At 47.8% G+C, this 60,948-nt stretch overlaps 1 protein-coding gene across 1 annotated transcript; it reads left to right on the top strand.

Annotated features, from left to right (window-relative positions):
• Positions 1-14,526: 14,526 nt before the first annotated feature.
• Positions 14,527-44,502, top strand: LOC149459444 (uncharacterized). The gene is made up of 5 exons (XM_089681096.1): positions 14,527-14,569; positions 25,945-26,937; positions 27,166-30,675; positions 32,496-32,569; positions 41,860-44,502. The coding sequence occupies exons 1-5, from the start codon at positions 14,527-14,529 to the stop codon at positions 41,965-41,967; spliced, it is 4,728 nt and encodes a 1,575-aa protein (XP_089537222.1). The 3' UTR covers positions 41,968-44,502.
• The last annotated feature ends 16,446 nt before the right edge of the window (positions 44,503-60,948 follow it).

Genomic DNA, 60,948 nt, shown 5'->3' with positions numbered 1-60,948 from the left:
GGAACCAGGTCGCGGCCCCTGAGTACACCTGCTAGTGGTAGAGGGATCCGCCAGAGGTATGTGCAGGTAGAAAGCCTGATGTGAAGAGGCAGAAGGTGTGAGCAGGGACGGCTGGATCCGTGCAGGATGGATGGATGGCAGAGTAGTTAGCGTGGTCAGACGGGCCAGGTCAGCAATGTGCGGGCAGCAAGGTACCAAAGGAGCAGGCAGAGAATCGTCAGGGTCAGAAGCTGGGTTCAGTAACTCACGGGCAGCGCGGTACAGGGGATCAGGCAGAAGGATGGTCAGGCAAGCCAGGGGTTCAACAGGAGACGGTCAGCAGAGGTCAGGATCAAGCAGGGTCAGCAACGAAGCAGGAACACAGGATACCAGGTACAGAGGCTCATGGGAAAACATACACCAAGGCCCAGATCACAGGCCTGGTCATGCCTTATATACACCTTTCTGCAATCAGCCCCAGGTTTGGCTGATTGCAGAAGTGAGCTTCTGGCTGCTGAGAACACCCGCTGGCCAGCTCTGGTACTGCAGCCCACACGGCAGGTGAGTCCCACCACCAGTGCTGAGTCCATTCCTGACAACATAATATGCAACGTACAAAATGTAAAGGCATAGTCACTAGGGACGCACCGAAATTTCAGGGGCCGAAAACACCCCTATTGGCCGATGTGAAAATAAGCACCGATACAGGTGCCGGAAATAACCCTGCCCCTCACAGCTGCTGCCCCTCGCCACTGCTGCCGCCAGCCGCCGCCGCTTGGTGATTCTCGGCCTTACCTGAGCAACCACCAAACAATCCCGGCGCAGGGCATAGAGATGTGTGAAGGAAAGGTGGCCTCCACTCATCTCTATGCCCTTGGAGGACCGGAGCGATGTCACTTTTGGTTCCGGCGCCTTGTGAACGAGGCCATTTTTTTTTCAAAGTACTAGATCAATTATTTTTTTTGATCTAATGCTTTACATTGCAGAGGAGAGATGTGGGGTCCTATTTACCCCTGATGTCTCCATAAAGAGGACCTGTCACTAATTATGTCTCATTGACCCCCCATATCTCTCCATAAAGAGGACCCGTCACTAATTATGTCTCATTGTCTCCCCCATATCTCTCCATAAAGAGGACCTGTCACTAATTATGTCTCATTGACCCCATATCTCTCCATAAAGAGGACCCGTCACTAATTATGTCTCATTGTCCCCCCATATCTCTCCATAAATAGGACCTGTCACTAATTATGTCTCATTGACCCCCCATATCTCTCCATAAAGAGGACCCGTCACTAATTATGTCTCATTGACCCCCCATATCTCTGCCTAAAGAGGACCTGTCACTAATGATGTCTCATTGTCCCCCCCATATCTCTCCATAAAGAGGACCTGTCACTAATTATGTCTCATTGTCCCCCCCATATCTCTCCATAAAGAGGACCTGTCACTAATTATGTCTCATTGATCCCACATCTCTCCATAAAGAGGACCTGTCACTAATTATGTCTCATTGTCCCCCCATATCTCTCCATAAAGAGGACCTGTCACTAATTATGTCTCATTGTCCCCCCATATCTCTCCATAAAGAGGACCCGTCACTAATTATGTCTCATTGTCTCCCCCATATCTCTCCATAAAGAGGACCTGTCACTAATTATGTCTCATTGACCCCATATCTCTCCATAAAGAGGACCCGTCACTAATTATGTCTCATTGACCCCATATCTCTCCATAAAGAGGACCTGTCACTAATTATGTCTCATTGATCCCACATCTCTCCATAAAGAGGACCTGTCACTAATTATGTCTCATTGTCCCCCCATATCTCTCCATAAATAGGACCTGTCACTAATTATGTCTCATTGTCCCCCCATATCTCTCCATAAAGAGGACCCGTCACTAATTATGTCTCATTGTCTCCCCCATATCTCTCCATAAAGAGGACCTGTCACTAATTATGTCTCATTGTCCCCCCCATATCTCTCCATAAAGAGGACCCGTCACTAATTATGTCTCATTGACCCCATATCTCTCCATAAAGAGGACCTGTCACTAATTATGTCTCATTGTCCCCCCCATATCTCTCCATAAAGAGGACCTGTCACTAATTATGTCTCATTGTCCCCCCATATCTCTCCATAAAGAGGACCTGTCACTAATTATGTCTCATTGTCCCCCCCCCATATCTCTCCATAAAGAGGACCTGTCACTAATTATGTCTCATTGACCCCATATCTCTCCATAAAGAGGACCTGTCACTGCTTATTTCTATCACAAGGGATGCATGCATTCTTTGTGATAGAAATAAAAGTGATTAAAACACTTTTTTTAAAGGGACAATGTAAAAAGAAAAAAAAAGTTTAAAGCGCCCCCGTCCCCCTGTGCTCACGCGTAATGGTGAACGCATATGTAGGCCACGCCCACATATGTAAACGGTGTTCAAACCAGACATGTGAGGTATCGCCACAAACATCAGAGGAAGAGCAATAATTCCAGGACTAGACCTCCTCTGTAACTTTACACTGGTAACCTGCAGAAAATTTTAAAGCGTCACCCATGGAGATTAAGTACCGTAGTTTGACGCCATTCCATGAGCATGCACAATTTTAAAGCGTGACATGTTGGGTATCTATTTACTCGGCGTAACATCCTCTTTCATATTTAAGAAAATAAATTGGGCTATATATATTGTGGGGTTTTTTTTTAACCACTTCCCGGCCGGCCGTTGTATATAAACAGATGTTCGGTGGCAGTGCAGGGGCGGGTGGCCGTTTATAAATGGCCTCCCTGCCCCGTGCTTGTGCCTGCTCCCTGGGAGCGTGCAGCACTGCGACACAGTGCCTGCTCTGTCCTCCGGACACAGCGGAACACCGATCGTCAGATGGGACCTCTCTGCGAGGTCTCGATCATGTGATCACTGATTGGCTAATCAGTGATCACATGCAGAGTAGAAAGCAAGATGTCACTTCCTGACATCATTGCTCACTACTAGTGAAATCTGTGAATGATCACAGAGATCACATGGTACAGGGCTATTCACAACAGCCTTGTACCATGTGACAAGCTGTGACCAATCACAGCTCTTACAGTATTTCTCAATGGCTGCAAGAATGTCAGAACAGTACAGATATCCCCCAAATGTCAGGACGGTACAGATATCCCCCAAATGTCAGGACGGTACAGATATCCCCCAAATGTCAGAACGGTACAGATATCCCCCAAATGTCAGGACGGTACAGATATCCCCCAAATGTCAGGACGGTACAGATATCCCCCAAATGTCAGGACGGTACAGATACCCCCCAAATGTCAGGACAGTACAGATATCCCCCAAATGTCAGGACAGTACAGATATCCCCCAAATGTCAGGACAGTACAGATATCCCCCAAATGTCAGAACAGGACAGATATCCCCCAAATGTCAGAACAGTACAGATATCCCCCAAATGTCAGAACAGTACAGATATCCCCCAAATGTCAGGACAGTACAGATATCCCCCCAAATGTCAGGACAGTACAGATATCCCCCAAATGTCAGAACAGTACAGATATCCCCCAAATGTCAGGACAGTACAGATATCCCCCAAATGTCAGAACAGTACAGATATCGCCCAAATGTCAGAACAGGACAGATATCCCCCAAATGTCAGATCAGTACAGATATCCCCCAAATGTCAGGACAGTACAGATATCCCCCAAATGTCAGAACAGGACAGATATCCCCCAAATGTCAGGACAGGACAGATATCCCCCAAATGTCAGGACAGTACAGATATCCCCCAAATGTCAGAGCAGTACAGATATCCCCAAATGTTAGGACAGGACAGATATCCCCCAAATGTCAGAACAGTACAGATATCCCCCAAATGTCAGAACAGTACAGATATCCCCCAAATGTCAGGACAGTACAGATATCCCCCCAAATGTCAGGACAGTACAGATATCCCCCAAATGTCAGGACAGTACAGATATCCCCCAAATGTCAGGACAGTACATATATCCCCCCAAATGTCAGGACAGTACAGATATCCCCCAAATGTCAGGACTAGAGATGAGCGAATCGAACCAGGCGAACCGGAATTCGATACGAATTTCAGAAAATTTTCGATTCGCGGCGAATCCGAAATTTTGCCTACTTCGGGTGCGCGAATCGAAATTTTCCCGATCAGCCGGCAAAAGTGTCTCTGCAGAGAGCTCCGCTATTTCTGACATTTCTAAGACAGTTCCTTCACATGTACAGCGGTTGAAACATTGTATCTATTAGTTTCCATTTAGGATACAGATGTTTCAACCGCTGTACATGTGAAGGAGCTGTCAGAGAACTGTCAGAAATAGAGGAACTCTGCACATACACTTTTTGCCGGCTTGGAATTATTCTTATTTTCATCCTACTTCTTCTTCTTCTTCTTCTTCATCCTCATCCTCATCCTCTTCTTCTTCTGAGGATGAGGATGAAGAAGAAGAAGAAGAAGAAGTAGGATGAAAATAAGATTAATTCCAAGCCGGCAAAAAGTGTATCTGCAGCGCTCCTCTAAGTGTATTTGCAGAATGTCATTTATGGAAAAAAATAGATACAATGTTTCAACCGCTGTATGGAGTGAGTGTCCCAGAACTGTCAGAAATAGACAGAAACTGTCACAGAACTGTCCTTCTTCTCATCCTTCTCCTTCTTCTCATCCTTCTTCTCATCCTTCTCCTTCTTCTCATCCTTCTCCTTCTTCTCATCCTTCTTCTCATCCTTCTTCTCATCCTTCTCCTTCTTCTCATCCTTCTCCTTCTTCTCATCCTTCTCCTTCTCCTTCTTCTCATCCTTCTCCTTCTTCTCATCCTTCTTCTCATCCTTCTCCTTCTTCTCATCCTTCTCCTTCTTCTCATCCTTCTCCTTCTTCTCATCCTTCTCCTTCTCCTTCTTCTCATCCTTCTCCTTCTCCTTCTTCTCATCCTTCTCCTTCTCCATCTTCTCATCCTTCTCCTTCTCCTTCTTCTCATCCTTCTCCTTCTGCTTCTCCTTCTCCTTCTTCTCATCCTTCTCCTTCTTCTCATCCTTCTCCTTCTTCTCATCCTTCTCCTTCTTCTCATCCTTCTTCTCATCCTTCTCCTTCTTCTCATCCTTCTTCTCATCCTTCTCCTTCTTCTCATCCTTCTCCTTCTTCTCATCCTTCTCCTTCTCCTTCTTCTCATCCTTCTCCTTCTTCTCATCCTTCTCCTTCTTCTCATCCTTCTCCTTCTTCTCATCCTTCTCCTTCTTCTCATCCTTCTCCTTCTCCATCTTCTCATCCTTCTCCTTCTCCTTCTTCTCATCCTTCTCCTTCTCCTTCTCCTTCTTCTCATCCTTCTCCTTCTCCTTCCTCTCATCCTTCTCCTTCTCCTTCTTCTCATCCTTCTCCTTCTCCTTCTTCTCATCCTTCTCCTTCTTCTCATCCTTCTCCTTCTCCTTCTCCTTCTTCTCATCCTTCTTCTCATCCTTCTCCTTCTCCTTCTTCTCATCCTTCTCCTTCTTCTCATCCTTCTCCTTCTCCTTCTTCTCATCCTTCTCCTTCTCCTTCTCCTTCCTCATCTCCAAGGGCATTTAAATTAAAGGTACAGTGTTCTGCACTAATTTAAAGGCTCTCTGAAGCCTAGAAACCCTTTTTATAAGTCATCTTCGTAGCGAATAAATTTGCATCGAATCGAATTTCTTCCTGGAATTCGCCGAATCAGCCGAATCGAATTTTTGAATACTTCGCTCATCTCTAGTCAGGACAGTACAGATATCCCCCAAATGTCAGAACAGTACAGATATCCCCCAAATGTCAGAACAGTACAGATATCCCCCAAATGTCAGGGGGATATCTGTACTGTCCTGACATTCTTGGACCTCAAGAAATTAGATTGGCTGTCAGTACTTCAGGATTGATCAATATTCAGATCTATCCCATAGTTTGTGAACTCTATAACTTTCCTACAAACTAAATAATACATCCTAATTTGGGATATTTTCACCAAAGACATGTAGCAGAATACATCTCGGCCTAAATTTATGAAGAACAATTATTTATTTGTAAACTTTTATAACAGAAACAAAGAAAAACGTGTTTTTTTTCAAAATTTTCGGACTTTTTTGTTAATTTAGCAAAAAATAAAAACCCCAGCGGTGATTAAATACCACCAAAAGAAAGCTCTAGTTGTGTGAAGAAAATAATAAAATTTTTGTCTGGGTACAATGTTGTATGACCGCGCAATTGTCATTCAAAGTGTGAGAGCTCGGAAACCTGAAAAAAGGCCTGGGGTGGAAGGGGGAAAATTGCCCGGTATTGAAATGGTTAAAGGGGAACACTACATAGACATAATATATGCTGCCCATCCAATACGGGACGTTTAATTACAATATCCTAGAACTATTTATATTTATTTAGTGACTGTTATTATTGTTTTCAAGTCATTTGGGACATTTTTGTACCTTTATTCATTGATTAGTGCTGCACATATTTCTATGCGTTTTTCACAAGGTTTTATTTGGTTTCCTTGAGTGTCCAGCTGCTTACCCAGAAGGGCGCTCACTTTTATTGCTATTTTATTCTATTTTTAAAAATTGGTTTTGGTTTTCAGCCAAGTGGATCCTGAATTTTTGGTTTTGGCATCAGAATTTTCATTTTAGTGTGCCACTAATATTCACAAATGCCTGCAGTTTAGTGAATACAATTTAGAACTTGAACTATTAATACATGAGGAGGATTTCTGGGTTTGTGGGACTGTAAAAAACCTGGTTTGACAGCTCACATGACTGGCTTGCGACCGTCAAGGGGTTCGCCCTCATCAAGAATGATTTGCTAGTGAACACGGGGGGGGGGGGGGGGGGGGGTGACATTACTAACGGGGCAAGGGAGGAGGTGGAATCCTTGTGGGTGGAGCTTCAAGGTGAAGAACAAACTAAAAATGAATAGTGGGTGTATGCTAAGAGCCTCTAAGACTAGAGGAACTGCCTGTCTCCTGGAACCTCCTCCATGCTCTTGTCTCCTGGAATCTCCTCCGTGCTCTCGTCTCCTGGAATCTCCTCCGTGCTCTCGTCTCCTGGAATCTCCTCCATGCTCTCGTCTCCTGGAATCTCCTCCATGCTCTCGTCTCCTAGAATCTCCTCCATGCTCTCGTCTCCTGGAATCTCCTTCATGCTCTTGTCTCATGGAATCTCCTCCATGCTCTCGTCTCCTAGAATCTCCTCCATGCTCTCGTCTCCTAGAATCTCCTCCATGCTCTCGTCTCCTGGAATCTCCTTCATGCTCTTGTCTCATGGAATCTACTCCATGCTCTTGTCTCCTGGAATCTCCTCCATGCCTGTCTCCTGGAATCTCCTTCATGCTCTTGTCTCCTGGAATCTCCTCCATGCTCTTGAGACTGTGCTGGGAGACACAGCAAACCTTCTGGTAATGGCAGGTATTGATGTGCCATCCTGGAGGAGTTGGACTGCCTGTGCAACCTCTGTAGGGTCCAGGTATGGCCTCATGCTACCAGTAGTGACACTGACCCTAGCCAAATGCAAAACTAGGTAAAAACAGAAAAGATGAGGAGGAAAAAAAAATGTCAGTGGCCTCCACTTGTAACAACATTCCTGTTTTGGGGGTGGTCTCATTGTTGCCCATTTAGTGCACCTGTTGTTAATTTCATTAACACCAAAGCAGCTGAAACTGATGAACAACCCCCTCTGCGACTTACCTGACCAGATCCATATCCCAGGAGTTTCATGGACTTGATGCCAGACTCTGATTACAAAGTCTTCCTTTCAATTGTTTTTTAGCAGTGTATTTACTTACTTGCAGCATTTTATTGACTTGCAATGTGCCACTGAATTTACTGCCAAATTTGACTTCTCCAGAGGAGTCAGTTCCCTAGCACAGCTCCTTCCCTCCTTGTATGTCATAGCTGTCTCCTCTTGAGAATGTCTACTTTTCGTCTGTGAAGTGCTAGGTCTGATTGGTTGGGTCTGCGCAGTGCCTGCTTGCATCATTTGGGGTCTGTGCAGTGCTGGGATAGATTATTTGAAGTCTGTGCAGTGCAGGGTCAGATTATTTAGAGTCTGTGCAATGCTGGGTTGGATTATTTGTTGTCTGTGCAGTGCTGGGCCACATTTTGTAGGGTATGTGCAGTGCTGGGTAAAATTATTTAGGATCTGTGCAGTGCTGGGTCAGATTATTTGGGGTCTGTGCAGTGCTGGGTCAGATTATTTAGGGTCTCTGCAGTGCTGGGTCAGATTATTTGGGGTCTGTGCAGTGCAGGGTCAGATTATTTAGAGTCTGTGCAATGCTGGGTTGGATTATTTGTTGTCTGTGCAGTGCTGGGCCACATTTTTTAGGGTATGTGCAGTGCTGGGTAAAATTATTTAGGGTCTGTGCAGTGCTGGGTCAGATTATTTAGGGTCTGTGCAGTGCTGGGCATGCTTATTTAGGGTCTGCACAGTGCTGGGTTGGATTGTTTGGGGTCTGTGCTGTGCCCCGTCAGATTATTTGGGGTCTGTGCAGTGCTAGGCTGGATTATTTAGGGTCTGTGCAGTGCTGGGTTTGATTATTTGGAGTCTGTGCAGTGCAGGGTCAGATTATTTAGGGTCTGTGTAGTGCTGGGTCAGATTATTTGGGGTCTGTGCAGTGCTGAGTTGGATTATTTGGGGTCTGTGCAGTGCTGGGTCAGATTATTTGGGTCTGTGCAGTGCTGGGTCAGATTATTTGGGGTCTGTGTTGTGCCCAGTCATATTATTTGGGGTCTGTGCAGTGCTGGGCTGGATTATTTAGGGTCTGTGTAGTGCTGGGCTGGATTATTTAGGGTCTGCACAGTGCCAGGTTGGATTGTTTGGGGTCTGTGCCGTGCACGGTCAGATTGCTTGGGGGTCTGTGCAGTGCTAGGCTGGATTATTTAGGGTCTGTGCAGTGCTGGGTTGGATTATTTTGAGTCTGTGCAGTGCAGGGTCAGATACTTTAGGGTCTCTGCAGTGTTGGGTCAGATTATTTGGGTCTGTGCAGTGTTGGGTTGGATTATTTAGGGTCTGTGCAGTGCTGGGTCAGATTATTTGGGGTCTGTGTTGTGCCCAGTCAGATTATTTGGGGTCTGTACAGTGCTGGGTCGGATTATTTAGGGTCTGCGCAGAGCTGGCTTAGATTGTTTGGGGTCTGTGCCGTGCCCGTTCAGATTATTTGGGGTCTATGCAGTGCTAGGCTAAATTATTTAGGGTCTGTGCAGCGCTGGGGTGGATTATTTAGGGTCTGCGCAGAGTTGAATCAGGTTATTTGAGGTCTGCGCAGTGCTGGGTCAGATTATTCAGGTTTTTGCAGTATTGGGTTGGATTATTTAGAGTCTGTGCATTACTGGATTGGGTTATTTGGGGTCTGTGCAGTGCTGGGTTGGATTGTTTGGGGTCTGTGCAGTGCTGGGTTGGATTATTTGTGGTCTGTGCAGTGCTGGGTTGGATTATTTGTGGTCTGTGCAGTGCTGGGTTGGATTATTTGTGGTCTGTGCAGTGCTGGGTTGGATTGTTTGGGGTCTGTGCAGTTCTGATGAGACCCTCCAACCTTCTGATTGGTGATCAGCCTGTGTTAGTAAATCCAGGACACTGAATGTTACATGTCACATCCTCCTAGTTGCGGATTCTATCAGAGGACGATCTGCCCAAGTAAACGATCTGTTAGTGAAGTGTTGGGCAATGTTGTTGTATCAGCGGAGCAGATGTCAGAGGCTTTCATTTGTTTTCTTTCTGCCTGAGGCACACAGGAGATGTTTTCTTTGTCTGTCTTGTTCTTGAACTTCAGTCAGCCTTCAGTCTTGCACAGGTTTATCGGCTCCTCCCCTTCAGTCTTGCACAGGTTTATCAGCCCCTCCCCTTCAGTCTTGCACAGGTGTACCAGCTCCTCCCCTTAAGACTTGCACAGGTGTAACGGCTCCTCCCCTTCAGTCTTGCACAGGCGTATAGGTTCCTCCCCTTCAGTCTTGCACAGGTGTACCAGATACTCCCCTTCAGTCTTGCACAGGTGTACCGGCTCCTCCCTTTCAGTCTTGCACAGGTGTATAGGTTCCTCCCCTTCAGTCTTGCACAGGTGTACCAGATACTCCCCTTCAGTCTTGCACAGGTGTACTGGCCCCTCCCCTTCAGTCTTGCACAGGTGTCCCGGCTCCTCCCTTTCAGTCTTGCACAGGTGTATAGGTTCCTCCCCTTCAGTCTTGCACAGGTGTACCAGATACTCCCCTTCAGTCTTGCACAGGTGTCCCGGCTCCTCCCTTCCAGTCTTGCACAGGTGTACTGGCCCCTCCCCTTCAGTCTTGCACAGGTGTCCCGGCTCCTCCCCTTCAGTCTTGTACAGGTGTCCCAGCTCCTCCCCTTGACTGAAGCGTCTTCCTCTGATATCTCTGCACACTGGGAGCTTCTCACAATGTGCTTTAGAGGCTGCAGCTAGTCAGAGAGAGCTCCTTTCTTTGCTGGAGGACGTCCATCATCATCTCGCGCTTTCCTCCCCAGCCTGACTGTCTCTGGCACTGCCCACCCCGGATTGGATTTCAGTTCTTTCCATCATGCAGGCTCAGAATTACACGTGGGCGTTACCATGTAAATTCAGCATGCCTAAGAACACCCACTTCTCCAGACTGACACTCACCCATCAAGGCATTTTGATATCTCCATAACTCCTCCCACTGCTTGCATTAGGACTGAGAGCTCTTGAGAGGACTGCTGAGGTCGAGTGCTGTGATTTTTTTTATCAGGAAGCCTCCTGCTGGCCCCTCCCAACAGCCATGATCTGCCTTCATCACTTAGAGAAGCATAGAGACCTAGTGATGACATCACTGGATCTAAAATAAGGTGTGTAATGAAAACAGATTTTGTTTATGTTGTTAGTATGTTAATGAGGGGGGAGGGACCAGGGAAGGTGATTAATGAGGGGGAGGGACCAGGGAAGGCAACTAATGAGGGGGGAGGGACCAGGGAAGGCGATTAATGAGGGGGGAGGGACCCGGGAAGGCGATTAATGAGGGGGAAGGGACCAGGGAAGGCGATTGATGAGGGGGGAGGGACCAGGGAAGGCGATTGATGAGGGGGGAGGGACCCAGGAGGGCGATTGATGAGGGGGGAGGGACCAGGGAAGGCGATTAATGAGGGGGGAGGGACCAGGGAAGGCGATTAATGAGGGGGGAGGGACCAGGAAAGGCTATTAATGAGGGGGAGGGACCAGAGAAGGTAATTAATGAGGGGGATGGACCAGGGAAGGCGATTAATGAGGGGGGAGGGAACAGGGAAGGTGATTAATTAGGGGGGAGGGACCAGGGAAGGCGATTAATGAGGGGGGAGGGACCAGGGAAGGTGATTAATGAGGGGGGAGGGACCACGGAAGGCGATTAAAGTGCAACTACAACAGTACACAAATAAAGATCAATGCAAAAAAAGGGGGAATAATAATTACAGAAATAATAAATACAGAGAACAATAAATGCCTGAGAAAATATATTTTTCTTCCATATGGGAATGTGCAAAAAAAAGGGGGTGATTTTCTTGGTGGGTGGGAGGGTTTATGGGAAAAAAAATCATTTTTTTTCCCTCATGAAGATTCATCCAATTACAGCATAGAAAAATGAGGTCTCCTACCCTGCCAGGGAAGGTCAGCCTCCTGCAGCTTCTGTACAGCAGAGCTCAGACTGGCAACCACTAACAAACTAACCACGGCACCACCCGCCTGGAGTTTGCATGTTCTCCCTCCCTGTGTGGGTTTCCTCCGGGTACTCCGGTTTCCTCCCACACTCCAAAGACATGCTGGTAGGTGAATTGGCTCCTGTCTAAATTGTCCCTAGTATGTGTATGTATGAATGTGAGTTAGGGACCTTAGATTGTATGCTCCTCGGGGGCGGGGACTGATGTGAATGTACAATATATATGTAAAGTGCGGCATAAATTGACGGCGATATATAAGTACCTGAAATAAATAAAAAATAACTGTGAGTTAGTCACCTTAGATTGTACGCTCCTTGGGGGCGGGGACTGATGTGAATGTACAATATATATGTAAATTGACGGAGCTATATAAGTACCTGAAATAAAAGGATAAATAATAAATAACACAAGGTGTCTGTCAGGTGTGCTGCATTGCAAGGAACATGATGCAGCTCTGTCATCACACAGCATGGCAGAGCTGTATAAATCTCAGGACTGGATGGACAGAATTACAAATCCTAAAAATGAGTGAGGAACAGAAGTATTTGAACCCCCTGCGATTCTGCAAGTTCTCCCACTTCTCCATCATGGAGGGTCTGACATTCACATTGCAGGGGATTCCCACTCTGAGGACAGAATTCAGGAGATCACATTGTATGATTTGTAAAGAATGTATTTGTCTCGCACGGCTGAACAGAAGTATTTGAACCCCTGAGAAGATCCGTGTTAATATTTGGTACAGAAGCCTTTGTCTGCAATTACAGAGGTCAGACGTTTCCTGTAGTCCTTGGCCAGGTTTGCACTGCAACAGGGATTTTGGCCGACTCCTCCACACCGATCTCCTCTAGATCTGTCAGGTTTCGGGGCTGTCGCTGAGCAACACGGAGTTTCAGCTCCCTCCAAAGATGTTCTATTGGATTTAGGTGTGGAGACTGGCTAGGCCACTCCAGAACCTTGATATGCTTCTTACGGAGCCACTCCTTGGTTCTCCTGGCTGTGTGCTTCGGGTCGTTGTCATGTTGGAAGACCCAGCCATGACCCGTCTTCAATGCTCTGACTGAGGGAAGGAGGTTGTTGCTGAAAATCTCACAATAAATGGCCCCATTCATCCTCTCCTTAATACAGTGCAGTCGTCCTGTCCCCTTCACAGAAAAGCACCCCCAAAGCATGATGTTACCACCCCCATGCTTCACAGTAGGGATGGTGTTCTTGGGATGCAACTCATCCTTACACTCGTCTCCAAACACAACTAGTGCAGTTTAGACCAAAAGGTTCTACTTTGGTCTCATCTGACCACATGACTTTCTCCCATGCCTCCTCTGGATCATCCAGATGGTCATTGGCAACCTTCAGACGGGCCTGGACATGTGATGACTTGAGCAGGGGAACCTTCAGACGGGCCTGGACATGTGATGACTGGAGCAGGGGAACCTTCAGACGGGCCTGGACATGTGATGACTTGAGCAGGGGAACCTTCAGACGGGCCTGGACATGTGATGACTTGAGTAGGGGAACCTTCAGACGGGCCTGGACATGTGATGACTTGAGCAGGGGAACCTTCAGACGGGCCTGGACATGTGATGACTGGAGCTGGGGAACCTTCAGACGGGCCTGGACATGTGATGACTTGAGCAGGGGAACCTTCAGACGGGCCTGGACATGTGATGACTGGAGCAGGGGAACCTTCCATGCAATGCATGATTGGAAACCATGACGGCGTAGTGTTCTACCGACAGTGACCTTTGAAACTGTGGTCCCAGCTCTCTTCATGTCATTGACCAGCTCCTCCCTTGTAGTTCTGGGCTGATTCCCCACCTTTCTTATCATCAGTGATACCCCACGAGGTGAGATCTTGCATGGAGCCCCAGTCCGAGGGAAACTGACAGTCGTCTTTAGCCTCTTCCATTTTCTAACAATTGCTCCAACAGTTGATCTATTTTCACCAAGCTGCTTGGCAATTGCCCCGTAGCCCTTTCCAGCCTTGTGGAGGTCCACCATTTTGTCTCTGTTGTCTTTTGACAGCTCTTTGGTCTTGCCCATGGTAGTAGTTGGCGTCTGACTGACTGTGGGGTGGACAGGTGTCTGTAAAGAGCTCAGACAGGTGCTACTAAGTGAGATGAATGAGTGGAGTAGAGGTGGACTTTTTAAAGGCGCAGTAACAGGTCTCTGAGAGCCAGAATTCTTGCTGTTTCTTAGGTGTTCAAATACTTCTGTTCAGCCGTGCGAGACAAATACATTCTTTACAAATCATACAATGTGATCTCCTGAATTCTGTCCTCAGAGTGGGAATCCCCTCCAATGTGAATGTCAGACCCTCCATGATGGAGAAGTGGGAGAACTTGCAAAATCGCAGGGGGTTCAAATACTTCTGTTCTATCACTATGTGTGTATTTAATTATTTGTGATGTTCAGCTTCACAAATCACTACTAAGTAAAATTTCCCTATTTATTTTTATTATTATTATTATTATTATATTTATTTATATATTTATTATTTATAGATTTATAATTATATTTATAATTATATAATATATATATATATATATATATATATATATATATAAATTAGCATTATATTATTATTATTATTATTATTGTTGTTAGATTATTATTATAGCATTTATTATTATTATTTATTTATTTAGTATCTTGGACATTCAGAACCTTTTCCTAGTTTTGTAAGGGGCCCTTTCCGACCAATGGTGGAGGTGGTGGAGGTGGTGGAGCAATACGAGGTGTGATGATCTGGCGTGATGGTATTCCTGCCCTTTGTTCTCTTGTGGGTATAATGAGAAGAGCGGATTCATGTCACATCAACAGTCACACCCAGATACTTAATATCATCTCCAGGAAGGAGCGCGCCGCCCCCATACACCTCCTCAGACGCCATGGATCTCCAGGTGACCTCCATCCTCCTCTGCCTGGTCGGGGGTAAGTAGGGAGGGTGCTCCTCATGTCTGGGGGGGACCCTTGCGGTGGAAGGAATTGTGTTCTGTGTGTCTGATATCCTCAACAGAAGACTAAAGCCACATGGAGAGAAAATCGCGGGAAAAATCCAGATTTCTGAGCGACCGTAGGATAATCTGACCGTTAGTACGTGGCTTTCGTCCGAAATTGTTTGACGGGAAATCCAGGGGCGGACTGACAACTCATGGGGCCCCCGGGCAATAGGGGATCATGGGGCCCCTGTGTCCTTGCCCAAACTCAAAAAAGCCTATGAAAAAGGTACCAGGGGCATCTCATGGGGCCCCCTACTGAGCCCGGGCCCTCGGGCAGTGCCTGAGTTTCCACATGGTCAGTCCGCCCCTGGGGAAATCTTATCAGATCGGACGACTTTCGTTTAACCGCTTCCACGCCGCCCTATGATGGAAATACTGCTACAGGGCGGCACGGGTGCGCAAAATCACACACATATATATATATATATATTGGCAACACAGTGGCCAAATGGTTAGCACTTCCACCTGGCAGTACTCAGGTCGTAGGTTCATATCCCAACCCCAGCACCACCTGTCTGGAGTTTGCATGTTCTCCCTGTGCTTGTGTGTGTTTTCTCCAGGTACTCCAATTTCCTCCCACACTCCAAAGACATGCTGGTAGGTGAATTGGCTCCTGTCTAAGTTGTCCCTAGTATGTGTATGTATGGATGTGAGTAAGGGGGATATGATCTCCATGTAGAATACATAAGGGGGGGATATGATCTCCATGTATAATACATAAGGGGGGGGGATATGATCTCCATGTATAATACATAAGGGGGGGTATGATCTCCATGTATAATACATAAGGGGGGATATGATCTCCATGTATAATACATAAGGGGGATATGATCTCCATGTATAATACATAAGGGGGATATGATCTCCATGTATAATACATAAGGGGGGGGTACGATCTCCATGTATAATACATAAGGGGGGGATATGATCTCCATGTATAATACATAAGGGGGATATGATCTCCATGTATAATACATAAGGGGGGATATGATCTCCATGTATAATACATAAGGGGGGATATGATCTCCATGTATAATACATAAGGGGGGATATGATCTCCATGTATAGTACATAAGGGGGGTATGATCTCCAGGTATAATACATAAGGGGGGGATATGATCTCCATGTATAATACATAAGGGGGGGGATATGATCTCCATGTATAATACATAAGGGGGGGTACGATCTCCATGTATAATACATAAGGGTGGATATGATCTCCATGTATAATACATAAGGGGGGGATATGATCTCCATGTATAATACATAAGGGGGGATATGATCTCCATGTATAATACATAAGGGGGGATATGATCTCCATGTATAATACATAAGGGGGATATGATCACCATGTATAATACATAAGGGGGATATGATCTCCATGTATAATACATAAGGGGGGGATATGATCCCCATGTATAATACATAAGGGGGGGATATGATCTCCATGTATAATACATAAGGGGAGGGATATGATCTCCATGTATAATACATAAGGGGGGTATGATCTCCATGTATAATACATAAGGGGGGATATGATCTCCAGGTATAATACAAAAGGGGGGATATGATCTCCATGTATAATACATAAGGGGAGGGATATGATCTCCATGTATAATACATAAGGGGGGTATGATCTCCATGTATAATACATAAGGGGGGATATGATCTCCAGGTATAATACAAAAGGGGGGATATGATCTCCATGTATAATACATAAGGGGGATATGATCTCCATGTATAATACATAAGGGGGGGATATGATCTCCATGTATAATACATAAGGGGGATATGATCTCCATGTATAATACATAAGGGGGGGATATGATCTCCATGTATAATACATAAGGGGGATATGATCTCCATGTATAATACATAAGGGGGGATATGATCTCCATGTATAATACATAAGGGGGGGATATGATCTCCATGTATAATACATAAGGGGGATATGATCTCCATGTATAATACATAAGGGGGGGATATGATCTCCATGTATAATACATAAGGGGGATATGATCTCCATGTATAATACATAAGGGGGGGATATGATCTCCATGTATAATACATAAGGAGGGATATGATCTCCATGTATAATACATAAGGGGGGATATGATCTCCATGTATAATACATAAGGGGGGGATATGATCTCCATGTATAATACATAAGGGGGGATATGATCTCCATGTATAATACATAAGGGGGGATATGATCACCATGTATAATACATAAGGGGGGATATGATCTCCATGTATAATACATAAGGGGGGATATCATCTCCATGTATAATACATAAGGGGGATATGAGCTCCATGTATAATACATAAGGGGGATATGATCACCATGTATAATACATAAGGGGGGGATATGGTCCCCATGTATAATACATAAGGGGGGATATGATCTCCATGTATAATACATAAGGGGGGATATGATCTCCATGTATAATACATAAGGGGGGATATGATCTCCATGTATAATACATAAGGGGGGATATGATCTCCATGTATAATACATAAGGGGGATATGATCACCATGTATAATACATAAGGGGGGATATGATCTCCATGTATAATACATAAGGGGGGGGGATATGATCACCATGTATAATACATAAGAGGGGATAAGATCACCATGTATAATACATAAGGGGGGATATGATCTCCATGTATAATACATAAGGGGGGATATGATCTCCATGTATAATACATAAGGGGGGGATATGATCTCCATGTATAATACATAAGGGGGGATATGATCTCCATGTATAATACATAAGGGGGGATATGATCTCCATGTATAATACATAAGGGGGGATATGATCTCCATGTATAATACATAAGGGGTGATATGATCTCCATGTATAATACATAAGGGGGGGATATGATCTCCATGTATAATACATAAGGGGGGATATGATCTCCATGTATAATACATAAGGGGGGATATGATCTCCATGTATAATACATAAGGGGGATATATGATCTCCATGTATATTACATAAGGGGGGATATGATCTCCATGTATAATACATAAGGGGGGATATGATCTCCATGTATAATACATAAGGGGGATATGATCTCCATGTATAATACATAAGGGGGGATATGATCTCCATGTATAATACATAAGGGGGGATATGATCTCCATGTATAATACATAAGGGGGATATGATCTCCATGTATAATACATAAGGGGGGATATGATCTCCATGTATAATACATAAGGGGGGTATGATCTCCATGTATAATACATAAGGGGGGATATGATCTCCATGTATAATACATAAGGGGGGATATGATCTCCATGTATAATACATAAGGGGGGATATGATCTCCATGTATAATACATAAGGGGGATATGATCTCCATGTATAATACATAAGGGGGGATATGATCTCCATGTATAATACATAAGGGGGGATATGATCTCCATGTATAATTCTTTTTAATATATTTTTATATATAAATATATATATATATATATATATATATATATATATATATATTTACATCAGGTCAGACTGGATGGACCACTTGATCTTTCTCTGCCCTCACTTTTCTGTGGTCTATGTTTCTATGTCTGAATGAACACACATGAATAGTGACTGCAAAAAACAGAAACCAGCAAATTTTGTATGTCAAAAACCAAGGCATGATGAATGCATCAATAGCCTACACATATGTAGCACCCTCCTCGGTCGCTAGGGGGCGCTAGATTCTAATGTTAGGTATACACTATAAGAAAATCATACAAAACTTTTCATACGAAGACCGATCGTCCGATAATCGGAACGTTAGTACACAGCTTGCAAGAGATGATCACGACAATTCGTGCGACAGTATCCGAAGGGACAAGCGCAAAAAATACCAGATCGTACGATTTTAATTTAATCAGTACATTACAATACATGACATCACTTTCTAAATTCTTTTCTTTGGTACGAGAATTTTTGTTTCTTTAGTAATCTTTTCACTTTCGATGTGAAACTAGCAGGCGAAAAAAAAACAGGCGATCGTTCGTCCGATATTCTCATCGTGTGTATGGGGCTTAATTCTCAGTTAGACGAGCTGATGGTGTAATAGCCAGGGACCAAACTGTGGTCAGGGGCTGAGAAGCTCTGCAGATTAGCTTTCTGAGGCTTCCCCTCGCTGTGAAACTTTGGATATTATTGAAGCAGGGGGTAAGGAGTGGCTGGTTTGCACTCTCAAGGGATCCCAGCCAATCCCCAACAGCAGGCTTGGCAAGGGGCCAGGACAGCCCTTAAGGCCCCTTTCACGTGAGTTGTCCATTTTTCAGGCGGACCCGATTGGTCCATCCATAGATTTCTATGGACTGGCGAGTGTCAGCGGACAATAGCCTGAGAGCGGCCACCAACCCACCAGCTCACAGAGGACTGAGTGAGTAGACCTACACCCCCTGGACCATAAAGGGGAAGAAGCGGTCCAGCAGAAGGCCTGAGAGCGGCCACCGACCCACCAGCTCATGGACAGAGGACTGAGTGAGTAGACCTGCACCCGCTGGGCCAGTAAGGGGAAGGAGCAGCCCAGCAGAAGGCCTGAGAGCAGCCACCGACCCTCCAGCTCATAGACAGAGGACTGAGTGAGTAGACCTGCACCCCCTGGACCGAAATGGGGAAGGAGCGGCCCAGCAGAAGGCCTGAGAGTGGCCACCGACCAACCAGCTCACAGACAGAGGACTGAGTGAGTAGACCTGCACCCCCTGGGCCAGTAAGGGGAAGGAGCAGCCCAGCAGTAGGCCTGAGAGCGACCACTGACCCACTAGCTTACAGACAGAGGACTGAGTGAGTAGACCTGCACCCCCTGGACCAAGAAGGGAAAGGAGCGGCCCAGCAGAAGGCTGAGAGCAGCCACCAACCCACCACTTCACATACAGAGGACTGAGTGAGTAGACCTGCACCCCCTGGGCCAGTAAGGGGAAGGAGCGGCCCAGCAGAAGGCTGAGAGCAGCCACCAACCCACCACTTCACATACAGAGGACTGAGTGAGTAGACCTGCACCCCCTGGGCCAGTAAGGGGAAGGAGCGGCCCAGCAGAAGGCTGAGAGCAGCCACCAACCCACCACTTCACATACAGAGGACTGAGTGAGTAGACCTGCACCCCCTGGGACAGTAAGGGGAAGGAGCACTGGATTAGCTGCTACCCAGGACTGTCTTCCCTTAAAGTGACAGGCACTGGGTCCCCTGCCCAAGGATTCACCCAGAAAAGCTGGATCAGGGGTCTGGGGTCTGGTTTGGTACACCAGGAGATGCTGGCTGGCTCTACAGAAGAGGATTTTTGCTGCTAAAGAGACTTGTACATAGTTCCAGGAAGATTGTCCTCGGTTGCCAGTTCCCTTGGCCATCCCTTACACCCATTACCTCATCCAACTTTATATTCCCATAGTAAAATCCCAAAAATAAAAAAAAGACGAGCTCAAGGACTGGTTACTGTCTCCTGGAGGCACGTCTGAAAGGGAAAATGCATGTTGCCTGGCTGTGCAGGACTATAGGGGGACCCAAAACCAGCAACTCCAATGGGGGGTAGTGCTACAAATAAAGTCTGCTGTAAAAAAAACACAATTCTCCTGGCAGTAACCTCTTCCTGTCTGGCCCATGTCAATAAATGGCCAGGCGGGAGCGCTGCCGATGCGGGTGGACATTTCAAAACATCCATTGCATCCATTGCCTGTGCACACTCCCTGGGAGTGCACGGCACCACGATCAGCGCCCGCTGTATCCCCCGGACACAGCGGACCACCGATCGCTGTATGGGACCTCATTGTGAGATCCCAGTTCATGTGATCCCTGATTGGCTAATCAGGGATCACATGAATAGTAGTATACAAGATGTCACTTCTGACATCATTGCTTACTACTTGTAAAATCTGTGAATGATCACAGAGGTCACATGGTACAGGGCCATTCACAACAGCCTTGTACCATGTGACAAGCTGTGACCAATCACAGCTCTTACAGTATTTCTCAATGGCTGCAGGAATGCAGCCAGAGAGAAGGAGAAATGATTGCTTTTACAGCCTTTATGGGTGTAAAAGCAATCAGTGTAAAAAAAGAAAAAAAAAATCTTCATCACCCCCCACAAGTAGTACAGTGTCACCATGGTGACACTACTGCTAGGGTGACAGTATGTAAAAAAAAAACAAATAATAATATAAAAAAATAAATAAAAATGTAAAACAAATTTTGAAAAATTATAATTTTTGGTTATAAACTAATTTGGTTTTTTTTTGTTTTTTTTTAACTAAAAAGATAACTGAATACATTTTGGCCAAGATTTATGAAGAAAGATTATTTATTTGCAAAATGTTATAAGAAAAACACTTTTTTCATTTATATAGCAAAAAAATAAAAATCCCAGCGGTGAATAAATACCACCAAAATAAAGCTTTATCTGTCTCAAAAAAAATGCTAAAAAATTCATATGGGTACAGTGTTGCATGACCGCGCAATTGTCATTCAAAGTGTGAAAGCGCTGAAAGCTGAAAATTGGCCTTTGGGGGCGAGAAGGGGGGAAAGTGTCCGGACTGGAAGGGGGGGAAGTGTCCGCACTGGAAGGTGTGGAAAGTGTCCGGACTGGAAGGGGGTGAAAGTGTCCGGACTGGAAGAGGGTGAAAGTGTCCAGACTGGAAGGGGGGAAAGTGTCCGGACTGGAAGGGGGTGAAAGTGTCCGGACTGGAAGGGGGTGAAAGTGTCCGGACTGGAAGGGGGGGAAAGTGTCCGGACTGGAAGGGGGGGGGGAAGTGTCCGGACTGGAAGGGGGGGGAAAGTGTCCGGACTGGAAGAGGGGGAAAGTGTCCGGACTGGAAGGGGGTGAAAGTGTCCGGACTGGAAGGGGGTGAAAGTGTCGGGATTGGAAGGGGGTGAAAATGTCCGGACTGGAAGGGGGGGAAAGTGTCCGGACTGGAATGGGGTGAAAGTGTCGGGATTGGAAGGGGGGGAAAGTGTCGGGACTGGAAGGGGGGGAAAGTGTCCGGACAGGAAGGGGGGGAAAGTGTCCGGACTGGAAGGGGGGGAAAGTGTCTGGACTGGAAGGGGGGGAAGTGTCCTGACTGGAAGGGGGTGAAAGTGTCCGGACTGGAAGGGGGGGAAAGTGTCTGGACTGGAAGGGGGGGAAAGTGTCGGGACTGGAAGGGGGGGAAAGTGTCCGGACAGGAAGGGGGGGAAAGTGTCCGGACTGGAAGGGGGGAAAGTGTCTGGACTGGAAGGGGGGGAAGTGTCCTGACTGGAAGGGGGGGAAGGTGCCCGGACTGGAAGGGGGGGAAAGTGTCCGGACTGGAAGGGGGGAAAGTGTTGAGACTGGAACGGGGGGAAAGTGTCCGGACTGGAAGGGGGGGGAAGTGTCCGGACTGGAAGGGGGGGGAAAGTGTCGGGACTGGAAGGGGGGGAAAGTGTCGGGACTGGAAGGGGGGGAAAGTGTTTGGACTGGAAGGGGGGGAAAGTGTCGGGACTGGAAGGGGGGGAAAGTGTCTGGACTGGAAGGGGGGGAATGTGTCCGGACTGGAAGGGGGGGGAAGTGTCCGGACTGGAAGGGGGGGAAAGTGTCGGGACTGGAAGGGGGGGAAAGTGTCTGGACTGGAAGGGGGGAAAGTGTCCGGACTGGAAGGAGGGGAAAGTCAGTTTCACACATATGCAATTATGGTGTGCTGACACACATTGAAATTAATGCATTTGATATTTCGTTATACTTTTTTTTTTATTTGTTGACATTCGTTGTGCATTTGGAGCTTTGTATATAGTCGAATCGCCAAAAGTCATATTTTCTTCTGGAAATCGATCTGTTACGAAACACATACAGTGAAGGAAATGCGTATTTGCTCCCCGGCTGATGCTGAATGTTCGCCCCTCACACAGAAATGATCGGTCTAACAATGGAATGTTCGCCCCTCACACAGAAATGATCGGTCTAACAATGGAATGTTCGCCCCTCACACAGAAATGATCGGTCTAACAATGGAATGTTCGCTGTAACACTGAGAGACAGAATACAACAACAAATTCAGCAGAAATGCGTCTAACAAATGATGACTGATCTGCATGTTCATGAGGGAAAGAAGGATTTGATCCCCTTCACAAAACATGACTTAGTACTTGGTGGCAAATCCCTTGTTGGCAATCACAGAGGTCAGACGTTTCCTGGAGTTGGCCCCCAGGTTCGCACACATCTCAGGAGGGATTTTGGCCCACTCCTCTTGGCAGATCCTCTCCAAGTCATTAAGGTTTGGTGGCTGACGTTTGGCAACTCGAACTTTCATCTCTCTCCACAGATTTTCAGCCGGATTAGGGTCTGGAGACTGGCTAGGCCACTCCAGGACATTAATGTGCTTCTTCTTGAGCCGTTCCTTTGTTGCTTTAGCCGTGTGTTTTGGGTCATTGTCATGCTGGAACACCCATCCACGACCCATTTTCAATGCCCTGGCTGAGGGAAGAAGGTTCTCACCCAAGATTTGATGGTATATTGCCCCGTCCATAGTCCGTTTGATGCGGTGCAGTTGTCCTGTGCCCTTAGCAGAAAAACACCCCCAAAGCAGAATGTTTCCACCACCATGTTTCACAGTTGGGATGGTGTTCTTGGGGTCATAGGCAGCATTCCTCCTCCTCCAAACACGGTGAGTTGAGTTGATGCCAAAGACCTGGATTTTGGTCTCCTCTGACCACAACACTTCCCACCAGTCCTCCTCTGCATCATTCAGATGTTCAGTGGCAGACTTCAGACGGGCCTGGACATGTGCTTTCTTGAGCAGAGGGACCTTGCGGGCACTGCAGGATTTCAGTCCTTGTCGGCGTAGTGTGTTACCAATTGTTTTCTTGGTGACTGTGGTCCCAGCTGCCTGGAGATCATTGACAAGATCCTCACGTGTAGTTCTGGGATGATTCCTCACTGTTCTCATGATCATTGACACTCCACGAGGTGAGATCTTGCATGGTGCACCAGACCTAGGGAGACTGACACTTGTTTTGTGTTTCTTCCATTTGTGAATGATTGCACCAACTGTTGTCACCTTCTCACCAAGCTGCTTGGCCATAGTTTGGTAGCCCAGTCCAGCCTTGTGTAGGTCTACCATCTTGTCCCTGACATCCTTGGACAGCTCTTTGGTCTTTGCCATGGTGGAGAGTTTGGAATCTGATGGTTTGATGGCTCCTGTGGACAGGTGTCTTTTATACAGGTAACACAATGAGATTAGCAGCACTCCCTTTAAGAGACTGCTTCTAATCTCAGCTTGTTACCTGTACGAAAGACACCTGGGAGCCAGAAATCCTGCTGAATGATAGGGGATCAAATCCTTCTTTCCCTCATGAACATGCAGATCCGTCATCATTTGTTAGACACATTTCTGCTGAATTTGTTGTTGTATTCGGTCTCTCAGTGTTACAGCGAACATTCCATTGTTAGACCGATCATTTCTGTGTGAGGGGCGAACATTCAGCATCAGCCGGGGAGCAAATACACATTTCCTTCACTGTATGTCGATTACATGTCACATCCTCCTAGTTCTGGATTCTTGCCCAAGTAAACGATCTGTTAATGAAGTGTTGGGCAATGTTGTTGTATCAGCGGAGCAGATGTCAGAGGCTTTCATTTGTTTTTTTTCTGTCTGAGGCACACAAGAGATGTTTTCTTTGTCTGTCTCGATATTAAATTCTCTTCGGTCTTGCACAGGTGTACCGGCTCCTCCCCTTCAGTCTTGCACAGGTGTATCGGCTCCTCCCCTTCAGTCTTGCACAGGTGTACCGGCTCCTCCCCTTCAGTCTTGCACAGGTGTATCGGCTCCTCCCCTTCAGTCTTGCACAGGTGTACCAGCTCCTTCCCTTCAGTCTTGCACAGGTGTACCGGCTCCTCCCCTTCAGTCTTGCACAGGTATATCAGCTCCTCCCCTTCAGTCTTGCACAGGTGTACCAGCCCCTCCCCTTCAGTCTTGCACAGGTGTACCGGCTCCTCCCCTTCAGTCTTGCACAGGTGTACCGGCTCCTCTCCTTCAGTCTTGCACAGGTGTACCGGCTCCTCCCCTTCAGTCTTGCACAGGTGTACCGGCTCCTCCCCTTCAGTCTTGCACAGGTGTACCGGCTCCTCCCCTTCAGTCTTGCAAAGGTGTACCGGCTCCTCCCCTTCAGTCTTGCACAGGTGTACCGGCTCCTCCCCTTCAGTCTTGCAAAGGTGTACCGGCTCCTCCCCTTCAGTCTTGCACAGGTGTACCGGCTCCTCCCCTTCAGTCTTGCACAGGTGTACCGGCTCCTCTCCTTCAGTCTTGCACAGGTGTACCGTCTCCTCCCCTTCAGTCTTGCACAGTTGTACCGGCTCCTCCCCTTCAGTCTTGCACAGGTGTACCGGCTCCTCCCCTTCAGTCTTGCACAGGTGTACCGGCTCCTCCCCTTCAGTCTTGCACAGGTGTACCGTCTCCTCCCCTTCAGTCTTGCACAGGTGTACCGGCTCCTCCCCTTCAGTCTTGCACAGTTGTACCGGCTCCTCTCCTTCAGTCTTGCACAGGTGTACCGTCTCCTCCCCTTCAGTCTTGCAGTTGTTCCGGCTCCTCCCCTTCAGTCTTGCACAGTTGTACCGGCTCCTCCCCTTCAGTCTTGCACAGTTGTACCGGCTCCTCTCTGGACTCAAATGGCTTACTGCAAATCTTACATCGATCCAGTTGCTGTGCCCGTTGGCAGGTCTTCTCTCCCCTTGGCCTGATCTCACAAGTTTGGCTATGAGCAGTGGGAGCCATTGGCTGTCAGTTAAATCCTATGAGGAGGGAGAAGGGGGTGGGGCCAAACTGCATCATGTGTGTCTATGGATGCACACAGCCCGGCTCAGGAGTGTGCCCACATATGTGCCACCATAGGAAGAGAAGGAGCAGAGAGAGCCAGTAGGGGACCCCAGAAGAAGAGGTAAGGGGAAGCTCTCTGCAATACCCTTGAGAACACACATGGAAGGAGATATTCTTTTCTTTGTGTGATAGCATGGGATGGCCATTAAAGGACACTTGTGGCACAAGATCATGGAGGCCACCACTCCTGCCCTCAGTTTCTGGACATGCTAGTTGCCTGGCTGCCATGCATTTCCATTGGTCTTCAAACTTTTTGAGGCACAGGCCTGGAACAAGTGTGCAGATCAGGAGTTGTAATTTCACTTTGACTTGCTGATCTGCAAGTAGGGTGCCAATATGTTCTTTGGCGGAGCAACGGTAGCTTCATTTTCCCCAGATTACTGATTTCCTGTCATCTACACAGACTGCCTACTTCTGCTTTTGAAAATGTAATTTATTTTAATAATAACATCTTATCTTTTTTACCATTTTAGTGCCCTTACCTCTTCTCTCCGACATCAGCTCACAACCCCCAACTTGGAACAGGAAAGATCCTTCAAGGAATATCACTGAACTATCTCCAGTGACACCAGAACTTTTTGTCTCTGTAAATGTCACTGCTGTGGACCCAGTGCCCTCAGAGTCTTCAGTTCCAGCAACTTTTCAGAGCGGAGGGTCCTCACCAATATTCTCTCCAACCAAATCCGAGAAGCCCATCTCTCCTCCAAACCCTGTTAGTGAGACCATGTTGTCGAACAGCAATATGACTGATGTGGGATCTATTATAATAAACCAAACCATCACATCACCTCCTAAAAGACCACAGGCGGTCACTTTTCCTGGTCCAGAAACTGCTTCCACTGAACTTCTGGTCACCTCAGGACCATCTGCCACCATGATAATGGAAGGGAAAACCAGAAATATTGCCACCAACACTTACCCTTCTGGATATTTGGCCAAAGTTTCAGCTGAAAATGCTGTTTTAACGGATCCAAAAACTTACTCAACATCATCCACTGCTTCAACTGCACCAACTTACCCACACACCTACCCAATATCAACAACAGCCACAACTGCACCATCCTACCCACAAACTTTCTCAACATCATTAACAGGCACAACGGCACCAACTTACCAACAAACTCACCCAAAACTATCAACTGCCACAACTGCACCAACTTACTCAACATCAACTGCCACAACTGCACCAACTTACCCACAAACTTACTCAACATCATCAACTGCCACAACTACACCAACATACCCACAAACTCACCCAACACCATCAACTGCCACAACTGCACCAAATTACCCAACATCATTAAGTGTCACAACTGATCCAACTTATCCACAAACTTTCCCCACGTCAGCAAGAGCCACAACTGCACCAACTTACCCAATGTCATCAACTGCCACAACTGCACCAACTTACTCAACATCATCAACTGCACCAACTTACTCACAAACTTACTCAACATCATCAACAGGCACAAATGGACCAACTTACCCAACATCATCAACAGCCACAACTGCACAAATTCGCCCAACACCCCTGACTGCCACAACTGTAGCAACTTACCCAACATCATCAACAGGCACAACTGCACAAATTCGCCCAACACCCCTGACTGCCACAACTGTAGCAACTTACCCAACATCATCAACAGGCACAACTGCACAAATTCGCCCAACACCCCTGACTGCCACAACTGTAGCAACTTACCCAACATCATCAACAGCCACAACTGCACCAACTTACCCAACATCATCAACAGCCACAACTGCACCAACTTACCCAACATCATCAACAGCCACAACTGCACCAACTTACCCAACATCATCAACAGTCACAACTGCACCAACTTACCCAACATCATCAACAGCCACAACTGCACCAACTTACCCAACATCATCAACAGCCACAACTGCACCAACTTACCCAACATCATCAACAGCCACAACTGCACCAACTTACCCAACATCATCAACAGTCACAACTGCACCAACTTACCCAACATCATCAACAGCCACAACTGCACCAACTTACCCAACATCATCAACAGCCACAACTGCACCAACTTACCCAACATCATCAACAGCCACAACTGCACCAACTTACCCAACATCATCAACAGCCACAACTGCACCAACTTACCCAACATCATCAACAGCCACAACTGCACCAACTTACCCAACATCATCAACAGCCACAACTGCACCAACTTACCCAACATCATCAACAGTCACAACTGCACCAACTTACCCAACATCATCAACAGCCACAACTGCACCAACTTACCCAACATCATCAACAGCCACAACTGCACCAACTTACCCAACATCATCAACAGCCACAACTGCACCAACTTACCCAACATCATCAACAGTCACAACTGCACCAACTTACCCAACATCATCAACAGTCACAACTTCTCCACAAACTTTCCCAACATCATCAACAGTCACAACTTCTCCAACTTCTCCACAAACTTTCCCAACATCATCAACAGGCACAACTGCACCAACTTACCCAACATCATCAACAGCCACAACTGCACCAGCTTACCCAACATCATCAACTTACCCAACATCATCAACAGCCACAACTACACCAACTTACCCACAAACTCGCCCAACACCATCGACTGCCACAACTGCGCCAACTTACCCAACATCATCAACAGGCACAACTACACCAACTTACCCACAAACTCGCCCAACACCATCGACTGCCACAACTGCACCAACATACCCAACATCATCAACAGCCACAACTGTACCAACTTACCCAACATCATCAACAGGCACAACTACACCAACTTACCCACAAACTCGCCCAACACCATCGACTGCCACAACTGCACCAACTTACCCAACATCATCAACTTACACAACATCATCAACAGCCACAACTGCACCAACTTACCCAACATCATCAACAGCCACAACTGCACCAACGTACCCAACATCATCAACAGCCACAACTGCACCAACCAACCCAACATCATCAACAACCATAACTGCACCAATTTCTGTAGTATCAGTAGGAACTACAACCAAAGCAATATCTTCTAATATGTCTAATGTCACATCACTAGCTGCCCAAGCTGTATCAGCATCATCTAGTATTACTAATTCTCCATCACCAAGTGCAGCACCTGGGACAACGATGGCTCTTACAAGTCCAATAACATCATCGGCAACCAAATCAACACTATTACCATCATTGCCACCAGCAGCACCTAATATTACCAACTCTACTTCACCAGCTACCACATCTGCCTTAACGATGGCTTCTGTCACTCTAAACCCATCACTTGGAAGCCAAACGTCACCCATATCATCTAATGTAACCAACTTAGCATCTCCAGCTATCACACCTGCACTGATGACTACTCTTACAAGGCAAGCAACATCACTGGGAACATCAACAACACTATTGCCATCTAATGTAACCAACTCCTCATTATCATTGGCAAAAACTGCACCTATGATGTCTAATATGACCAACTCTACATCACCAACTACCACAGTTCTACGAATGTCTCTCAACTCTACAACCGTCCAAACTGAACCAACCTCATTTTCTGTCACCAATGAAACATCACCATCCACCAAAGTTGTACCAATATTGTCCAATCTGCCTTCCAACACAACACAAGCTACCTTGAGTTTCCCATCATTATCCAGTATAGCTAGTTCAGCATTATTCACTACCATAACTGTGCCAATAACATCTAATGTTACTAAGCTTCCATCACCAACAGTATCCAATAACACCGGGTCAGCTTCAACTTCAAGAACATTAAGCATGAATACCACTATACCACAAGTTACTGGGACTATACGGTCTAATGTCACAGACTTCACATCACTGACTACCAAAACTGCACCCGTAACACCATATATCACTAAAACCATTATGTCAGATAAAGCAGCTACAGCGTCTAATATCACCGGAGTCTCTTCTGCAGATGCAACCACCATGCCAAAGTCCAATACTTCAGATGCACCAAAATGGTATAACGCCACCACATTGCTGTCCCCAGCTGCCACCAATGCACCTATAATATCTGCTTTAAGTACCTCTATATCGTTAGATGCGAGAACTGCCGCAGAAATGTCTAATGTTAGTCAGTATTCATCACCATCAACCACAGCAGTGCCTGGAACGTCCAACATTACTCCTTCTGTATCTCCATCTTTACTAATAATGCCCAATATAACTAGATCAGCATTATTAGATTCCAGAACTGCCCCAATAACATCTAAAATATCTACGACCCTAGGAGGTCCTACAGCTGCAGCCACAATGAAGAATACCAATGATGTAATGCCAACAACAAATCTGAATATATCACTGGTTGCTGGAAGTACTCCAGTACCATCAAGGATAATTGACTCCACATCGATGGCTACCAAAACTACACCAAGAATATCTGACGCCACAGACTCTGCTGTAACCAAAACAACAGATTCAACATCAACTAACTTAGTTGTGACCCTAACATCTACCATAAATCCACCAGTAACGACTATCATCTCTTTTGCAGGACCACCGGCTCCAACAACTGCTTCAATAATGATCGATAATGCTCTCTCTTTACCAACCACTACTGCTATAGCATCAATCAAAACTAACCAGACTCCGGCCATATCCCCCCTTACTACATCTGTTCCAACGGTGTCTCATACCATCGCTTCTACCTCAGCAGTTAGCAAAACGGCACCGATAACATATACTGTAAATGGAGCTTCATCACCAACAACAGTCTCTACTATCATTGATGACACATCAAGACCCTCTGCACCAGTGAATCCCACCATGGCACAATACACCTCTAAGGCCTCTTCACCAAATAGAGTTTTCGAGAACAATACCATCCCAGTAATGCCTGGAATTAGTGTGTTGAGCAGTACGTCAACCCTGGAAAAGGTTTCTACAATTGCCAAAACGCCAGCAAGTGCCGCAACTATTTCTACAACTGGTGCTCCATCAACCAGTACCACAACTATACCTTTTAATACAACTTTGACGATTATGAGAACAACATTTTTGGCTGAAACTAAGCCAGTAAACATGAGCTTCCCAACTAAGACGTCAACTGCTTCCACACTGGAACAGGCCAATGCTACCAAAACTACCACTAACATAACTGATGGCACTGCTGAAATGTGGCCTACAGAGATTGTCACCTTGGGAACCTATGAGTCAGACAGCAGAGGTAAGTGGTCAAGATTTACACATTACTGTAGAGCTACCCCCTCAAGGACCGCTGATTTGTTTCCCAGGTTACTGTCCCATTAGTGCAGCGGCAGGCCAGCTAACAGCAACATTCAATCCTCTGGCTCAAGAGACAGTCTAGGGGTTGTTTTTTTTAAAGTTTATTGGATGGGGTTTAGGGTAGCTGTGGGATGCTCCAGAACACTGAACAGGAATGTAAGGACACTCTTCCCTTTGCAGCTACTTCCTAACATTGTCCTTTGAGCGAGTGGACATAAAATGGGCAGCACTGGAGGACCAATAGCAATGTTCCAAGCCAGGAAAGCCTATACAGTTCCTTGAAAAATGAGGAGCAAGCCAAAGGTTGGTAACAAGTGGTTACAGGTAGGGATCAAGCAGAAGTGCTGTGGAGGAACAAGTCCAAGGTCAGTAATGAGTGGTTGAAGGTTGGGATCAAGCAGAAGTGCTGTCAAGGAACAAGCCAAAGGTTGGTAATGAGTGGTTGAAGGTTGGGATCAAGTAGAAGCTTAGTTGAGGAGCAAGCCAAAGGTCTGTAACAAGTGGTTGCAGGTAGGGATTAAGTAGAAGAGTAGTCAAGGAACAAGTCAAAGGCTGGTAACAAGCATTTGCAGGTTGGGATCAAGCAGAAGTGTAGTCAGTAAACAAGTCAAAAGGTCGGTAACAAGTGGTATCAGGTAGGGATCAAGCAGAAGTGATGTTGAGGAAGAATCCAAAGGTCGGTAATGAGTGGTTGCAGGTAGGGATCAAGCGGAAGTGTAGTCGAGGAACAAGCCAAAGGTTGGTAACGAATGGTTGGGATCAAGTAGAAGCTTAGTTGAGCAGAATGCCAAAGGTTGGTAATGAATGGTTGCAGGTTGGGATCCAGCAGAAGTGTAGTTGAGGAGCAAGCCAAAGGTTGGTAATGAATGGTTGCAGGTTGGGATCCAGCAGAAGTGTAGTTGAGGAGCAAGCCAAAGGTTGGTAATGAATGGTTACAGGTTGGGATCCAGCAGAAGTGTAGTTGAGGAGCAAGCCAAAGGTCGGTAATTAGTGGTTGCAGGTTGGGATCCAGCAGAAGTGTAGTTGAGGAGCAAGCCAAAGGTCGGTAATGAGTGGTTGCAGGTTGGGATCCAGCAGAAGTGTAGTTGAGGAGCAAGCCAAAGGTCGGTAATGAGTGGTTGCAGGTTGGGATCAAGCGAAGGTGTAGTCGAGGAACAAGCCAAAGGTTGGTAACGAATGGTTGGGATCAAGTAGAAGCTTAGTTGAGCAGAATGCCAACGGTCGGTAGTGAGTGGTTGCAGATTGAGGTTAAGCAGAAGCGTAGTCAAGGAACAAGCCAAAGGTCGGTAACAAGCGGTAGGGAAGATACGAATGGCAGCAGGAGTGACAAAGTGAGATATTAGTTGGAGAGAACACAATGATCTGGCAAACAGGAAGTACAAAGGCATGGGTTAAATAGGAAGTTCGTGGAGGGAGCAAAGAGGTCAAGGTTCCCTAGAATCAAAGTTCAAGACAAGATTGTCCAAGGAGCTGTCCAGCATCTCAGGTGGCTCAGCGAGCAGAGGTACTATCAGATACAGCAGAGGATGCAGGTTCAGATCTGGGTCCTGACACTATGACTTGTCTGAGGATCGCCCCACAATGAGACGTTTTTAAAGCTCTGCTGTTTCAGGGAATGTTCCTGGACAGTAGATGATTTCCCGCAGTATATAATAAGAGTCAGTATTCCCTGTTACACTAATGAGTGATACAGTCTACACCTGACGATCTCTGACAGTCCAGTGTGCAGAATATAATGAGATCTGTCTGTTTGGTCAACAGGAATCATGGCGCTGAGATTAAGACTGGAGTCAACTGCCATTTATCCTTTCACAACCCAGGCCATTCTAAAACTGGTAAGTGCTTTGTTTCCGCAGGTTCTGGGGATGATCCAAACAAAGATGGGGGGGGGATCCCCGTAAAGTGTTCTAATTAAGACTTTCTGTATAAGGGGGATACAGGAGGTAGAAGAGCTTACAATCTATGAGGGTATACAGGAGGATACAGAGGGTAGAAGAGCTTACAATCTATTAGGGTATAAGGGAGGATACAGAGGGTAGAAGAGCTTACAATCTATTAGGATATAAGGGAGGATACAGAAGGTAGAAGAGCTTACAATCTATTAGGATATAAGGGAGGATACAGAAGGTAGAAGAGCTTACAATCTATTAGGATATAAGGGAGGATACAGGAGGTAGAAGAGCTTACACTCTATTAGGATATAAGGGAGAATACAGGAGGTAGAAGAGCTTACAATCTATTAGGGTATAAGGGAGGATACAGGAGGTAGAAGAGCTTGCAATCTATTAGGGTATAAGGGGGGATACAGGAGGTAGAAGAGCTTACAATCTATTAGGGTATAAGGGAGGATACAGGAGGTACAAGAGCTTACAATCTATTAGGGTATAAGGGAAGATACAGAAGGGGGAGGAGCTTACAGTTTATTAGGATATAAGGGAGGATACAGAGGGTAGAAGAGCTTACAATCTATTAGGGTATAAGGGGGATACAGAAGGTAGAAGAGCCTCAGTGGAGTCTCCCTCTAGTGGTTATCTGTGTACTACGCTATGCAGAGGAGTAGCAGGCAGAGATCACCATATATGATGAGGGGATTCAGCCGCTCAGTAAGTCTTTTTCTGAACTTCAAACTATGAGGAGTAAAGCAAAGTCCTTATTCAGTGCTGCAAATCACCAGGCAATCCATGATATTCAGGAATAAAATATGTCTGTCCCCATAATTATTAGAAACAAGGAGACAGAGCTATCTCTCCTCTCCTGAAATACTCTGCACTGCCGGAGGACTCCACTCCTTCCTCTATAACTCTCCTCTCCTGAAATACTCTGCTCTGCCGGAGGACTCCGCTCCTTCCTCTATAACTCTCCTCACCTGAAATACTCTGCTCTGCTGGAGGACTCCGCTCCTTCCTCTATAACTCCTCTCCTGAAATACTCTGCGCTGCTGGAGGACTCCGCTCCTTCCTCTATAACTCCTCTCCTGAAATACTCTGCTCTGCTGGAGGACTCCTCTCCTTCCTCTATAACTCTCCTCACCTGAAATACTCTGCACTGCTGGAGGACTCGCTCCTTCCTCTATAACTCTCCTCTCCTGAAATACTCTGCACTGCTGGCGGACTCCGCTCCTTCCTCTATAACTCCTCTCCTGAAATACTCTGCACTGCTGGAGGACTCCGCTCCTTCCTCTATAACTCCTCTCCTGAAATACTCTGCTCTGCTGGAGGACTCCGCTCCTTCCTCTATAACTCCTCTCCTGAAATACTCTGCTCTGCCGGAGGACTCCTCTCCTTCCTCTATAACTCCTCTCCTGAAATACTCTGCACTGCTGGAGGACTCCGCTCCTTCCTCTATAACTCTCCTCTCCTGAAATACTCTGCACTGCTGGAGGACTCCGCTCCTTCCTCTATAACTCCTCTCCTGAAATACTCTGCTCTGCTGGAGGACTCCGCTCCTTCCTCTATAACTCTCCTCTCCTGAAATACTCTGCTCTGCCGGAGGACTCCGCTCCTTCCTCTATAACTCTCCTCTCTTGAAATACTCTGCACTGCTGGAGGACTCCGCTACTTCCTCTATAACTCCTCTCCTGAAATACTCTGCGCTGCTGGAGGACTCCGCTCCTTCCTCTATAACTCTCCTCTCCTGAAATACTCTGCTCTGCCGGAGGACTCCGCTCCTTCCTCTATAACTCTCCTCTCTTGAAATACTCTGCTCTGCTGGAGGACTCCGCTCCTTCCTCTATAACTCCTCTCCTGAAATACTCTGCGCTGCTGGAGGACTCCGCTCCATCCTCTATAACTCCTCTCCTGAAATACTCTGCACTGCTGGAGGACTCCGCTCCTTCCTCTATAACTCCTCTCCTGAAATACTCTGCTCTGCTGGAGGACTCCGCTCCTTCCTCTATAACTCTCCTCTCCTGAAATACTCTGCACTGCTGGAGGACTCCGCTCCTTCCTCTATAACTCCTCTCCTGAAATACTCTGCTCTGCCGGAGGACTCCGCTCCTTCCTCTATAACTCTCCTCTCCTGAAATACTCTGCGCTGCTGGAGGACTCCACTCCTTCCTCTATAACTCCTCTCCTGAAATACTCTGCACTGCTGGATGACTCCTCTCCTTCCTCTATAACTCTCCTCTCCTGAAATGCTCTGCTCTGCCGGAGGACTCCGCTCCTTCCTCTATAACTCCTCTCCTGAAATACTCTGCGCTGCTGGAGGACTCCGCTCCTTCCTCTATAACTCTCCTCTCCTGAAATACTCTGCGCTGCTGGGGGACTCCGCTCCTTCCTCTACAACTCTCCTCTCCTGAAATACTCTGCGCTGCTGGGGGACTCCGCTCCTTCCTCTATACCTCTCCTCTCCTGAAATACTCTGCATTGCTGGAGGACTCCTCTCCTTCCTCTATAACTCCTCTCCTGAAATACTCTGCGCTGCTGGAGGACTCCTCTCCTTCCTCTATAACTCCTCTCCTGAAATACTCTGCGCTGCTGGAGGACTCCGCTCCTTCCTCTATAACTCTCCTCTCCTGAAATACTCTGCACTGCTGGAGGACTCCGCTCCTTCCTCTACAACTCTCCTCTCCTGAAATACTCTGCGCTGCTGGAGGACTCCGCTCCTTCCTCTATAACTCCTCTCCTGAAATACTCTGCGCTGCTGGAGGACTCCGCTCCTTCCTCTATAACTCTCCTCTCCTGAAATACTCTGCACTGCCGGAGGACTCCGCTCCTTCCTCTATAACTCCTCTCCTGAAATACTCTGCACTGCTGGAGGACTCCTCTCCTTCCTCTATAACTCCTCTCCTCAAATACTCTGCACTGCTGGAGGACTCCGCTCCTTCCTCTATAACTCTCCTCTCCTGAAATACTCTGCACTGCTGGAGGACTCCGCTCCTTCCTCTATAACTCCTCTCCTGAAATACTCTGCGCTGCTGGAGGACTCCACTCCTTCCTCTATAACTCCTCTCCTGAAATACTCTGCGCTGCTGGAGGACTCCGCTCCTTCCTCTATAACTCTCCTCTCCTGAAATACTCTGCGCTGCCGGAGGACTCCGCTCCTTCCTCTATAACTCCTCTCCTGAAATACTCTGCGCTGCTGGAGGACTCCTCTCCTTCCTCTATAACTCTCCTCTCCTGAAATACTCTGCGCTGCTGGAGGACTCCGCTCCTTCCTCTATAACTCTCCTCTCCTGAAATACTCTGCGCTGCTGGAGGACTCCACTCCTTCCTCTATAACTCTCCTCTCCTGAAATGCTCTGCTCTGCCGGAGGACTCCGCTCCTTCCTCTATAACTCCTCTCCTGAAATACTCTGCGCTGCTGGAGGACTCCGCTCCTTCCTCTATAACTCTCCTCTCCTGAAATGCTCTGCTCTGCCGGAGGACTCCGCTCCTTCCTCTATAACTCCTCTCCTGAAATACTCTGCGCTGCTGGAGGACTCCGCTCCTTCCTCTATAACTCTCCTCTCCTGAAATACTCTGCGCTGCTGGGGGACTCCGCTCCTTCCTCTATAACTCTCCTCTCCTGAAATACTCTGCGCTGCTGGAGGACTCCTCTCCTTCCTCTATAACTCCTCTCCTGAAATACTCTGCGCTGCTGGAGGACTCCGCTCCTTCCTCTATAACTCTCCTCTCCTGAAATACTCTGCACTGCTGGAGGACTCCGCTCCTTCCTCTACAACTCTCCTCTCCTGAAATACTCTGCGCTGCTGGAGGACTCCGCTCCTTCCTCTATAACTCCTCTCCTGAAATACTCTGCACTGCTGGAGGACTCCTCTCCTTCCTCTATAACTCTCCTCTCCTGAAATACTCTGCACTGCTGGGGGACTCCGCTCCTTCCTCTATAACTCTCCTCTCCTGAAATACTCTGCACTGCTGGAGGACTCCGCTCCTTCCTCTATAACTCCTCTCCTGAAATACTCTGCACTGCTGGAGGACTCCGCTCCTTCCTCTATAACTCCTCTCCTGAAATACTCTGCACTGCTGGGGGACTCCGCTCCTTCCTCTATAACTCTCCTCTCCTGAAATACTCTGCACTGCTGGAGGACTCCGCTCCTTCCTCTATAACTCCTCTCCTGAAATACTCTGCACTGCTGGAGGACTCCGCTCCTTCCTCTATAACTCTCCTCTCCTGAAATACTCTGCACTGCTGGAGGACTCCGCTCCTTCCTCTATAACTCTCCTCTCCTGAAATACTCTGCGCTGCTGGAGGACTCCACTCCTTCCTCTATAACTCCTCTCCTGAAATACTCTGCGCTGCTGGAGGACTCCGCTCCTTCCTCTATAACTCTCCTCTCCTGAAATACTCTGCGCTGCCGGAGGACTCCGCTCCTTCCTCTATAACTCCTCTCCTGAAATACTCTGCACTGCTGGAGGACTCCTCTCCTTCCTCTATAACTCTCCTCTCCTGAAATACTCTGCACTGCTGGAGGACTCCACTCCTTCCTCTATAACTCCTCTCCTGAAATACTCTGCTCTGCTGGGGGACTCCGCTCCTTCCTCTATAACTCTCCTCCTGAAATACTCTGCGCTGCTGGAGGACTCCGCTCCTTCCTCTATAACTCCTCTCCTGAAATACTCTGCACTGCTGGAGGACTCCGCTCCTTCCTCTATAACTCTCCTCTCCTGAAATACTCTGCACTGCCGGAGGACTCCTCTCCTTCCTCTATAACTCTCCTCTCCTGAAATACTCTGCGCTGCTGGAGGACTCCGCTCCTTCCTCTATAACTCCTCTCCTGAAATACTCTGCACTGCTGGAGGACTCCGCTCCTTCCTCTATAACTCCTCTCCTGAAATACTCTGCACTGCTGGAGGACTCCTCTCCTTCCTCTATAACTCCTCTCCTGAAATACTCTGCGCTGCTGGAGGACTGCTGAAGACGTTCTACCATCTTTAAGTCTTCCAGGCAGAGATGACCCTTTGTTGATTCTTGCTGTTGGTGTCGGTGGACCATGACTCTGTAGACAGGTTCCTCTCGCACCCCCCGGGGGGTTTCCTATAATTGGGTCTCTTCCCATCAGAGCTGTAGAACCTGTTCTTCATTCCAGATCTCAGAAGATAGGAGTGATCTGTAAACACTGCGGAATGTGTGAGCTGAGGGCACTATGGAGAGATACTAATCCACACAACAAAGGAGCTTCTATTGTTTGTAGAACCCGCCCCCCCATGTACGCCCCATCACCCCCTCCCGTACTCAGCGCAGAGAATCTCCTGCCATACAGAGGCTTGTGGGAAAGCTACAGGACAGTTTCACCTTTTAGTCCTCATGCAGATGGGACGTTTTTACAGCGGCTGGTTTTGGCTTTTTTTCTACAGCCAGTAAACTCCCCAGCATGTTATCCTATGTGTCCGTACACACACATGCTTTCATCAGCTTTTTTTGGAGGGACGTTTTTTGGCTGGACCCCCCCGCCCCCAGAACTAGAGGGTTTCTAGAGAGGCATCCAGTGTGCATGAGGACTTAGCTGGCCATAGATAGATACACTATATTGCCAAAAGTATTGGCCCCGCCCTCCCAATCATGTGATTCAGGTGTTCCAATCCCCTCCCAATCATGTGATTGAGGTGTTCCAATCCCCTCCAATCATGTGATTCAGGTGTTCCAATCCCCTCCCAATCATGTGATTCAGGTGTTCCAATCCCCTCCCAATCATGTGATTCAGGTGTTCCAATCCCCTCCATATCATGTGATTCAGGTGTTCCAATCCCCTCCCAATCATGTGATTCAGGTGTTCCAATCCCCTCCAATCATGTGATTCATGTGTTCCATTCCCCTCCCAATCATGTGATTCAGGTGTTCCAATCCCCTCCCAATCATGTGATTCAGGTGTTCCAATCCCCTCCCAATCATGTGATTCAGGTGTTCCAATCCCCTCCATATCATGTGATTCAGGTGTTCCAATCCCCTCCATATCATGTGATTCAGGTGTTCCAATCCCATCCATACAATGTGATTCAGGTGTTCCAATCCCCTCCAATCATGTGATTCAGGTGTTCCAATCCCCTCCCAATCATGTGATTCAGGTGCTCCAATCCCCTCCCAGTCATGTGATTCAGGTGTTCCAATCCCCTCCATATCATGTGATTCAGGTGTTCCAATCCCCTCCATGGACACAGGTGTATACAATCAAGCCCCCAGGCATGCAGACGGCTTCTACAAACATTGGTGAAAGAATGGGTCGCTCTCAGGAGCTCAGTGACTCCAAGCGTGGTCCCGTGATAGGTGGCCACCTGGGCAATAAGTCCATCCGTGACATTTCCTGTCTACTAAATATTCCACGCTCAACTGTTAGTGGGATTATAACAAAGTGGAAGCCACTAGGAACAACAGCCACTCAGTCACCAAGTGGTAGGCCACGTCACATGACAGGGCGGGGTCAGCGCATGCTGAAGCGCACAGTGCGCAGAAGTCACCAACTGTCTGCAGAGTCAATAGCTAAAGACCTCCAGACTTGGTGTGGCCTTCAGATGAGCCCAACAACAGTGCGTAGAGAGGTTCATGGAATGGGTTTCCATGGCCGAGCAGCTGCATCCAAGCCTTCCATCACCAAGTGCAATGCAAAGCGTCGGATGCCATGGTGTAAAGAACGCAGCCACTGGACTCTAGAGCAGGGGAGGCGTGTTCTCTGGAGTGACCAATCACGCTTCTCGGTCTGGCAATCCGATGGGCGTGTCTGGGTTTGGTGGTTGCCAGGAGAACGGTACTTGCCTGACTGCATTGGGCCAAGTGTAAAGTTTGTTGGAGGGGGGATTATGGTGTGGGGTTGTTTTTCAGGGGTTGGGCTTGGCCCCCTAGTTCCAGTGAAGGGAACTCTTAAGGCTACATTTTGGACAATTTCATGCTCCCAACTTTGTGGGAGGAGTTTGGGGATGGCCCCTTCCTGTTCCAACATGACTGCACACCAGTGCACAAAGCAAGGTCCATAAAGACATGGAGGAGCCAGTTTGGGGTGGAGGAACTTGACTGTCCTTAGTACTTAGTTAAAAAAATCAGAACTCCTAAATATATAGTATGTTGTACAGAGAAGAACAGCAGTACAAATCTGTTAACAGGTCAGGTCAGAAAGGGAAAACAGGTCTACAGACATTGTAATGTGTAATATTCAATATTTTTTACAAACCAGCAACAGTATAGTTACATAGTTAGTCTGGCTGAAAAAAAAAAAAGTCCATCCAGTTCAACCACTAAAAATAAAAAAGTTATAATCCTACACCCACAGTTGATCCAGAGGAAGGCAAAATCAAAGCAAAACACGGTCCAATTTGCTCCTGCAGGGAAAAAAAATTCCTTCCTGATCCCCCGAGAGGCAATCGGATATTCCCTGGATCAACTTTCCCTATAAATTTTATATCCAGTTATATTCTGTGTATCCAAGAAATAATCCAGGACTTTCCTACAGCAATCCACTGAGCCGGCCACAACCAACTCTGGAGGGAGTCTATTCCACATTCTCACAGCTCTTACTGTGAAGAAACCTTTCCGTGTTTGGAGCAGGGGTGGACTGACAACTCATGGGGCCCCTGTGTCCTTGCCAAAACTCTGAAAAGTCTATGAAAAAGGTAGCAGGGGCATCTCATAATGCCCCCTACTGACCCCGAGCCCTTGGGCAGTGCCCGAGTTTCCAAATGGTCAGTCCGCCCCTGGTTTGGAGATTACATTTCTTTTCCTCCAGACATAAAGAGCGCCCCCTTGTCCTCTGTGATGACCTCAGGGGGAAGAACTCTACACCGAGTTCACTATATGAACCATTGATGTATTATACATGGAGATCATATCCCCCCTTATGTATTATACATGGAGATCATATCCCCCCTTATGTATTATACATGGAGATCATATCCCCCCTTATGTATTATACATGGAGATCATATCCCCCCTTATGTATTATACATGGAGATCATATCCCCCTCTTATGTATTATACATGGAGATCATATCCCCCCCTTATGTATTATATATGGAGATCATATCCCCCCCCTTATGTATTATACATGGAGATCATATCCCCCTTATGTATTATACATGGTGATCATATCCCCCCTTATGTATTATACATGGAGATCATATCCCCCTTATGTATTATACATGGAGATCATATCCCCCCTTATGTATTATACATGGTGATCATATCCCCCCTTATGTATTATACATGGAGATCATATCCCCCCCTTATGTATTATACGTGGAGATCATATCCCCCCCCTTATGTATTATACGTGGAGATCATATCCCCCCTTATGTATTATACATGGAGATCATATCCCCCCTTATGTATTATACATGGAGATCATATCCCCCCTTATGTATTATACATGGTGATCATATCCCCCCTTATGTATTATACATGGAGATCATATCCCCCCTTATGTATTATACATGGAGATCATATCCCCCCTTATGTATTATACATGGAGATCATATCCCCCCTTATGTATTATACATGGAGATCATATCCCCCATTATGTATTATACATGGAGATCATATCCCCCCTTATGTATTATACATGGTGATCATATCCCCCCTTATGTATTATACATGGAGATCATATCCCCCCTTATGTATTATACATGGAGATCATATCCCCCTTATGTATTATACATGGAGATCATATCCCCCCTTATGTATTATACATGGAGATCATATCCCCCCCTCCCTTATGTATTATACTTTGGAAAATGAGTAGAACCTGTTGTTATGAATTGATTCCAGATATCACTTTGAGGGGGGTAGGCTTGATAGGCCATTGAATCCTCAAAGGGGAGTTGTACCACAGGGAGTGTAAGGAATTCCCCGGGGAATAGTGAAGGCTGACATTGTATGTAGACAAGGGACACGTGTTGGGGAAAGGGTTTTCCAGGCATCCAGGATCCATGACTGAGATAAATGGGATTCAGGGAGTGGACACAATCAAGGATTTTCCTTCTTCAGAGTATTTAAAAGCGTTGCGGTGGAAGCATGTTTTAGAGTAGGCATCATGTTGACTATGAGAGGGGAAGGTCCAAGTCTTCCATTTGGTTTAGTCCCTCAACTTCGGAGAAGTCTTCCATTTGGTTTAGTCCCTCAACTCCGGAGTCCCGTGGTGATAGAGAAGGGGAGTGTGGGTCGTTCAGTTTTACATTGGTGTATTTTTGTCTTTGTTCCACAGATATGTTCCATGCTCCTCCAGGATCTGTCAGCTAAACATGCAACATTGACCTGGGGACCGCAGAGGACATCAACAAACTGCGACACCTTCCTGGACGCCTCATCATAAGGCGGAGAGCGCTCCTCCATATGGATCTGCTTATATTCATTTAGGTTGACCACATTCCAGATCCCCGATGAGATACCAGAAAACCAAATCTTCCTGCTGATAGGCTTCCCATTACATCCATATAGCAAAATTAGGACCTGCGTGTGGGCGGGGCAAGCGTGTGGTAGTCATTTAAGGGACCCGGGCCAGCCAACGTCTTCTAGGAAGGTCCTTGTTTTTAGAAGGACAGCAATGCAATTGTTACCCCAAAATATAAATATAGAAAATAAAACAATGGGGCATCCATAACAACAAAGGAAACAAAGTATCCAGGACACAGGAGTCAATAAAAACATAGTAACAATTTATGGAAAAGAAATATCCAGATTTATATCTTGGTTGAAGAAGTGCAGCATGATGGTAACTGAGAAGTGACAGTCGGACCAATGGAGTAACGCAGAGCCGCTGGAGCCGTGTGCGTGTCAGTGTGCGCAAAACAGAAACTGGGCCGGTGAGATGCCACGAGGCTGCGCTGTTACCGGATCTGTTCTAAGTGCAAAGCTATACTCTGAAGGATCAAGGTGGGCAAGAGTGGGTGGGCACAACACGTTTCAGAAGCTCCGCCTCCTTGTTCCTGGATATTTGTTATCAATAAATTGTTACTATGTTTTTATTGACTCCTGTGCCATGGCTACATTGTTTGCTTTGCATGTCTACTCGGATCTTCCTCTGATCTGTCACCGCGGAGTTCATCATCCCCCCCCCCCTTATTCCTCCAGCAGGCTGTTATCAATTTTTTCCCGCCCGTTCTGGAATGGCCCCCCATTCACTATATCCGCTCTCCCAGGACCCCGCATTTACTATATCCGCTCTCCCCGGACCCCGCATTCACTATATCCGCTCTCCCCGGACCCCGCATTCACTATATCCGCTCTCCCCAGACCCCACATTCACTATATCCGCTCTCCCCGGACCCCGCATTCACTATATCCGCTCTCCTCGGACCCCGCATTCACTATATCCGCTCTCCCTGGACCCTGCATTCACTATATCCGCTGTTCCCGGACCCCGCATTCACTATATCCGCTCTCCCCGGACCCCGCATTCAGTATATCCGCTCTCCTCGGACCCCGCATTCACTATATCTGCTCCCCCCGGACCCTGCATTCACTATATCCTCTCTCCCGGACACCGCATTCACTAAATCCGCTCTCCCCAGACCCCGCATTCACTATATCCGCTCTCTTCGGACCCCGCATTCACTATATCCGCTCTCCCCGGACCCCGCATTCACTATATCCGCTCTCCCCGGACCCCGCATTCACTATATCCGCTCTCCCCGGACCCCACATTCCCTATATCCGCTCTCCCCGGACCCCTCATTCACTATATCCGCTCTCCCCAGACCCCGCATTCACTTTATCCGCTTTCCCCGGACCCTGCATTCACTATATCCGCTCTCCTCGGACCCCGCATTCACTATATCCTCTCTCCCCGGACCCCGCATTCACTATATCCGCTCTCCCCGGACCCTGCATTCACTAAATCCGCTCTCCCCAGACCCCGCATTCACTATATCCGCTCTCTTCGGACCCCGCATTCACTATATCCGCTCTCCCCGGACCCCGCATTCACTATATCCGCTCTCCCCGGACCCCGCATTCACTATATCCGCTCTCCCCGGACCCCGCATTCACTATATCCGCTCTCCCTGGACCCCGCATTCACTATATACTCTCTACCCACACCCCGCATTCACTATATCCGCTCTCCCCGGACCCCGCATTCACTATATCCGCTCTCCCCGGACCCCGCATTCCCTATATCCGCTCTCCCCGGACCCCGCATTCACTATATCCGCTCTCCCCAGACCCCGCATTCACTGTATCCGCTCTCCCCGGACCCCGCATTCACTGTATCCGCTCTCCCCGGACCCCGCATTCACTATATCCGCTCTCCCCGGACCCCGCATTCACTATATCCGCTCTCCCCGGACCCCGCATTCACTATATCCGCTCTCCCCGGACCCCGCATTCACTATATCTGCTCTCCCCGGACCCCGCATTCACTATATCCGCTCTCCCAGGACCCCGCATTCACTATATCCGCTCTCCCCGGACCCCGCATTTACTATATCCGCTGTCCCGGACCCCGCATTCCCTATATCCGCTCTCCCCGGACCCTGCATTCACTATATCCATTCTTCCTGGCCCCCGCATTCACTATATCCGCTCTCCCCGGACCCCGCATTCACTATAGCCGCTCTCCCTGGACCCCGCATTCACTATGTCCGCTCTCCCCGGACCCCGCATTCACTATGTCCACAGCTTTCCCAGAAGAGTTGAAGCTGTTATAGCTGCAAAGGGTGGGGTCAACTCCATATTGAACCCTACGAACTAAGACTGGGAGGCCATTAATGTTCATATGTGTGGAAAGGCCTGGCGGCCCAATACTTTGGGCAATATAGTGTGTGATTGAACAGTGCTCCATGAGATGGTCAAAACCTTTTTTTTTTTTATATAACCTAATCCTGCTTTAAACTTCTCCACAACTTTATCCCTGACCTGTCTGGTGTGTTCTTTGGCCTTCATGATGCTGTTTGTTCACTAATGTTCTCTAACAAACCTCTGAGGGCTTCACAGAACAGCTGGATTTATACTGAGATCACATGACACACAGGGGGATTCTATTTACTATATAGAAGACTTATGAAGGCAGATGGTTCCACTAGATTTTAGTTAGGGGTATCAGAGTAAAGGGGGCCGAATACAAATGCCGTCACGCTTTTCACAGATTTATTTGTAAAAAATTTTGAAAACCATTTATCTTTTTCCTTCAACTTCACAATTATGTGCCACTTTGTGTCGGTCCATCACATCCAATCCCAACAAAATACATTTACGCTTTTAGTTGTAATGTGACAAAATGTGCAAAAATTTCAAGGGGGGTGAAGACTTTTTCACAAAATACACAAAATGTTATAGCGTTCCGTTAAAAAAACAGAAGATCAACATGAAAAGAGGAATGTTGTAAAAAAAAGGAATTTGGCCGTAAGGTCTTGTCTCAGCTAGGAGAGAGGGAAGGGGAATCGTCTCTTCTCCGAGTCATTCAGCAGTCTATATAATCTGATCTACCCTGCTCATCAAATCCATTTTACAGTAAAGCTGTAGAACATTTGTTGGAAAATCTCCTTCCCTGTGTGGGCACTGTGGGTGGGGCTAGCATAGGGCCGAGCTTTGGGGTAGAGGTTGATGGAAAGAGGGTGCCTACAGCATACTGGTATGTAAAGTTGCAGCCCAAGGAAGTTGTCCTTCCGGTAGGCCCAATATAGGCCCCATCAAGAACTCATCTAAGGGGACCTACTCTGAGGGAACGGGAAGTGCTGGTTGACATCCCCACATTAAAGTTGAAAATGAACTGTACAGTGTTTTTGATGTCAGGTCCAAGGAGACAATGGTGAATTTGTATTTCAGAAAGAACTGTGTACTCAGTTCCAAGAGGGTAGAACATTAAAAGTGGTCTACAGGCCAGGAACATGTGAGCGGTCAGGATGGTGGAGTTCCTCAAACTGCATGGGTATGGCACCATATTCTGTTCCTGGTGCAGGAGGACGGTGGGAGGTCCTGTGTGGGCACTCTGGGTGGGGCAAGCATAGGGCCCAGCTTTGGGATAGAAGTTGATGGAAAGAGGGTGCCTACAGTATACCAGTATGTAATGTTGCAGCCCAAGGAAGTTGCCCTTCCAGTAGGCCCGATATAGGCCCCATCAGAGAACTCATCTAAGGGGACCTACTCTGAGGGAACGAGAAGTGCTGGTTGACATCCCCACATTAAAGTTGAAAATGAACTGTACAGTGTTTTTGATGTCAGGTCCAAGGAGACAATGGTGAATTTGTATTTCAGAAAGAACTGTGTACTCAGTTCCAAGAGGATAGAACATTAAAAGTGGTCTACAGGCCAGGAACATGTGAGCGGTCAGGATGGTGGAGTTCCTCAAACTGCATGGGTATGGCACCATATTCTGTTCCTGGTGCAGGAGGACGGTGGGAGGTCCTGTGTGGGCACTCTGGGTGGGGCAAGCATAGGGCCGAGCTTTGGGATAGAAGTTGATGGAAAGAGGGTTACTACAGTATACCAGTATGTAATGTTGCAGCCCAAGGAAGTTGCCCTTCCAGTAGGCCCAATATAGGCCCCATCAAAGAACTCATCTAAGGGGACCTACTCTGAGGGAACGAGAAGTGCTGGTTGACATCCCCGCATTAAAGTTGAAAATGAACTGTCCGGTGTTGTTGATGTCAGGTCCAAGGAGACAATGGTGAATTTGTATTTCAGAAAGAACTGTGTACTCAGTTCCAAGAGGGTAGAACATTAAAAATGGGCTACAGGCCAGGAACATATGTGGGCACTGAGGGTGGGGCAAGCATAGGGCCGAGCTTTTGGGATAGAGGTTGATGGAAAGAGGGTGCCTACAGTATACCAGTATGTAATGTTGCAGCTCAAGGAAGTTGCCCTTCCGGTAGGCCCAATATAGGCCCCATCAAAGAACTCATCTAATGGGACCTACTCTGAGGGAACGGGAAGTGCTGGTTGGCATCCCCACGTTAAAGTCGAAAATGAACTGTACAGTGTTGTTGATGTCAGGTCCAAGGAGACAATGGTGAACTTGTATTTCAGAAAGAACTGTGTATTCAGTTCCAAGAAGGTAGAACATTAAAAGTGGGCTACAGGCCAGGAACATGTGAGCGGTTAAGATGGTGGAGATCCTGCAAACTGCATGGGTATGGTACCATATTCTGTTCCTGGTGCAGGAGGACGGTGGGAGGTACCTTTGCCCAGCATGAAAATTGCTGGCAGCGAATCAGAGCCCTGCTAACACTCTGAGCTATATTAGTGCATCCACCACTACACAGCTGAAACTGTTTCTTGCTCAAGCTTTGTGTATCAGTGCTACTTGGACCTTAGAAGAAGGAGGTAGACCCCATAACCCCCCTGGCGGTATTCCCGAGTGTAGCTCGGGGTAAAGTTTCAGCACCACAAGCAGTAACCCCCCCCCCCCCCCGAGCTACACTCGGGAATACACTGCAGCATTGCTCCGGGATCTCTTCTTCACTTACCTTGTCCTGCGCTCCCGCGATGTCCCCCCTGCAGTGTCCCCAGCAATGTCCTCCAGCCGATGCCGGCATCCGTCTTCCGGGTTCTGGTCCCTGCGACGTCGGGACGTACGGGGGACGGAACTGGCGGGAAATTTGAAAATTGTAAACGTGACATTCACTAAATACACTAAAATCACATCGTATAACATTCCTGTATCCAACCATTTCACATACATTGTGTCCCGAGTGCTTTGTCCGGCGCCCTGCCTGCATTTTTACCGCCCTTTCTGCCTGGAAACTGAGAAACGTCCATGGCGTCCAAAAAGCGCCCCTTTAGGTCAGACGCGGTTTTAGACCGGCTAGAGAACAGCGATAGTAAATCAGAACCACTTGCAGAATTGAGTGATAATGATTGGTGGGGGAAATTCCTCATCAGACACTGAAAACGATTCTGCGACTGAGCTCAGCGATGGGCCAACTTGGCGCTCTATTTCACATTTCAGTGTTTTTGGTTTGATTATATTATTGAATTACATTTATTATTATTATATTATTATTTTTTATGATTATTTATTATATTATAATTTATGATTTCGTGTTTCAAGTTTTATCCTCCCCGGGATGTTTACTAGACTCTTGTTCGGACAGATTTCAGGGAGTTATTCCTAAAAATTACAGGCCGACAATAAAAAAACAACATATTTCCATGCAAAAAAAATGTACCGCTTTGAGCACAGAAATACTGACATAATCGGACTGGTAGGGAGGTTAACCACCTCCCGTCCGGCCGTTGTATATAAACGGCCGGATGGTGGCAGTGCAGGGGCGGGTGGACGTTTATAAATGGCCTCCACGCCCCCTGCTTGTGCGTGCTCCCTGGGAGCGCACAGCACCACGTTCCGGTGCGCGCTGTGTCCTCTGGACACAGTGGAACACCGATTGCTGTACGGGACCTCTGTGTGATGTCCTGATCATGTGATCACTGATTGGCCAATCAGTGATCACATGCAGAGTAGTAAGCAAGATGTCACTTCTGTCATCATTGCTTACTACATGTGAAATCTGTGAATGATCACAGAGATCACATGGTACAGGGCTATTCACAACAACCTTGTACCATGTGACAAGCTGTGACCAATTACAGCTCTCACAGTAGTTCTCAATGACTGCAAGAATGCAGCCAGAGAGAAGGAGAAATGATCGTACAGCCTTTATGGGTGTAAAAGCAATCAGTGTAAAAAAAAATAAAGAAAAAAATCTTTATCACCCCCCCCACCATGGTGACGCTGCACTGCTAGGGTGACAATATGTAAAAAATAAATAAAGAATAATAATATAAAAAAATAAAATAAAAATGTAAAAATGTTTAAAAATTATAATTTTTGGTTATAAACTAATTTGGGTTATTTTTATTTTTACTAAAAAGATAACTGAATACATTTTGGCCAAGATTTATGAAGAAATATAATTTATTTGCAAAATGTTATAAGAAAAACACTTTTTAAAAAAAATTTTGGACTTTTTCATTTATATAGCAAAAAAGTGGTGAATAAATACCGCCAAAATAAATTTTTATGTCTCAAAAAAATGCTAAAAAATTAATATGGGTACAGTGTTGCATGACCGCGCAATTGTCATTCAAAGTGTGATAGCACTGAAAGCTGAAAATTGGCCTGGACTGGAAGGGGGGGGAAAGGGTCTGGAAAGGGGGGAAAGTGTCCGGACTGGAAAGGGGGGTGAAAGTGTCCGGACTGGAAGGGGGGGAAAGTGTCTGGACTGGAAGGGGGTGAAAGTGTCCGGACTGGAAGGGGGGGAAAGTGTCCGGACTGGAAGGGGGTGAAAGTGTCCAGACTGGAAGGGGGGGAAAGTGTCCGGACTAGAAGGGGGTGAAAGTGTCCGGACTGGAAGGGGGTGAAAGTGTCCGGACTGGAAGGGGGTGAAAGTGTCCGGACCGGAAGGGGGGGAAAGTGTCCGGACCGGAAGGGGGGGAAAGTGTCCGGACCGGAAGGGGGGAAAGTGTCCGGACTGGAAGGGGGGAAAGTGTCCGGACTGGAAGGGGGGGAAAGTGTCCGGACTGGAAGGGGGTGAAAGTGTCCGGACTGGAAGGAGGGAAAGTGTCCGGACTGGAAGGGGGTGAAAGTGTCCGGACTGGAAGGGGGGGAGTGTCTGGACTGGAAGGAGGCGGGAGTGTCTGGACCGGAAGGGGGTGAAAGTGTCCGGACTGGAAGTGGGGAAAGTGTCCGGACTGGAAGGGGGGAAAGTGTCCGGACTGGAAGGAGGTAAAAGTGTCCAGACTAGAAGGGGGGAAAGTGTCCGGACTGGATGGGGGTGAAAGTGTCCGGACTGGAAGGGGGGGGAGTGTCTGGACTGGAAGGGGGGAAAGTGTCCGGACTGGAAGGGGGGGAAAGTGTCCGGACTGGAAGGGGGGGAAAGTGTCCGGACTGGAAGGGGGGGAAAGTGTCCGGACTGGAAGGGGGGGAAAGTGTCCGGACTGGAAGGGGGGGAAAGTGTCCGGACTGGAAGGGGGGGGGGAGTGTCCAGACTGGAAGGGGGGGAGTGTCCGGACTGGAAGGGGGGGGGGGGGGGGAGTGTCCAGACTGGAAGTGGTTAAGGTCTGTTCTAAATATTTAACTGATAGTGCAAATTAAAAAAAAAACCGGCAGTATTCTCGTTTGCAGTCTTTCCCGTTGAGTTGCTGCAGGAAGTTCCGTGTCCGTATTTCCCGTCTCGGAAAGGTAGGTGAGACTTCTCTGTGATTCCTCGGATGAGCCAATAACAGGTTTAGAGTGAGAAAATACCGAGACAAACCTGAACGGACAACCTGACAACCTGACAATGACTGAGACTCGCTGGGAATTCCTGAAGGTTAACAGACCGGCTCCTCTATGAGGACACAAATGCAAAAACCTTCATTAGAAAAGAGTTGTTTTTTCAGTAAAGATTCCAGTTTTTCTGTGTGCCGCCTCCACTGTTGTTGCTACTTTTCTCTTCATATTTCTAGAGCACTCTTCTGAGGACTCAGAACGCTTATTAGATTGGTGTTGGGATTTCCGAAAGGAAGGATGGTGCTAGAAGTCACGGTGAAGAGATGTGTTCTGGGTCTGTTTTTAAAAACATTCAGAAAAGGCACTTCCCAGACATTGGATCTAGAGAAGGTTCTGTTGGGACAATGAATCCAAAGAACATGCTTCCTGAACAATGGATTCTGAGTGGAAGTTTCCATAGAATGGATTCAGAGGGTGCTTTCCAACAATGGATCCAGAGAGGGTGCTTCCCTGAGAAGGGATTTAGAGAGGGCGCTTCCTGGACGATGGATCCCTACAGGGTGCCTCCCAGACAATGGATCCAGAGAGAGTTCTTCCAGATAAATAGATCCAAAGAGGATGCTTTCTGGACAATGGATCCAGAGGGTGATTCCTAGTCATTGAATTAAGGGAAGATGATTCCCGGACTAGGAATCCAGAGAGGGCACTTCTCAGTGAATGGATCCAGAGTGGATGCTTCCCAGACTATGGATCCAGAGAGGATACTTTCCAGGCAACAGGTTCAGAGAGGGTGTTTCCTGTACAATGGATTCAGAGAGAAAGTTTAGGATACTTCCTAGAAAAGGGATCTTGATAGGGTGCTTCCCGGATAATGGATCCAGAGAAATATCTTCCAGATAAATAGATCCAAAGAGGGTGCTTTCTGGACAATGGATCCAGAGAGAGTTCATCCCAGTAAATGGATCCGGAGAGGGTGCTTCCTGGGCTAAGGATCCAGAGAGGATGGTTTATGGACAATGGATCCAGAGAGGGTGCTTTCGAGGCAACAGATTCAGAGAAGGTGTTTCCTGGACAATAGATCAAGAGAGGGTGCTTCCTGGAAAATGGATCTGGAGAGGGTGCATCCTAGACAATGGATCCAGAGAGGGTGCTTCCCTGAGAATAGATTTAAAGAGGGCACTTCCTGGACAATGGATCCAGAGAGAGTTCTTCTAGGTGAATGGATCCAGAGATTGTTCTTTCTTGACAATGGAATCAGAGAGAGTTCTTCCAAGTGCATGGATCAAGAAAGGGTGCTTCCTGTACAATGGATTCAGAGAGGAAGTATTCAGACAATGGATTCAAAGAGGATGTTTCCTACACAATACTTTCAGAGAGGGTGCTTCCCGGAGAATGTATCTGGAGAGGATACTTCCCCAGAAAAAGGATCTTGATAGGGTGATTCCCAGACAATGGATCCAGAGAGAGTTCTTCCAGATAAATAGATCCAAAGAGGGTGCTTTCTGGACAGTGGATCCAGAGAGGGTTCTTCCCAGACAAAAAAATAAGAGAAGATGATTCCTGAACTATGAATCCAGAGGGAACTTCTCAGTAAATGGATCCAGAATGGGTGCTTCCTGGACTAAGGATCCAAAGTGGGTGCTTCCTATACAGTGGATCAAGAGAAGATGCTTTCAAGACAACAGATTCAGAGAGGATGTTTCCTGAAAACAGATCAAAAGAGGGTGCTTCCTGGAAAGTGGATCCAGAGAGGGTGCTTACCAGACACTGAATCCAGAAAGGACGCATCCTAGACAATGGATCCAGAGAGGGTGCTTTCCAGGCAACAGATTCAGAGAGTGTTTCCTGGTCAATGGATCAAAAGAGGGTGCTTCCTGGAAAATGGATCCAGAGAGGGTGTTTCCCAGACATTGAATCCAGAGAGGGTGCATCCTAGACAATGGATCCAAATGGGGTACCTCCCAGGCAATGGATTCAAAAAGGGTTCTTCCAGACAATTGATCCAGAGAGGGAGCTTCCAAGTAAATGGATCTAGCGGGGGTTCTTCCCAGACTATGGTTACAGAGAGGGTGCCTCCCACACAATGGATCACAGTGAGTTCCATATTGCGGGTGCTGCATCATAGCATGCACAAGGTCCAAGAGAGTTTTGGATGGATTCCAAGCTTGAGTTATTTTCCTTTCTCATTCCTGTCAGGTACACGGGGTCCAAATTATTTTGAGATGTAGTTGGCCAACTATAAAGGATATCCTCCATTTAAATGGATTCCAGTGTACAGAGTGAAGAATTGGGGTGATGAGATAGTATTTTAGTGGCTTCAGGATTTCCAGCATCATCTAGCTCTTTCCTCCCTAACCTGACTGTCCCTGGCTCTGTCCCTTTCTTCCCCAGCCTGACTGGCGCTGGCCCCACCCCTTTCTTCCCCAGCCTGCTTGTCCCTGGCCCCGCCCCTTTCTTCCACAGCCTGAGTGTCCCTGGCCCCACCCCTTTGTTCTCCAGCCTGCTTGTCCCTGGCCCCGCCCCTTTCTTCCACAGCCTGAGTGTCCCTGGTCCGACCCCTTTCTTGCCTAGTCTGACTTCCCTGGCCCCACCCCTTTCTCCCCCAGCCTGACTGTCCCTGGCCCCGCCCCTTTCTTCCACAGCCTGAGTGTCCCTGGCCCCACCCCTTTCTTCCCCAGCCTGCTTGTCCCTGGCCCCGCCCCTTTCTTCCACAGCCTGAGTGTCCCTGGTCCGACCCCTTTCTTGCCTAGTCTGACTTCCCTGGCCCCACCCCTTTCTCCCCCAGCCTGACTGTCCCTGGCCCCGCCCCTTTCTTCCCCAATGACTGTCCCTGGCCCCACCCCTTTCTTCCCCAATGACTGTCCCTGGCCCCGCCCCTTTCTTCCCCAGTCTGACTTCCCTGTTCCCACCCCTTTCTTACCAGTGACTGTCCCTGACCCCGCCCCTTTCTTCCCCAGCCTGACTGTCCCTGGCCCCACCCCTTTCTTCCAAAGCCTAACTTCCTGGTCCCACCCCTTTCTTCCCCAGTGACTGTCCCTGGTCCCACCCCTTTTTTTCCCCAGTGACTGTCCCTGGTCCCGCCCCTTTCTTCCCCAGCCTGACTGTCCCTGGCCCCGCCCCTTTCTCCCCCAGCCTGACTGTCCCTGACCCCGCCCCTTTCTTCCCCAGCCTGACTGTCCCTGGCCCCGCCCCTTTCTTCCCCAGCCTGACTGTCCCTGGCCCCGCCCCTTTCTTCCCCAGCCTGACTGTCCCTGGCCCCGCCCCTTTCTTCCCCAGCCTGACTGTCCCTGGCCCACATTCAGTTCTTTCAGTGATGAAGGCTCAGGCATGTGTTGGTATTACCTAGGGCGGCCTTTATGTAAGTTCAGCCTGCCTAGGCACGCCCACTCTTCCAGACTGACACCCACCAAGGCATTTTGATATTCGCATAAGTCCTCCCACTGCTTGCATCAGGACTGAGGGCTCTTGAGAGGAGTGCTAAGGCCGGGTGCTGTGATGCTATGCGTTTCATAGAGAATCACAGAGACCCAGTGACGGCATCAATGAGGCTAAACTAAGGTATGTAATGAAAACAGAAAGGTTTGATTAAACATTGTCATTCTTGTGTTGATGAGGGAGGGGGGGGTGGTAATATAAGCAGATTAAGCTTGAGCTGTAAAGGTCGTTCACCTGTCCACCTTCGCGGGAACACTAGTCCGCCCGTCCTCTGTTTGTACACATTGTTTCCTCCTGGTCACGTGTGAGCCGTGTTCAGTCCCAGTATTGATGATCTCCATCGTGATCACTGATAAAGAATGTGGATTTTCCTCTTTGCCTCTCCCCATGTCAGTCAGTAGACCGTTCCAACCATTTCACAGCCTGACGAGTCGGTGAGCAGAGCGTCCTCCAGTGTGTGGGGGGAAAACGGAACCCCGGATTTTATTGTGCGTCCTACCTCCCCCCCCTGAAATAATGGTGGGACCCCAACTTGGAGGACTTTCTGGGATTATCTCCATCCAGCTGCTCATTTTTGGTAAGTTTTTGTAACAATTCGTGAAGAAAAATATGTTCCTTCACAGCGACATCGAACCCCAAAGCAGAGCGCGTTATATTGCAGATTATCGATTCTTACCTGCGACGGCTGCATTCCTTTTCTTTTTTTTTTTTTTTTACAGCCTTTCTTTGATTTATTTTCACCCGGTGATCCAGCCAGTAAGTCAACAGACCAAGGTTTCCTCCAAATACAGCAGTTACAGGGATGAGACAAACCATTTACTAATGACAGGGGCGCTTACAAGGATTAGCATTTATTTATGTATGGAAAGCCTTTATCCCAAAAGGAAAAAAAAAAATGGTTTGCTGTAACTGCTTATAAAGTGTGAGCCGGAGTTCTGCTTCAGTTTGTTAGTGTATCTAAATCTGCTAGTCCAACTAACACTTCCCCTCCATACAGACTGACAATGCTGCTGTGCCTCCTGTGCTCCTTCCTCCAGAGTGGGGTGCTCTAATCTTTATTATTTATTTCAGGTACTTATATAGTGCTGTCAATTTATGGAGCCCTTATATATACTCACTGCTGTGAGCGTATATATATATATATAGTGTACACTCACATCAGTCCCTAATCCTCAAGGAGTGTACAATTGAAGGTCCCGAATGCAGGCCATAGACAGGTCGAAAATCGGCTGATTTCTGCACCATTAGTGGGTTAATTGGTCGGCTGTTTTTTGGGCTTTTTGCATATTTTTTTTATCGGCCAAGTTGGAAAATTCGCATCAGAGTTTGACGATCGCCCGATTTTCCTGGCAAAGAGGAAGAATAGAAAGAAGAATTCCAGTCCGCTATTATATTTTATCAGAAAAGTTTTGCGGTTGCAACAAATGTATCCAATTGTATCCAAATAAAAACCTCTGTATCCGAAATGGATACAAATGGATGGAAATGGATACAAATGGATGGAAATGGATACAAATGGATACAAATGGATGGAAATGGATGGAAATGGATGGAAATGGATACAAATGGATGGAAATGGATGGAAATGGATACAAATGGATGGAAATGGATACAAATGGATGGAAATGGATGGAAATGGATACAAATGGATGGAAATGGATACAAATGGATACAAATGGATGGAAATGGATACAAATGGATACAAATGGATGGAAATGGATACAAATGGATGGAAATGGATACAAATGGATACAAATGGATGGAAATGGATACAAATGGATACAAATGGATACATTGCTGCAACCGCAAGACTTTTTCATGTCAAATATAATAGCGGAGCTCTCTGCAGGGACAGAAGTAATTATGGGGCTAAATGCCGGCCGCAGACGGGACGAAAATCGGCCGATTATTTTTACCGTTGGTGGTAACGTCGGCCGATCAAACAACCAATTTTTCATTTTTTTTTTTTAAACGGCCGGTTTTCAACCCGTCTATGGACTACATAAGGCAGGCCATAGACGGGTCGTTTATCGGCCGAATTTTTGGCCGAAAAATGAAAAATAGGTGGTTGCTGGCAGCAATGCTACCACCAATGTCCACGAAAAACGGCCGTTTTCTGTGGATTTTCCAACATGACCGATAAAAGTAAATGAGAAGATCCGCGAAAAACAGCAGATGGGCTGGCCCCACTAACGGCGCGATTATCGACCGATTTTTCGTGTGGAGGAAAATTCAGCCGATAAACGACCCGTCTATGGCCTGCATAAGGCTGGCCATACATTATTCAATTTTGCTTGAGATGTTTGCTTTAGATTTACCAAAAAACATATAATACGAGGTCAACTGTAACAACACTTTCAATTGTATCCAATTAGGAAAGCCCTTACACTACATAGTTGCAGGTAAATCTAAAGAAAATTGGACAGAAAATTGTAAGAAAATGTATGGTGTATGGCCAGCCTAACTTAGGCTAGCCATACATTATACAATTTTCATGAGATTTTTGCTTTAGATTTACCAAAAACCATATAATAGGAGGTCAAACCTAACAACACTTTCCATTGTATCCAATAAGGCCGGCTCTTGCACTACATAGTTGAAGGTAAATCAAAAGGAAATTGGGCAGAAAATTGTATAGTGTATGGCCAGCCTTACATTCATAACCATACTAGGGCCAACTTAGATAGGAGTCAATTATCCTCCCAGCAGGTCCTTGGGAGGAAACTGGAGTACCCGGAGGAAACCCACGCAGGCACTGGGAGAACATGCGAACTCCAGGCAGGTGGTGGCATGGTTGGGATTTGAACCAACGACCTGAGTACTGCCAGGGGGAAGTGCTGACCGTTCAGCCACTGTGCTGCCCAATACAGGAGGTGTGTTACTCAGGTTTCATGCTGCCCTAGGCAACACAAAAATTGGCTCCCCCCCCCCACGGAGAAATCAGTCATTCAATCGGCCGACATTACCACCAACGGCAAAAATAAATCAGCCGATTTTCGTCCCGTCTACGGCCGGCATTTTTACTTCTGTCCCTGCAGAGAGCTGCGCTATTATATTTTACATGAATATAGTCTTGTGGTTGCAACATTGTATCCATTTGTATCTATTTATATCCATTTCCATCCATTTGTATCCATTTCCATCCATTTGTATCCATTTGCATCCATTTGTATCCATATGTATCCATTTGTATCTATTTATATCCATTTCCATCCATTTCCATCCATTTGTATCCATTTCCATCCATTTGCATCCATTTGTATCCATTTGTATCTATTTATATCCATTTGTATCCATTTCCATCCATTTGTATCCATTTGCATCCATTTGTATCCATTTGTATCCATTTGTATCTATTTATATCCATTTCGGATACAGATGTTTTTATTCGGATACAAATGGATACATTGTTTTATACTTTTCATATAAAATATAATAGTGGACTGGAATTCTTCTTCTTCTTCTTTTTTTTTCTTCTTCTTCTTCCAGGTCACGGCTCATGCGCAGATTTTTTATTGGTAAAATGATCGGCCGAATTTGTCCATCATTGCTGGGAAAATCAGATGATCGTCAAAATCGGCCGCAAATTTTCCAAATTTACCAATCAAAAAATGTGCAAAAACCCTGAAAAATGTCCGACCAATTAACCCACTAATGGTGCGAAAATCGGCCAATTTTTTTTTCGGCTGTAAAATCAGCTGATTTTCAGACCCGTTTATGGCCTGCATAACACTGACAAACACCCCCCCCCCACCCGAGAGAGGAGCCTTCCACTACCACCACCCCATACACACTGGCAACCCCCCCCCCCCCCACCCTGGCGAGAGAGGAGACACTCACCTTCACAGCTCCGGACATCCCCGGGAACGAGAGTCAGGCTCTGTATACACTATCAAGCAGCCTGAAGTCTCTCCCAGATCCTGCCTGGTCCCCATGTTGCTGCTGCCCCCCTGAAAAATGCCACCCTAGGCAAATGCCTTGTTTGCCTTGTGGTAAATATGCCCCTGGTGCTGGATAATATATAAAAAGTGTATATAGACCAAAGATACTATATTCATGATGCCCCTGGTGTTACTTACCAGATCACCAGGTGAAAACAAAGCAGAAAAAAAGTCTGTAAAAAGGAAAACGAATGCAGCCACCACATGGAATGATCGGTACGCTGCAATCTAGGACACTTTCGGTTTGGGATTTATTGCCGCTTTAAGAAACAGACAGTAGTTGCCAATAAAGATATTTCCGAAATCAGCAAAGAATTCAGACAATGAATGACTCCGTGAGATATACACATAGCAAAAAATGTTGGTAAAAGTAAAGATTTAAAAAACAAATATCGCCAAAGTAGTACTAATGAGCTGACCGCACCGGGCTTCAAATCCCAGTAGGTTCGGAGACAAAGGATGATCAAACAAATGGCATGGGGGGGGGGGGGGGCTTCTGGGCATGGCCCTGGGGGGATGTACCAATGCAAAAAGAAAAAAAAAATTAAAAACTGAGTTTGGATTGAAGCAGTGATATTAACCCCTCACCTACCGGGCACTGTCACCCCCTCCCTGCCCAGGCCAATATTCAGCTTTCAGAGCTGTTGCACTTTGAATGACAATTGCGCAGTTATGCAACACTGTACCCATATGACGGACGTATCATTTTTTTTTTACACAAATAGAGTTTTCTTTTAATGGTGAAGTGACCCGCCTGTACCTTGTATACAACCTGCCACAGTAATCCGAATATTTACAATGAAACAAGTGTATTTAAATGACTGGTGAATGACAGTTCCCTGCAGCTTCCATCTTTGTATACAGGAGGGGGTCCATCTTATCTGTCTCGGACCCCTAGGCCCCATTCAGACCTTGCATAGTGTGAACAAGCATTCCCGCTCACCATTTTATAAAGCGCCATTTACACGTGAAAAGGCGTGTCACACATTGGGGAGCCCAGTCACTTCATGGCCATTTGTCGCCCAAACCAAACTCCCCCCTCCTTCTCAGCAACCAATGTAGCACAATGTTTAACACTTTCTGCTGTGACAACAAACTCAGCAGAATGTCATTAACCCCTTCCAGTCCAGACGCTTCCCCCCCCTTCCAGTCCAGACGCTTCCCCCCCCTTCCAGTCCGGACACTTCCCCCCCTTCCAGTCCAGACGCTTCCCCCCCTTCCAGTCCGGACACTTTCACCCCCTTCCAGTCCAGACGCTTCCCCCCCCTTCCAGTCCGGACACTTTCACCCCCTTCCAGTCCAGACGCTTCCCCCCCCTTCCAGTCCGGACACTTTCCCCCCCTTCCAGTCCGGACACTTTCCCCCCCTTCCAGTCCAGACACTTTCCCCCCCTTCCAGTCCGGACGCTTTCCCCCCTTCCAGTCCGGACACTTCCCCCCCCTTCCAGTCCGGACACTTTCCCCCCCTTCCAGTCCAGACCGCTTCCCCCCCCCCTTCCAGTCCGGACGCTTTCCCCCCTTCCAGTCCAGACGCTTCCCCCCCCTTCCAGTCCGGACACTTTCCCCCCCTTCCAGTCCGGACACTTTCACCCCCTTCCAGTCCGGACACTTTCCCCCCTTCCAGTCCGGACACTTTCACCCCTTCCAGTCCGGACACTTTCCCCCCCTTCCAGTCCGGACACTTCACCCCCTTCCAGTCCGGACACTTTCCCCCCTTCCAGTCCGGACACTTTCCCCCCTTCCAGTCCGGACACTTTCACCCCCTTCCAGTCCGGACACTTTCACCCCTTTCCAGTCCGGACACTTTCACCCCCTTCCAGTCCGGACGCTTTCCCCCCCCTTCCAGTCCAGACGCTTCCCCCCCCTTCCAGTCCAGACACTTTCCCCCCTTCCAGTCCAGACGCTTCCCCCTCCTTCCAGTCCGGACACTTTCCCCCCCTTCCAGTCCGGACACTTTCCCCCCCCTTCCAGTCCGGACACTTTCCCCCTTCCAGTCCGGACGCTTTCCCCCCTTCCAATCCGGACGCTTTCCCCCCCTTCCAGTCCGGACACTTTCCCCCCCTTCCAGTCCGGACACTTTCCCCCCCCTTCCAGTCCGGACACTTTCACCCCCTTCCAGTCCGGACACTTTCCCCCCCTTCCAGTCCGGACACTTTCCCCCCCTTCCAATCAGGACACTTTCACCCCCTTCCAGTCCGGACGCTTTCACCCCCCTTCCAGCCTGGACGCTTTCACACCTCCAGCCGGACACTTTCCCCCCCCTTCCAGTCCGGACACACTTTCCCCCCCCTTCCAGTCCAGACGCTTCCCCCCCCTTCCAGTCCGGACACTTTCCCCCCCTTCCAGTCCGGACACTTTCACCCCTTCCAGTCCGGACACTTTCCCCCCTTCCAGTCCAGACGCTTCCCCCCCCTTCCAGTCGGACACTTCCCCCCCCTTCCAGTCCGGACACTTTCCCCCCCTTCCAGTCCAGACGCTTCCCCCCTTCCAGTCCGGACGCTTTCCCCCCTTCCAGTCCGGACGCTTTCCCCCCTTCCAGTCCAGACACACTTCCCCCCCCTTCCAGTCCCAGACGCTTCCCCCCCTTCCAGTCCCGGACACTTTCCCCCCCCTTCCAGTCCGGACACTTTCACCCCCTTCCAGTCCGGACACTTTCCCCCCTTCCAGTCCAGACGCTTCCCCCCCTTCCAGTCCGGACACTTCCCCCCCCCTCCAGTCCGGACACTTTCCCCCCCTTCCAGTCCAGACGCTTCCCCCCCCTTCCAGTCCGGACGCTTTCCCCCCTTCCAGTCCGGACGCTTCCCCCCCTTCCAGTCCGGACACTTTCCCCCCTTCCAGTCCGGACACTTTCCCCCCCTTCCAGTCCGCACACTTTCACCCCCTTCCAGTCCGGACGCTTTCCACCCCCTTCCAGTCCGGACGCTTTCCCCCCTTCCAGTCCAGACGCTTCCCCCCCCTTCCAGTCCAGACGCTTCCCCCCCCTTCCAGTCCAGACGCTTCCCCCCCCTTCCAGTCAGACGCTTTCCCCCCCTTCCAGTCCAGACGCTTCCCCCCCCCTTCCAGTCCGGACACTTTCCCCCCTTCCAGTCCGGACACTTTCCCCCCCTTCCAGTCCGGACACTTTCCCCCCTTCCAGTCCGGACACTTTCCCCCCCCTTCCAGTCCGGACACTTTCCCCCCCTTCCAATCCGGACGCTTTCCCCCCCTTCCAGTCCGGACACTTTCCCCCCCTTCCAGTCCGGACACTTTCCCCCCCTTCCAGTCCGGACACTTTCCCCCCCTTCCAGTCCGGACACTTTCCCCCCTTCCAGTCTGGACACTTTCCCCCCCTTCCAGTCCAGACACTTTCACCCCCTTCCAGTCCGGACACTTTCACCCCCTTCCAGTCCGGACACTTTTCCCCCCTTCCAATCCGGACACTTTCACCCCCTTCCAGTCCGGACGCTTTCCACCCCCCTTCCAGTCCGGACACTTTCCCCCCCCTTCCAGTCCGGACACACTTTCCCCCCCCTTCAGTCCGGACACTTTCACCCCCTTCCAGTCCGGACACTTTCCCCCCCTTCCAGTCCGGACACTTTCACCCCCTTCCAGTCCGGACGCTTTCCCCCCTTCCAGTCCGGACGCTTTCCCCCCCTTCCAGTCCGGACGCTTTCCCCCCCTTCCAGTCCGGACGCTTTCCCCCCTTCCAGTCCGGACGCTTTCAGCCCCTTCCAGTCCGGACGCTTTCACCCCCTCCCAGTCCGGACACTTTCACCCCATTCCAGTCCGGA

This window comes from Staurois parvus, unplaced genomic scaffold (assembly GCF_062004578.1).
Source record: "Staurois parvus isolate SC_StPar_1 unplaced genomic scaffold, SC_StPar_1.0 ptg000260l, whole genome shotgun sequence".
In the NCBI taxonomy this organism is placed as follows: domain Eukaryota; kingdom Metazoa; phylum Chordata; class Amphibia; order Anura; family Ranidae; genus Staurois; species Staurois parvus.
This window is presented reverse-complemented; position numbering and strand designations above follow the sequence as displayed.

What these genes read in the sequence shown, in the direction of transcription:
- LOC149459444 (XM_089681096.1), top strand. Translation starts at nt 14,527, where the DNA reads ATGGATCTCCAGGTGACCTCCATCCTCCTCTGCCTGGTCGGGG. An exon ending in CCTCCTCTGCCTGGTCGGGG is followed by an intron (nt 14,570 to 25,944) that starts GTAAGTAGGGAG and finishes TTACCATTTTAG; the next exon opens with TGCCCTTACCTCTTCTCTCC. An exon ending in CCCAGGCCATTCTAAAACTG is followed by an intron (nt 32,570 to 41,859) that starts GTAAGTGCTTTG and finishes TTTGTTCCACAG; the next exon opens with ATATGTTCCATGCTCCTCCA.